The sequence below is a fragment of the Phaseolus vulgaris genome, chromosome 9, assembly GCF_000499845.2.
Source record: "Phaseolus vulgaris cultivar G19833 chromosome 9, P. vulgaris v2.0, whole genome shotgun sequence".
In the NCBI taxonomy this organism is placed as follows: domain Eukaryota; kingdom Viridiplantae; phylum Streptophyta; class Magnoliopsida; order Fabales; family Fabaceae; genus Phaseolus; species Phaseolus vulgaris.
Genome location: NC_023751.2, coordinates 22,197,674 through 22,260,226, shown reverse-complemented (window position 1 = coordinate 22,260,226; position 62,553 = coordinate 22,197,674). Strand labels below are relative to the sequence as shown.

Genomic DNA, 62,553 nt, shown 5'->3' with positions numbered 1-62,553 from the left:
TTGTTGGGAAAGAAATAATAACATTAAAAAAGTGGAAGCAAAATTCATTTCATCTTCCTCTCTATAATTAAAAGTATTGGCTGCACATATTTTCCATATTCATCATATGATAATATTAGGAAAAGTAAGATATATGAGAAAAAAATAACTAAAATTTCAATATGGAGACGCTCATAACTTACATTAAAAAAAATAAAAAAAGATAATTAATTATTATATTGATTAAATTAAATATTATTTAAAAAAAATCTGATATTAGAAAACAATTTCTATTATTAATATAATTTAAAAACTAATAATAAAAATTATTTTAAATACCAATTTTTTTTAATCTCTAAAAATAATATATAATTTAATCATAATTAGTTATTTTTTATTTTTAAAATTATTTTTTATTTAATAATTTTTTTGTGTTAATCTAATAAAACATAATAATTCAACTTACATACGTGACGCATTGTGGAAAATATACGTACATTGTTATTCGTGAAAGATAGACCAAAATTCAAAACTTTTCTCTAGGCATATAAAATAACAACATTTTGTATTATTTAATGAAGTTGTTCTATTCTATTTTCTTGGCAATGGATTAAATAACTCAAGTGGGTATATCTCTCCAAAGCTTATTTATAAGAAAAATGTATTTCCTAGTTTTTCAATGGTTCTTTATATTCTCATAATCAAGTTCATTTATTTGTTATCATATTCGTATACTTCTTCGTGCTATTCAACAATATTTAAGTATATGGTAGTTAAACTGGAAAAGAAGTTGTAATTAGAGAAAGTTGTTAGTAGTTGAATCTATAGGTAACATGTTTTGGTTAATCTTAAAATTAAAAAAAAAAATCTTAATAGCAAATTATAGTAAATTGGTTTGAGATATTTCATCTTATATCTTATATTTGTTCACACAATCTATATAAGAGTACACAAACTACCTATAAAAGTGGTAGATACTTCATCTCATGACTAACCATTCAGGTTGATGTAGGTCAATCATAACCTACTACAGGTACATAACCCCTTAGTGTTAAGCTAAAGAGACTTAAGTGAAAAGTTATCACATCTCAAACATTTGAGAACATCCCATAAGAAGAATGAGGTATTTAATGGCAGATACACAAAGTGTCTTATCATTCATAAATTCTACACATGTGGCTAAGATGATTTTATTAGCCAAAAAACAGTTGTAGATGTAACAATGACAAACCCTTTCATAGATTTCTTGTACCACCCTATGCAGTTGTTGCTTGATGAGATACCTTAGTAGTGACAAAGAGAAACCACACGAAAACAAATAAACGTAAATCATAGTAAAATGAGAAGCATTTATTTTTATAATCTTAGCTTGATCTGGATTAGTTGGTTCAATATCATCAGTTGAATACCTAATATAAGGGTCATCCAAGAGTGAGTGTTTTCTAGGTGTAGGATCAAAATTTCCTCTAACAAAATTAAAGGCATTGACAATACTCTTGGATACCAGAACGATGATTTCTTGTTGTTTTGTGTTAGACAACTTGGAGAAGAGGTCAACCCTAACATACATCTTTTTGCGACATACATCAACTTAAAAAATACAAAACAATTGAGCTAAAGATTTAACATAGGTTAAATATCGTGACAAGTGAGGTTTCCTTGCTTGGAAGCTACCTGAGACTTGACATTTGACAAGTTGCAAATCACTTATCACCATGAGGGACCTCATCCCATTTCCCTGTGGCATTCCTAGGATAAATGTTTCATATTTGGCATGGATATTGCTAGCCTTAAACAAAAAAAAAAAAATGAAGGAGTTGCTCACTGAGGACTTCATCGAGTTCTTCTAAAATTATTTCCATTTCATTTCCACTAAGGTTGGATGCACCATCTACTAATAGTATCCATGTTAAGGGCTCTTTTTATTCAAAATTGGGGAGTGGGGTGAGCTAAACCACAAAAGTTTCTAGTATTTGTTTCTTGATAGTCCCTCACAATTGATATTTGAAGTTATATTTTGACTACTTCATCATTCATCCAACCACATCAGGTTTTTACAAAACCTCTTTAAATGGGGAATTGGTGTTAATAATGATGGTGTAACTTTAGAAATTATCATGAATCAGTATCTAAGCATTTCAATTAAATGGGAAGGGACTCATTAATTTAATACTTCATCCATAACCAAACATCAAATCGATTAGTAAAAATATGAAAGTGATTCATAATTTAAATCAACTGCTAACATCAATGTCATAACAATATAAAAGTGATTCACAATTTAAATTTGGTCAGTGACACTTTTAATATGAAGAAATAAACCATATTAAAAAATAATCGTCTATAGCCTCCACCAATAAAATTTATGTATAATTTCCTTCATCAATACACATTGCACAATGATATGGCGCATTTTGATCCCATTGAATAATTTTACAGTCCTACTTCTTATGGTGTGTTTCTATAGTAAATTATTTTTTTATTGGTAAGAATTGAACATATATTCAAGCAGATTCATGTTGGGTGGTGTTTTAAATTTTTTACGGGCTGTGACAAATCAAATACCAATATATCCATTAACGTACTCCTCCGAAAAATTGTATGAAAAACTAAAACGCTACAATGACATTGGACCTACCATACACGTTAAACAATTTTATTGCTCTTCTTCTTCATGAACAATTAGGGAAGTTTAGACTATAGGTGGCTATATGTAGGGAGAAGAAAAAAAATATTTGAAGGAAAACTATAGTAGTGAAACTGAGAGTAATTTGTATATGATTGAAGAGTTAATGAAAGGGATTTTTGGAAAACAAGAGAAAGCAAGTTAGTAATGAAAGTTTGAATAATGAGTATTGTGTATGGAAGAACATATTTACGAGGAGGATAATATTGGGTGAGATCTGACACCAACACATGCATTCACTTTCCCACCACCATGCTAAAGAGAGTTAAAAGGATGTCATCAAAATTCAACTCCATCTCTTCAAATGGCCTCCTCAGAGTCAGGACAACAGTGACGAATTCCAAACTTCTATTTCCGGTAAAAGTTGGGGAAAAGTGTTTCTACTCTTGTTGGATCTTAGAATGGCCACTGGAAAGCTCTTCCTTGGAGTAATATACACTTCTATCCCAACAATTTTTCTTCAGGCTTTCGATAGTTACATGATTTGTGTTGGGAATCTAAATGCATGTTTCTTTCTTTACAATAAACATTTTCTACAACAGAATTTTCAAAATAAACTTTCTGAACGTTCCAAAATGTATTTTTCAGAAAGATTGGTGTGTTCCTTTACTTTTTAGCTAAAAAAAATAAGTAAAAGATTTTATTAAAAAATATGTAGCATAATATCACCATACCTTAACATACTAATGTTCCTTTCTTTCTTTTTTTTCCCTATTCATTTACATAATGGAGAATGGAAAACCTATGATCCACCTTTGCTGTATTTATATATTCATCTTGAGAGGAAAGTTGTCATTCAAGATATTGGAACCAAATTTACATATCTGTTTGAAGTATATTTATTTATAGGTAAGGGAAGTGCTGTGTGTTGAGGTAGCTGACCAACTGTCTGGGATTATCAAGTAATAATCACTTATTTATAACTTTCCTTAAATCTATTGCTCTAAGGATAATATATTATGCATATAAAAAATAATAATAATAGCATATGTTCATGAACATTTGTTAAACAAAGACAGATTAGTTTCTGGTATATATAAAATTAATTAGTGTTGGATGTTAAGGTTTGATATTCGAACATTATGAATCTATATCACCATTATTATATAAAAGAAACACATTTTTTTTTTTAAAAATTTAATGTATGTTTTATTAGACATCTCTTTAATAAATAAAATAAATTTTTTATTTAATAAAATAGGTACTCACAACTTTTGTACTCGAAAGTAATTACATAAATTTCCACTTAAAACATAACAACCAGATATTTTTTAAAATTACAAAAATTATTTTTTAAAACTACCATTTTATAATAAAAGTACAGATAGATAGGAACATATTTTCCGACTAAAATAATTCAAGTATGTGTGTTTATATGAAATATATCGATAAAAGTAGGACAGCCCTTAAAATAGAGAGAATTATTTTCACAAATTGTCAAGATAATTTTAGTTGATCCTGCAAAATGACAAAAGAGAAGTCTCTAATGAGGACAATGAAAATTTATATATTCTAATTTGATATAATTTAAATCACTTGCTATTATCTAGTTTTGCATATATTTAGTTCTCTCTTTTTGAGATCAGGTCTATTAGTTGAATGTTGGTGAGAGCAAAATGTGAAGAAGAAAAAATTCTTCAACCAGTAAAATAATCTCTCTTTGGATTGTTAGGATCTAGCACAAATTAATAGAGCTTGCAAAAGTGAATAGTTTGATCTTGCCGAAGCTAGTTAATCATTAATGATAGTTACTACATTCAATTCAACTGTATATTTACATTAAATTTAAGCAATGCAAGGGCAGTAAATGAGAAGTATGCAGATTTGATGATAACACCAGTTGAATAAAGACAAAATGCCTTACTTTATCTTCATAAATTTAGAGTACCTAGTCATTTTGGTTGTAATTTTGGGTGAATAACTACTATGAACGCACGCAAACTACATATATCAGAATTTATAGTCCAGTTTGAAATAATCAACAATTGGACTTCAGCATCTTACGGTTCCACGTCTATCTCACTACTCTTCTGAAAACCATACAACTGTCTCATGTAATTACATTAAACCAGTAAAATAAATTGAATCCCACATAACTGTCTAACTATTGAGTTACGAACAATCGTCTCATGGAACAAACACCAAATAATTTTTTCCCAAAGAAACGGGAAAATAAAATTAAAGGCAATGCTCCCAGATTGCGTGTACGGGAGAGCTGCAAAGGAGCTAAAGTAAGAAAACAAATGGCCAAGAGAAAAAATCCAGAGGTAGAGAAGCAGTATACATATTGAAGACAACAATTCTGAGTCAAATATAAACGATAGAGTTGGCAGTCAAATTAAAATAATTGCACTAAGCCTTCTGAACCTTTTCCACATACGCCTGCAAACAGAAAGAGAAGAATTGTGAGACCAGTTGTAAAAAACACAGCTAAACAGATTGCCATGAGGCAGATGTAGACTCAGGCCAACATAGATCTTCGTCGCGCATAATAGCATAACTAGACCATCAGCAACAATCGTGATCAAACAGAGTTCAGAATCGTACAGAGATCAGTTAAGTTGCACCAGTCTGATGAATTCAGGAAGGTTTTGACGGATAGACGTAAAAGGTTAATTTGAAATACTTGTTCACTCTTAATAGACAAAATAAAATACCAGTAAATTGTTAGATTGACGACAAAAAAACAATTTCAAAACAGGTCCTCAGATTAAGTTTTGTTAAAGATTAGACAGTATTCTTAGTGATGAAATTTCCCCACACGTAAAAATCTTCTGGAAGCAAATTTCTCAGGTAAAAATCCCATATTTTTAGCAACTTCGGATAAACATCCAAGCCTATCAGAAAAATTCAATGATTAGCTTCATCAATATTTGTGTTCATCAACAGAAGTAAAATGGGAGGAGATGACTTGAATTCTTCAGCAAATAACGGAATGTGTAAGCTAACCACCACTAACCTGTACAAGTTTGTTAAGCTTTGGTTTTGAAAATGACAAATAGTTGTCAATTTTCTCTTGTGTCTGAGGAATATTGGCCCCCTGCATGGAACCAGTTACTTTATCAACAACTTTCTTCACGATTGTTTTATAATCATCTTTGGTGATTTGACCTTCTTTCCATGTTGGTTTCAAAAGCTCCTTAACAAACTCAACCAGTGCAAATTTAAATGCACGAATCCCCTTCAAATCCTTTGTTTTCTTGGCGTCGTCAGGACCTCCAGTTTGCTCCATATTTTCCAAAGGACCATTCTCTTTGGTACTTTTAGGATCATCTCGAGATTTGTGTCTTTCCTCAGGTAACACTTCCTTGTTATTATCCTTATCAACTCCTGTGTTTTGACCTGGTTGCAACTGGATTAGAGTATCACTCTTGACTAGTTCTTCTGAGCCAGCGGCCTTAGAAGAATCACCACGATTTTGTCTTGATGTGTTGGACAACTGTAATGGAATTTCCAGTACATCTTCTGCAACTCTTTTGCTTGGAGGAATGGATGGGGGTATCCCACTTGCAACAGCACTCTTTTGCTCAACACTATCACACATTGGATCATACGGCTTCGGGAGTCCAACAGCAGGATCAGGGTGGATGAATGTATTCGAAGCAGGCACAGCAGGATCAGGGCGGATGAATGTATTGGAAACAGGCATAGCAGACACCTCAGCTTTTGCTAGGGAGGATGCGTCCTTGGCATAGTGAGAATTTAAAGCAGCATAAAGTTGTGGCAGCTGTTGTCCTGTCCCAAGGATATGGGCCAGAGAGGCTGAGAGATTGGTCAGCTGAGCAAGCTGTTCTTGGCCTACCAGATTCTCAGTGGGAGGAGGATTTCTCGAACTAACTTGTGATAAGCCTGCATCCATGATATTTGGTTCAGCAGTGTACTTTTTCTCAGTAGAGACTTCCTGGTTTGGCATACCATCAATGATTCCTCCCTTTGAAGGTAGAATCGGAACTGGTACCTGACTTTGCCCAACTGCTTGCAAGCCTGAAGAATGCAAAGGATTCAAACTCTCTGCATTCTGATTAATGCCTTGTCCTGGAGGAAACATAAGTTGAAAAGTTTAAATCTATGCATGAATCAGTAGATTTGTTTGTCACATTTATCATTGCATGACAATTAAATATTTTGGGTTACACTAGCAGGATAAAAGATTTTTCAATTAACAAGGAATGACAATCAAATGAACATCAAATAGATGAGTACCTGCAGCAATTTGTATTCTGTCACGTTCAGAGGTGGCTAAATACGTACCACCTTGTTTTACCCCACGCTTATTTTGTTCATGCTTTTCTTCAATGCTGTTGGAAGATCCCACCCTGTAATGCCAATCAGGAGACATTTTTGTATCACCCAACCATATGTCTGTACCTATTGACTGGGAAACATGAACGTTGGTAGCAGTATTTCCTGATACCCAACTGTCAACTTCCTTTCTTTCACTTGAAAAAGGTTGCTCACCATGCACTCTGCTCTTATCCAAATTATGACTCCATCCATACCTTGTAGGTAAAGGAGTGAATCCTGGCTCTGCGGCACCAACATTTTCACTTTTGTCCTCAACCAGCTTTGCTGAATCAGAGACAGCAACTGTATCATTCCACTTTGGACTGTCCCAAACTTTATCTGCATCAGCCTTGTTACCATCTGAACCCCACCTATCATCCCTTGGCCTTCTATTAGGACTATCTGAATCACTCAATTTCGGTCTATCCAGCCTATGGTGATCCCCACCAGGATTACTTGCCCACCTATCATCTCTTAATCTTCTATTAGGGCTCCTGCATGCTTGCCTATCATGAGAAAACCTACAATATTTACCATTACGACAATTTCCATTAGCAAAAAATTTGCAAAGAGTATCACTACTACGGTTTGGTCCATGCCCGCCTCCCTGCTCAAAAGAACTATCTCTGTGCCTTCTATCAATTTCCCTCTCTCTAGTTAATTCATCCACAGAAACTTTAACATGTCCATCAGAAATGTCATGATGCACAAACTTGCATGATGCTCCCATTCTACACCTGCCCTTTGCAAAATTAGTACAAGCTTCATTAGATCTGCCACTCTTAAGAGAATAGTCTCTACCCTCATGGGGAACAGAATATCTTGGAGCTCCATCTTCCCTGCTCTTATTTTCCCAACTATCCTCATGATTTTGACTATCATGAAGAAAGTGGCAATGGCTGCCTCTTCTACATTTACCAGCAGCAAAGTCTCTACATGGTTGTGTCGATCCTCCAGACCGCATTCTATTTCTGTCATTGACTCCTGAATCCCACCTAAAACTATGAGGAGGGCTCCTGCTTCGACTCCTAGTAATTGGCAAAATCCAAAGGTAGACAATTAACAAAACAAACAGAAGCTAGAAATATTATGCACCACAAAAACAATGACCATAGTATTACCACTAATATCTTTTAACATGAAATTTATTAGGCAAAGAGTGAACATTTGAAAATAAAGACTACTTTTTTTGTAAAGATCTAAAATAGAATGCAATCAGAAAGTTCTAGGATGCGCTAAAAATTAAAGCAAATAATAAGAAACAAGCTCTTCAGAAATACAAACATTGGCCCCATCTTAAAGAAAGGGGCAGAAAATGGTATAAGAACAAGGCAAGAGTGACTTTAGTACAAAAAACTCTTCTGTAAAATCTTAAGACTGCACATTCTGAACATTAGTCGATAAGAAAATAAATACATAAAAGACTATTAGATATTGCATATAAATGGTTGGGATTAAAGAAAAACTAGATGTCATAAAACGGCCAATAATACTAAACTAAGTGGGCCTTATTTCTTTCACCATGTGTCTGACAAAGAAAACAGAGTATATGGGGAAAATGAGTATTAAGACAATAAATAAATATCTTTGATAGCTAAGAACAGAAATATTATTTGTCCCAACAACACTGCTGAGGAGGGCTCAGAGGTGTCACAGCATTCTCCTGAGTGCATACAGCTCCTACATTAAAGCACAGTGCTTCAGAGGACACAACAAACATATACTGTAGGACCTTTTGAACATTTGCAATTTATAATATACACAACCAAGTTTATTTACAGTATGCTCTCACAACAAAACATGAGATGAACACTTAAATATAAAGTTTCAATCAATATTCAGCAAACAGGATCAGCAGAGACACACCAAGAACAGAAACAAACCTGACTGACCTGCTCCAACCATTTTTAGGAGATTGACTATGTCTCTTAGGTTTCCATTCCTCAGATCCAGGAGAAATTTTTTTGCTGTAGCTTCCATCCTCATCCCATTCCATTGTTGCATCCAAACCTCCATACTCTTTATTCATAACATCATCTTTATGTGAACCTCTGCCTCCGGAAAAAGGTTCCTTGGATGAAAATCCCATAGCAGGCTTTAATTTATCACTTCCTTCCAAATATGACCACTTTGAACTATTGCTACCAGCAACATCTGCATTGGACCACCCAGACCGTAATTGCTTACTATTATCAGGTGAAAATTCAGGATCAACTCTCAAATCCCACTTTGAAGAGCGCTTTTTGCCACTTCCACTCATCTCACTTGCCAAAACTGTAAGGCTTCACTTTGACAAATGCGGTGTTCTCTGAATTAACAAAACATATAAATCACAAGAATCCTAAGATTATATCCCGAATCTTCTACTATTTTTTTCTTCATTAAAGTACTACAACATGCTAGGAGACATGAAAGACAGAAATTATAAAGTAAATGAAAGACTTCCATTGTATGTAAAACAATAAGTATCAAGCTAGAGCGTGTTAGTTCAGTTGACAAAGCATATATTGTACCAATGTGCTCAGTTGGAAGGATTTAATCCCTTCCCAATGCACTTCTAATTCTAACTCTCTTCCATCTACCCCATGCCCCTTGGGGTTCCCATAGGTCCATCTAAGTGGTGGGAAGATTTAATAAGAGTCCTAATCTAACTTCAAACGTTAAAGACATGTATAAGTGACCTTTTCAACAGAAATGAATCAATAGAAAAGTTGAAGAAAGGAGGATCCAAATCCTCCAACAAACAAGGAAAAAGGAGATGTGAGAAGCATCAATCCAAAGAAACATGAGCAGAAAAGAAGCAAAACTATCTATCCCAAAAAAGTTTTAGAGGCATAACCAATTTCTGAAAATCTCAGCACTTCATCTCGATATAATTGACTACAGAAACAATTCAGTTGTACAGTCAAATCCACTTGATCTGACTTGGATATGGAAATTCTCCACAAGTTGCTTTAATATTTTCTTTGTATCTTCTTCTAAATAAAGATTACTAAAAACAACATATTATCTTTGAGGATGTAGGGCATTGTGTGCTAAGCTTTGGACCAAGACCTCCAAAGTGGCATACCCATATTAGATTAATGAACCAAAGGAATAGCCAAACCATTTTCTACCAGCACAGGTGTTTTACAAATCACATAGTAGAATGTGCTTGGTATAAATGAAAGGTAAGGGTTGAAAATGAATTTATTTACAATTTTTTTCGGAGGATAAATCAATATATGTTGTCTTGGTCAAGAGGTACAGTAGTTCCCAACCATTTTATCACCGTCAGTTTCATACAAAAGTCAGGTATTGTTTTGATGAAAATGTAATGCCAATGGTCCAAATCATTATAAATGGTAATCACGATTACAAATAGAATACTATTACAAAACCACATAAAGATTTTGTTAAGATAATCTCATTCGAGATTTGAGTTATGCAGTGGACAAATAGTTTTCTCTTAGTTTAGTGAGTTATAACTTCTAATAATTTTGTTATGTCCTCCATCCCCTGTATTGTGCCATCTCATGTCAATTTTTTAAATCAAACGGGTAACAAGTAACTTTGTGTTGTGTTGGCTCATATAGTTCAGCGAATCAAAACAGAACATGTCTCGTACCTAGCCAAAAAGTCCTGTAAGACTAAGGTAATCCTCCGCTCTTGCGCCAGCTTTAGGAGTTGAGTTAGATCGAATCCATTTGTATAAAAATTATATTAAAAAAGATGGGATAAATAAGTTTTATTTACACCTTCATGTTTGGCTTTAAAAATTATAATAAATGGAGACATGTTGTAGATATTTCTAGTCCTTTCGAATTTCAAACCTAAAAAGCAAGTGAATTGAAACTCCTTTGGTTGCCCATCTTCTCTGCCTACCAGTGCGGAAATTAAAACTACAACCTTTCACTCGTTCTCTCAACTTTCACATCCTATTTACCAAGTTCATTTCAAGTGAGGTCTAAAGATAAAATCCAATATCGGGAGATATACCATTTTTTTCAAAGAAAGAAAGAGTTGGACTTGTAATCATAAATAGAGCAAAATTTACTGACTCAACAGATCCACACGCAAAAAAAAAAAAAAACAGTATAGTAGATTGATAGGATTTGGTTATGACTGAATGTCAGTTGGGTATAATGCCTGGCAATAAGATAAGGCCTAATAGTATAATCGATTAATAATGCTAACCCTATTTACTATATTACAATTTAAATAGATACTTGGTATGTGGGATAATGATTAACTCTGTAATTCCCAAAAGTCATTTTAAAATTAAAACTACCCAGTGAGTTATAGAATATTCATAGAAGGTGGGGCAAATGTCTTCAACGGAAGAGGAAGAAATCCTCCTTCCATGGAAGAAGGCTGTTCGTATTCATCCATTGAGGGAAAATTATACTTATTATTATTATTATGCTAGCCCAATGTATAGCTTTATATTCCATCCCATTTCCCCACATCTAATCAGAAGTAGATGGATAGGGTCACAAATATTCGAAAGTAACCTTATAACTGCCAGTCAGGTAATTCGAAGATGTAAGCCTCCCCGATGACACAAAATGATCGAGGAAGAAAAATTTTAAGAGTAAACATTGACAGTGGTGGTCAAAGTCAAGAGGCAATAATAATCAGGATAATTGAAGATGTGGGAAATGCGTCGAGGTTAAATGAATATCCTAACGGGTCATGTCAAACCTAAGGAAAGAATACATTAAATGGTCGCATTGAGAAAATAATTTCAACTATATTCGACTAACTATCATTTTGATTTGACAAACACCTACTAAGGCTCTATAATGTTTGCTTATACCATTAAGTCTTCCTTGTGTATTATGTCAGATACAGCCTAAGCATTTCTTAATGATGAATAAATCATTTAGAAATAGAGTCTTCTTGGTCATCTGTAACTATATTGTTCAATAATTAAAGAGAACATCTGCCAAGGCCTCAAAATTGATGTCAAATCTACTTCAACAGATTCCAATCTTCAAGTAAGCAAATTTAAGACCCTAGCTCTTCCAGAGGCTATGTCTATTCTCCAAAAGCCATGAAGATGAAAATGGTATAGCATTTTTACAACTCTTGGAAATCCCACACTGACTAGAAATATAACCGAATTTATAAGATTCAATCCATCTCATAAATACTTCAAAACACTCAACCATTGGTCACTCAAAAAGTAGATCAAAGCTACAATGTGGATTGCATTGATTTTCTTCAATGTTTGTTCTTGATGTCAAATGGCACTGGTGTATCTAGTAAAACAAAATACATAAGGTGGAACATCCTTTCCCTTTCTTGAACTAGTCAATGGTTTATTTATTCCTCTGCTATCTCAGAATATATTGAAAATTCTTCCACTTCAAAACTATTCAATATTGAATTGATTAGTGTGCTAAATATCTCATATTGCTCCTGTGGAAGGATCAAATGCCATTGGAAACCCATTTACACCAGCTACTTTGACAGTTTGACTTGGTAACACCTCCACGCATTGATCACATGAAATTACTGCAGAAAAATTGTATCTAATATTAGCACTTGGAATAATGTACTCTTACTGAGACACAGAACTAAAGCACACAGGAGACTCCCAACCCAACTACACAACTACCTAATGTCTGGGATCTTCGTAATCCAGCTCATTCTATGGGTGAAAGCCTAAAAACGACTCCTGCCTCAGGGATAGAAAAAGGGTCTAAAGATGTAATGGTACAGCAACATGTAGGAGTGACCAAATAAGTTTCTTTCCAATAACATTAGTTAAATATATTTTAGGTAAGTGTAGCATAAGAAATTAATTTCACACTATAGTCGAAGCAAGGGCACAAGGCTAAAAAGAAAACAAATATAAAGATCAAGGCCTGTAGCCTAATACTAAAACCAAGTAAATCTTATCTAAAATCAAGCACCAGGAAGCTCATTATAAAATGGAAAAGAGACAACCAAGCAGATAGTCCATCACAAGAAAATGCAATGATAAAAAGGTCTTTCTCATGCATTGTTAGTCTAAACCAAAGCTTAGCTTTTGAGATTTCCCACTAAGAAAAGACAACCTGTTGAGATTTAAGAATATATTGTCACCACAACTATAATGATTCCCCATTCTAATGTCATTCTTTCGATAAGGGGTAAAATCTAGAGTCGCTAACTAGGGATACTGTCATATTGCCTCACAAAGATAGTGGTTATAGAGGCTAGCAAAAAATTATCCAAATGAGGAAGTTACTTACTCCAACACAGGAAGAGTGATTATAGTATTGTAAGAGCAAGAAGAAGGACCTAGTTATCATGAGTATCCCCCTATGTATGTTTTTTTTCTCTTTCTGAGTGTTTTTTCCCCTAACTGTTAATAGTGCTTTCTCTGGGTGGTATCATACTTCATATTGAATAAACGCAACACAAGTACAATCCCGTTATCTAGCTTCCGTTTCTGTTTTGCTAACCGGTAGTGATATCAGAGTCACGGTAGTTTTCGGCGTAAACGACATTGATAACACTATTAATCCTAACGTATATGAAAAAGAACAGAGCGAAATACAAGATCGAATATCCCACATTCAAATTCAAGCAGTGAGGTTCGAAAACAAATAAAAGCAACATAAATTAGGTTTCAAGCAAGCACCAAATTGAAATTACAGGAGAGAAATAAACCCTAATTAAGAAGCGTAAGGGCAAAAGCATAGTAAGGTTGAGAGAAGACTCACTGGTTAGTGGTGAACAGAACGTAGAGAGCGAAACCCTAGAGTGAAGCTTGTGATTGTGCTGTGTTACGCTGTGAGACAAAGAAAACGAGCTTCGCTTGGCTTCTCTTTCCTCTGCAAATATCTGCGGGATTTGATTTTTTTTCTTTCTATATTTACTTTCTCTCCTTTGTTTTTTCTGATCCCTTCTATATTAATATATACTGTAACAAATGAGAGTGTGGACCATTTTATTATTTTATTATTATCCAGTTACACTTCAAGTATTATTTTCGTAATTTTCATAATAAAAAAGTTTTTTTTTCTAAATTTTATCACATTATATTTGCCTGAAACCATAAATTTAATTGGAGAGCAACATAATATATAAATTTTATTTAGAGCAAGATTTAAATTATTTTATTGTGCCTTTTTAACATATTTTTTGTTAATTAAAATCTATTAACAATTACAAAATATAATGTATCTCAAACTTATTTACTTAATCTCTTTTCTGGATTTTATAATTTTTAATAAAATTTAATTAATAAAAGAGATATTTTACTTTTGTTCTCTTCCCACTATTTTTTTCTTCTATTCACTTTCATCTACATACCCTTTGAAAACAAAATGTCTTTTTGGGCTTTATACATTTTACAACTAGGTTTTCATGTTTCAAATAAATAAATTAGTCTTCTAGATTTTTAAAAATATATAAATTTGTTATTTTATACTTCAACTTAATATTTAATAAAATTTTAGTTCTCACAAAAATTAAAAAGATATTAAATTCGTATATTTTTTAATTATCGCAAAATAAAAATATATATTAAATTCGTATAATTCATCCATTTAAAAGTGTGAAAAATTCAAATAGAGAAATAAAAATACATTTTCTTTCTAAAATAATTTGTTGAGACTATGTATTCTTTTTTAGAAAAAAAACAATTACATGTATCTGTGTCGGACATTAACCTTTAATCATTGATTCGTTAGACATTCCGCACGTGTACTATTAGCATTTTAGCAGCTACGTGTACGATAGTTTTAATTTAAGGAAAAAATACATTTTAATGTTACGATCCTCATTTTTATTATGTTATTTAAGTGATTCTAAATTTTAATTCAATGTGGTTAAATTAACTACTAAAGTGAAAAATTGAAATAATGGGAAGAAATGTATTATTTTAAAAAATCTACACATCTTATACTTAATTACATGTCAATACACTATTAAATCCATATAAAATCTTGTCGAATTTGGATTCCTTGCTTGCTGTATCTTTGGTGATGTCTTTTTATTGTGCTTTCAATATATATTAAGTTTAATATTTAAAAATATTTTAATATATCAAAATCAATGTTTTTATTAAAACAAAGTAGAGGCACAATACCAAAAAATTAGAAGAGAAACTAATAAATTGTCAATTAATTTAATGAATAATTAAGTAAAATGTGCAAGAAAATTTTTAAAAAATGTGATGGTTAACTTAGCTAAAAATAAAAATTGTCTCCTAATTATTTTGTCATCTTTTATTTTTTTTAGAGAATAAAAAAAATAAGAAAGAAAATAAGAATTGAGGTTCTTAGATTGAGAAAAAATTATTAAAAATTAAAAAAGAATGAACAAAATATTTGTTGTTTGATTTGATTAATTTCTAAAATAAATGTTTTATATATTAATATATTTTAAAATTAATTAATATAAAATTAATTTATAAAAATATAAATTATAATTAATCAAATTTAAATAAAAAATATTATAAAACTTAATAAATAAAAAATAATTTCAAAATAAAAATACATTAAAAAATTAATTTACAAAATATAAAAAATTATACTAATTAATTAAATTTTTATTAATTTTATTTTAAATATTTTATAATAATAAAATATAATTATTAAATATTTTATTTGTTTAATTATGTTATTAATGTTTATTTTTATTTTAATATTTTTTTTTCTTACTTCTTTCTAGATCATGTTGAATATATAATTGATAAAAAAATATTAAGTAGACATGTAAGGACGTGATGAAATTTAATTTTAATCACATGGTTTATTATTATTATTATTGTTTTAAAAAAACTTATATTAGGCATTATTATAAAATTTGACATCTTAATTAGATTTATACATCAAAATTCATCAATTATCGATCATCACATGAAACATAACATAAAATATATATATATATATATATATATATATAAACATGAGTACCAAATCAAAACTCATGTAAGAAAAAGGAACACAATCTATGGAATAAAGAAAATTGGTATTTGTTATAGAAAAAATTCAAACTAAAAGAATCAGACATAAAATATTATTAACAGAAGTCTAACTTATTATCAACACCTAAGTTAACAAATTTATTAGCACAACTATTATTTTCCTTAAAAATATGACAAATTTTGAAGTTCATGCCAATACATAGTTGCATACATATTCTCTTATGGAAATCGTCCAGTCACACACACCCATGAAATAAGGAGGATGAAGATTAGAAAAATGGTTATGGACTTACTTGAAAATATGAGTCTAATTGAGTTTTTGTTTATCTTTGTAGGCTTAATCAATAGGACAACTCTAGGATGAAGAAATGTACAGAGCATATCCAAGAAGACCTCTAAGTCATCTAAACATTAATTAGAGCTTTGGTTAGATGAATACAAAAAGACTTAATTTTGGCTGAGTTCAGAAGAGACTAGTCAACATTATTTTTTGGGTCAAACTTTAGTTTAAATAATTGTATAAAGTTGTTTAGGATTTCATAAGCCATGTATTGGACCTAGTAGCATAAAATAACTGTGCTAAATAGTGTAGGTTTTGGGCCTTGTATTTGGGCTAGGTGTAGAATAAGGTTAGCATATGATGTCATAAACCATCTAGGGTTATATTTGTGCTTCTTTAAGCCCAATGTAAACCCTAGACATCCAAGACATGGGGAGTGTGATTAGGCATGGAGAGTGTAACTAGCCACATGACACTTCCTCAATGGAGAGGATTTGAATTAATGAAGAGGTGACACTTGTCAACCTCTCATTTGAGAGATTCCTCTTAAATGAGAGGATGACACTTGCAACCTTTCATTTGAGAGGATCAAGGCACATGGAAAGCATAAGCTCAACTTGACACACTCTCATTGGCTCTTCTAGATCTACGGATTATTTTGAATTTGAATTATTTTGAACTTTTCCTTTTTTGAGCTAACCCTAACACTATAAATAAATGTGTTAGCCTCTTGTAAAAGAAGCTTATGAATGATGCAATTCTAGCTTGATTTGCATTGTTTCTTTTGGTTTAGTTCTTTGTTGTGGAATGTGAGAAATATTTGTAATTTTTATTGCTAAAATTGAACCATGGATGAAGGTGAAATGAAATAGGGAAAATATGCTTAGAAGATGTGAGGCAAACTTCTAAGAGAATCCTTGCCAAAACACTCACAAAAGTGTTAACCAGGAGGGAGCTAAGAGACAATTGAGGTTGAATTTGTGCAATAATTCATTAGTCAATCAAAGCTGATTTACAAGGGGCTAGCACTTGTATTTATATTGTTATGCGCAACCAAGGAGCAAGCTTTAACCCTAAAATCTCTCCACTCCTAGAAAGACAAGTGACTATCTCTAATTGGAGCTAATCCTTTCAAATTAGAGGTTGACAAGTGTCCTCTAATTGGAGAGAATCCTCTCCATTCCCATGAAGAGAAATGGCCTTTTTGGCATTGGTGGGAGTCCTCTCCATTGAGAGGATGAAATGTGGATCTTCATGCCTTCCTTGCCACTCCATGTTTTCTATTTACACTATAGTAATTTATTTGTGCACCCTATATGGTCTAGGGTTGCATTGGATCCAAGGAGACCCAATTGTAACTCTAATTATACTTTTTTTTTTCTATTTTACACCCTACTGGAATTTTCCCAATACATGGTCCATGAAAATTGGCCCAATACATGGGTCATCAAAATTGGCCTAAAACATGGTCAAAGAAAATGACCCAAATACAAAACTCAAAATAAAGCCTATACTACTATATAAAGTGTTTATACAACTATAGAAAAAATGGAAAAGCATACAACAATTAATTCTCTCTGAGATGAGAGTCTTCTGAGCTCATTGTTTTGCTTCCAATCTTCTTAGCCAAATGTTTCGAGGCTGGATGAGTTTTCAGCATTCCCTCCCTCTTGAGAAGGATTTGTCCTCGGATCCTGAATGACATTCAATGACATCAACCTCTGTTTATGTGTTATTTTTCTCCAGGGTCAAATATCCATCTACAATAAACATCAAACAAACATGAAACAAGTTCCCTTAAAATAAAATTAAAGAAAAAGAAAACAGAACAAAAATAAGACCCTTTATTTTTATAAAAGTTTTAAAAAATAAGATCCTTTTCAAAAATATTTGTGTTCACTCTGTGTTGTTCTTTGCCAAAACTATGCAACAACACCACAAAGTGTTGTTTTTGAGATTTTTGTGAAGAAGAATTAGCAAAAACCATATCAATCTACTTCTGTGATTTTTTTGAGATTTTTTTACCAAAAAATAAAAATAAAAAAATTCTCAAAACCGAGACAAAATTTCACAAAATCTGGAAAGAAGAAACCTAAGGAATGTGAATAAAAGATGACTTGAAACTTCAAGACAAAATAGAAGTTTTGCAAGTTTTGGAATGAACTTTATGACTCTTTGAGCAAAAATGACCTTGTGAAGAACGTTCCAAAAGGTCTTAACATAGAGCAATGGACTATATTTGTTGATTATCATGTTATGCCTTCCACGACAGTACAATTTTTTCCACAGTTAGATATTTATAATAAGATTGAATTTAAATTTTCCAAAAGTTGATTTCATTTTCACTTTGAAGAACATGTGTAATAAAAATAGAGATATAAGAAAAAGACAAACTATTGCTCACATTGGTGGTGATATGTCTTTGTTAAGAAGAAGGAATAATTTGTTATTTTTTTACTTATATTTTACTATCAATTATAATATATTATGATTTTTTTATATTAATTTTCTTGAATATAAAAAAAATTGAGATTGGTAGAAATATTGGACGAACTAAAATGTGAAATATAACACAGGAGAGGAAAAAATGGAAACTATGTGAATGATGAGGCTATGAAGATTGAGGGTAACTTTATTCTTTTTATTCACTTGTTCAATATATGTGGTATGTTGGTTTAAAGGTCGTTGACCTATGTAAAATATCTTATGGTTTGTTGGTTCAATATGTGTGTGTTTCAATGCACTATGTCCTGTTTTAGTATAAGTGTTTGTGTTGTTTTGGTATTGTTGCTAGTCTGACTGGTTTGCTTGATAAAACTATGTGCTATTTTGGTATTATTGTTGGACTAACTTGTTTGCTTACTAAAACTGTGTTGTTTTGGTATAAAAGTCATTACCAATTATTTCAATTTTATGCAGAAAAAATGATGAGATAATGTTGGAAAACTTAGAAACTACATAAGATATATATCCCTAGATGATTCAATTGGTTTCATATTTGGGAAGGAACATCCAAGTCGAGTCAGAGGACTATCATATGGAGCTTGTGCTAACCTTTCTCTTAAGAGATCCTCGACTACATTTCACTAACTATTCTTCCTCTAGTGCATTCACCAAATATGGAGGACAAGGTAGTCAAGATGGAAAGTGAGCTCGCAACTATCAAAAACAAAATGCAAACATTGTTTGCCTTCTAGGTAAGATGTTTTGGAACATTTTGCACCAAAGGCGAATGGTTTGGTACATGTAGTAATTAAAGTTGAAAACATGAAAATATTGGTTTCCTAAGACATGGGTAAACACTGTCTATAAGGACTTATCCGCAGTGTATTGCGTAAGTCCCCTAGGATACAACAGGAACTTCTCGGATAATCCCGAGGATATCTGAACTAGCAAGTAAACTCCTCTAGAGTAAAAACCTAGAATACCAAAAATATTAGAAAGTAAAAGAAAAGAATAAAGGAGTGAAAAGGAAGAGAAAAAGTTGTGAGTGAGATTTGTTTTTCGGAGCAAAGAGAAGCACATATTTATAGATGGAGAACAGTGAACAAATTAACTAATTTAAGAGTTATCGGTCAGAAAAGGAGGAGGTTGCCAGAAAAGGAGAAGGTCGCTCCTCTGATCTAGGTGATCGGGTCACACTAGAACAACTTGAAACTGTAGAGAAAAACAATCCAACTTCCATTTGTTTTTTGGGTATGAGAAACCTTCCCCTTAGATTTGAATTAAAACTTCGACACGTTTGCTACGTAACTTTTGCAACACTTGCTTAATTTTCACAACACTCTATTTTGATATCTTTTGTGATATCTAAGATTTACAACAATCCCCCACATATTGCAAAAGATAGAAAATAAAAATAAATAAATAGATAAATAAATAAATCTTGGGTTGGAAAAAGATGTAATGCATCAAAGCTCTAATTAGCATCATTGTATCCTTTTGGCACAACGGAAAGTCCACTATATTTAATGACATAATCCATTGTACCTCTCAAGTATTTCATGAGTCTCACAAGTGCATCCCAATGATCCTAACTAAGACATTGAGTGTACCTACTCAGTCTACTTATTGCATAAGCAATATCTGGTCTAGAAAAGCTCATTAAATGTAATAAGCTCTCAATTATCTGGGCATACTGAGTTTGAGAAATATATTCTCCTTTGTTCTTCTTTAATTTAGAGTTAGCTTCATAAGAGGTGCTTACTGACTTAAAGTCATAGTAATCAAACTTCTTAAGAAGTTTCTCAGTGTATTGTTCTTGGGATAGTAATATACTATCTCCCTTCCTTATGATTTTAACTCCTAGAATCACACTTGTTTCACCCATGTCTTTCATTTCAAACTTAGATGAAAGAAAAAAATTTGTTTTAAAAACAATATCATCACATGTACCAAAAATTAGCATGCCATCCGCATATTAACATATAATGACACATTCACTATTTTCAGATCTAGAATACACATTTATCAACATCATTGATAGAAAAATCTTCACAAAGTAAAACATTATTAAGTTTTTTCATGTCATTGTTTTGGTGCTTATTTCAATCCATACATATATTTTAAAAGTTTGCATACTTTTTCTTTTTTTGACCTGAAACTACACATCCTTCAGGTTGAGTCATATAAATTTCCTCTTCTAGTTCACCATTCAAAAAGGCTATTTTAACATCCATTTGGTGAATTACTAACTTATGGATAGATGTTAGGGCTAACAAAACACGGATAGAGGAAATCCTAGTAACTGGAGCAAAAATATCAAAGTAATCTATGTTAGGATTTTGAGTAAAACCTTTCGCTATTAATCCATTTGCTTTATATTTCTCAATGGATCCATTAGTATGTTAAAGATCCACTTACAACTAATGGATTTTGCTTCTTTAGGCAAATCTACTAAGGTCCAAGTATTAATTTTCTTAATTAAATCAATCTCAGTCCTAATGTTTACTTAAATACACTTTGGTGTATATAGAAAAATCATCTATAAATGTTACAGAATAATTTTTACCACCTTTAGATATTGTTTGTTTTAAATAAGCAAAATTGGTATGAATTAAACCAAGAAGTTTATAGTTTGACGTTCTACATAATAACATGTGTTTTGTACTTTACTATATTTGGTAATTTGATGTATTTGGATAGTGGAACATTTAACTTCAGTATTTAGTACTTTGGTGTCATTATATGAATTTTGATCTATGTTTAAAATACAATGAATATGTTTTATTACACGTTTTTGAATTATTATATTAATAATTATTAAAATATGTTTTATTAAATTATAAGATTATAAATTGATAGATAAATAACATTAATTTAATATTCCAATTATAAATGTTGTAAATAGTGTACCACATTTCATACGTAGTTATAATAATGATAATTAAAATTCTCATTACGTAGTGGACTTTAAGCCTAACTCAACCCCATAAAACCGGTTCATGGGATTGAGGTTTGCACCCACTTATATTCACTCTAATCTCTAGTCGATGTGGGATCTCCATAACGTTCATAAAATGTTGTTTACATACTATTTACAATAAAATTGTTTTTCAATTAAAAACACTAAAACAATTTTAACTAATATCATTTACATGCATAAAATATCACTTTATATAAAATATTAAGTGACATGGTTGTAACGATTTATATAAAACTGTCATATTATAGATAGTTTGTGATGCTTAAATCTATAATAATATATGCAAATGCCACTAGTATATGCAACGATATTAAAAAATAGACGTCAATATAAATACAATTTTTTTTTGAAGTAGCTATTCTTGTAATTAATTAAAATTTGTCGATTATAATAATTTCTTCAAGAAATTATACCAAAGTAGTAAATTTCCCAATAGCTTAATCTTGATATTTATGTGTATATTTAGTAGCATTTCAAAACTACTATAAAAAGACAAGAGTGTTGAATTTTTGTTTAGAAACAAGTATTTATAAGAAAATGAAAAGTTAGAAGAAAAAAAACCTTCATTAAATGTAAATATAAATAGTAACGGAGTGTGTTGTGTTGTGAAATCCCTTCCCGCCATCCATCGGTTTCATTCCAATGGTTACTGTTTGTTCACGTCACAGTGACATTGAATGAACTAAAAATACTCTCAATCACTGAAAACAAAACAAAAACTCCCTTCCAATTACTTCCAATTATTACAGAGTCCTGAAATTAATCTCAACCAACCATGAGAAAACCCACTAAACCCATACCAACGTTCCTCCCAATCTCAATCCTCAGATCCACCCTCTTCCTCCTCATCCTCTCCATGGCTTCCCTCTTCTTCCTCTCCCTCCTCTTCTTCCTCAACCTCCACCCTCACTCCTCCGCCGTGGAGATTCACCGAGCCTGCAATGCCACGCGCTTCCCTCCCCAATGCCACGCCTCCCTCAGCCCTAGAGTCCCTCCCAATCCCACCCCTCTCCAAATCGTCCAATCCGCCCTCCGAGCCTCCTCCTCCAATCTCGTCACCGCGCGATCCAAGGTGCGCTCCATTGTAAGCGCCTCCGCGAACAACCGCACCCGCTTAACCAACGCAAAAAGCTGTCGCCAGGTCCTCCACTACTCCAGACACCGCACCAACCTCGCCAAAGCCGCACTCCTCCGCGGCGCCACCAAGGACGCGCGCGCCTGGATGAGCGCCTCCCTCGGCTACCAGTACGGCTGCTGGAACGGCCTCAAGTACATCAACCACACCGCGCTGGTCGCCGAAACGATGTCGTTCCTCGAGTCTCTCGTCACCCTCTCCAGCAACGCTCTCAGCATGATGGTCTCCTACGACATCTTCGGAAACGACACCGCATCGTGGAGGCCGCCAATGACGGAGCGCGACGGCTTCTGGGAGCCCTCCGGGACTCCGGGACTCGGGGCGCTACCCAAGATAGCGGAGAATTTGAAGGCGGACGCTGTGGTGTGTAAGGGTGGGGACTGTTACAAGACGGTGCAGGCGGCGGTTAACGCGGCGCCGGATAATGCGGAAGGGAGGTTTGTGATATATATAAAGGAAGGGGTTTATGAAGAGAAGGTGAGGGTTCCGTACAGGAAGAAGAATGTGGTGTTCTTGGGGGATGGCATGGGTAGGACTGTGATCACGGGATCTGCTAACGTGGCCCAGCCCGGCATCACCACTTACAGCTCTGCCACCGTTGGTCAGTTTCTTTCTTTTCTGTCTTTAAGGTTTTCATGCTTTTTTTTATGTATGCTTTTTGAGTTTCCTGTTTTTTTAATATTAACTGCATTTTCACTTTACTTTAAAAACTCGCCTGAAATATTGATATCAATCATTGATGTCAACTTCCAATTTTTGACGGGAGAACAAAACTAAAAGTTATTTGAAAAGTTTTATAGCCAAGTTCTGTAACACTTGATGATAATGGATACAAATTCTGTGGCATGAAAATTTAGCGATATTTTCAGTTGTTAGTGATTCGTTTATGGAATAACAAAAAAGAACTTCTTAAACGAATATGGAATTTTTACTCTTAATCTAGAGATACGAGTACAGGACATAATTTAGACGCAGTTCGTCATGTACTTTCAGAATTGTTTTTCAATAAATTAGAATTTTTCTTTACTAATCTATTTAATAAAAGTTTGTATTAAAAATAGATATAGATTATTGCCATAAAATACTTATCTGATTACAGAGCATAAGGAACTATGCTAATGTTTTTTCCCTATCCTAAGTTCATAAAAAAATAGCACTTGCTTGCTTCAACATCAAGTAGGATATGACTATGCCAGTAACTATTGGGTTATAAAGTGCAAGTTTTTAACTACTTTTGGAAACTAGTATGAAGATTTGGGATTACATTGACATGCAAGGGGGGAAGATTTGTTAATGAGTTAATTATTTAATATGGCAGGGGTTGCTGGGGATGGATTTATGGCAAAGGATCTCACGATTGAGAACACGGCTGGTGCTAATGCTCACCAAGCAGTGGCCTTCAGATCAGACAGTGATCTTTCTGTCATCGAAAACTGTGAATTCATAGGCAACCAAGATACTCTCTATGCTCATTCCCTGCGCCAATTTTATAAATCTTGCCGCATACTAGGCAACGTGGACTTCATCTTTGGGAACTCGGCAGCAATCTTCCAAGACTGTGAAATCCTAGTCCGGCCCCGGCAAGACAGACCAGAGAAGGGTGAGAACAATGCTGTTACTGCACACGGTAGGACAGACCCTGCTCAGTCAACAGGATTTGTTTTCCAGAACTGTTTGGTTAATGGTACCGAGGAATACATGGCATTGTATTATAGCAAACCTCAAGTTCACAAAAACTATCTGGGGAGGCCATGGAAGGAGTATTCTAGAACAGTTTTCATACATACATTCTTTGAAACCCTTATCACACCAGAGGGATGGATGCCATGGACGGGGGATTTTGCTTTGAACACGCTTTATTATGGGGAATTTGAGAACTCAGGACCTGGTTCAAATCTGACTCAGAGGGTGCCCTGGAGTAACCAGGTCCCAGCCGAGCACGTATTCTCTTACTCATATCAGAATTTCATTCAAGGAGATGATTGGTATCATCATTTCAGTCAGTAGGCCGTCCTAGGACTGACCATGTATTGAGGAATGGGAGGAGGGATCATCTTAGTAAGTGGGGATTTTTTTTCTCATCCACTTATGGTTCATACTCGATCCTACTCATTGTGTACACCCTTAATTGAATATATTTATATTTTATTTATTTTAATGATGTTGCAGATTTCACATAATTAGAAATATAATTATAGAATTGGGGTAAACTTTTGTTCACTAAATCTATTTTTTAGATGAGTTGGAGTTAACACTCACTCTAATGAGTTGTTGGACTAAAATTCATTTTCCTAAAGTCGTAGGAAAATGATATGGGAAATGATTTTTTCGCATTTATTCTGATAATTATTTTGAAAAAAATAAGCTATTCTCGTAAAACTTATTTAGTAAAGTGATATTTATTTCCAATTATATATTGTCTAATAGAAGGTTGTTATAAAATTTTCTATTGGGACATTCCAAAAAGGTCACTATAATCTTTGATCTTCACCAATTTACAGAGCTTTTAGGAGTACAAGACCTCATCACTCAAAAGCTTTTCCAGCACGTTAGCTACATAAGAAAATGGCTATGATTTCTTTTTGAATATGAACCATACCCCTTTTTTCAAAGAAGTTAATTATTTGATTCCATTTTATGCGGTCCCCATATTCACATTAAGACGATGGACTAACATGAAAGTGTTTGCACTTAAATGTGCATGTGGTCAACCAGTGTCCATAGACCACTTGGTGCCCTAAGAATCGTTTGCTTGCATACCATGTGAAATTTTTAATGTTATAGTTAGATCTACCTGCCGACATGATATACTTTTTAATGGAGTTGAACAAATGTAGGAGGCAGTCACATTCTGCCGAAAGGTCTTGAGACGTTTTGAAAGCAATTCACTTGTCCACCTTTCATTGACTGACACGATGATTAGATTACATTTTGGATGTCATTGTGCATCTATGGAATGAGCCTTCAATTTAGTTCTCCACTTAAAAAAAGTAAAATCTTATTGTCTTTATATAGCTAAAATGACAGCATAGGTTTTGTTACTAAACCTTATTAACTAATGCGACTTACTGTTTGGTTTAACTTAGGATTAGTTGACAAAAACAAATAAATCAACCAAGTGTACATTTTAGGAAAACTCACTAATAATTTATCGGGTTAAATATGTTTGTAGTCTATATATTATAACACGAAATTAGTTTTTGCTTTGATTCAAACTTTAGACATCATTCAGGTGTTTGTAGTATGGAAATAAACTTCAAATTGAATCAATTTCGCGTACAGAAAAATTCAATCTAATCATTTTCATACAAGTATTTGTATGGTCTAAAATTTGGACAAAAATGAAAATCAATTTCGTATTATAATATTAGGACGAAAACCAATTGAGTGTTATAATATTAGAACCAAAAAACATATTTAACGAAAAAACATATTTAACCCATGATTTATCAACCTGAATTTGTCACGAAATTGGTTGTCTATTGTAGGTTACAGAAGAATGAAGAATCCCCCGACTATGATGTAAGAAGAGGTATCAAATAAAACCAAGATGAAAACTGCTAAAGATTAACATTGAATTGAAAAATCAATAATCATATGCTGAGATCAATAACCAAGAATAGAGAGAATGAATCTTGTTACGTTCAGAATGAAGCAGGATTCACTAATCCTCAAAGCATACAAAGATGTCCTACTGATATACAATCAAGACTATTAGCGAGCGGTCACAGAACATAAAAGAAAGGGACAACTAATGTTTGCAAAACAGTAACTAACTCACTCTTTGAAATATATAAGTTCTCTAATATATGAACCAATGACTGCTTTATGATTAGGAAATGACTAGGTATGCATCTTCAAACCAAAGAATAATGCTTGTTACAGTTAGAAAGACTTGCATTCGAGTAAGGTGGCTGCACTGGGATGCAGGTCTGCAGAAATTTCAGTGAAGCTACAGTATAAATTATACCAATCTAAGCTGTTTGTGTGAGTTATATGATTCCTAAAAAATGTTCTTTTGTCCGGATCTCTGTACTATCCTTCATTTTTTGCGCTCGTACTTTTCAAACATGAAAACATTGGTTACTCATGCATATCTCACGATTATGTATCCATCTTAGAGCTGTTGTCTATATTACTAGATTCTTGTTTGATTCATGTAGGTAAATTCCTGTAAAACTGATTCGTGGAGAAATCTTTCACTAAATGATCAGAATGAGAATACATCATTTTTATGCATGAAAAAATATGTATGAGGAAAAATGTTTCCGTCATCCCTTCTTCCTAACACTAGGAAATTAACACATGCGAGGAAATTATAAAGGGCAACTGAGAAGAGAACTCATAAAGCCGAAAGAGATGTTTTGGTAATGGTAGGTGGTGTTGGAGTATAAAACTCATCATCCGTCCAATTTGTCTCACCCCAGTGCCGCAACATGGTTTTCCAGTTGCATAAATTATCTATACATTTCTTCAAGCGTCTATCTTTAACTTTTATTCGCCAATGCCCATCCGTGTAATTTGCTATTTCAGCCTGCCTACGATCCCACTCCAACTGTGCCTTCTGCTTTGATTTCAGGAGACAAAACTGCTGCAAAAGCTCAGGCATTGCATCATGCACCTTCCACCACTTTGCATGTGCAACATCACTTGCAAATTCATGAAAGATATCAGCATTCCAGTTGCAATCATAGTCCCGGAAGCATAACCATGGCTTCACACCTAGATAGTGCAGGACGTACAAAATTGGAGGCTCTGCGCCAAACAATAAAGTTTTCATCTGTTTCTTCTCTTCCTCATCACCAATCCAAAAATGCTTCAAGAAGTTCATGTGTCTTGGTATCCTGTGCCACCAAGTAAATATTTCATTCAAATATCCTTGGTCCCCTCCATTGTAGGACTCTATCTCGTTTATGTGATTCATCAGGAGCTGGAATGTGCAATTTGATGGCTCAACCACCATGACACCGGAGTTGAAGAGAGTGGCATTGTTTCCAGTGGCGGTGATTTCTGGCATTCCAAATAGGAAATCTATATTTCTTAGTATGAGCAAATCTGCATCAATGAATATTATCTTGTCATAATCTGTTAACTGCCATAGCCTGAACTTGCTGTAGTTCCATTCATTGTAAGCATCTTTTTCAGCTTTGGGGTTTCTGATCCTTTGTATTGTTCTAACCTTCCATCCTGCTGCTTCCAAACCACTTCTGTGATAGCCACTGATCGTCTCATCAACAAGTATTACAAAGTCTCGAGTTGATCCAGACATGCGGATGCTTTGTGCAGCAGCTATAGCCCCACAAACGTAAACATGAGCTGAGTGCAGAATTGTTGCATAGGCTTCTCTAGGAGCATTCCCATTGTAAGCCAACTCTGCTTCCAATTAATTAAATTCCTTTAGTATCTTGCAATAGTAGTAGTAGTACATACAATAGTACTACTAGATGCAATAATCACATTGCGAAGATGTCATTTTAATTTTCATGATCATGGATGAGAATGTAGTATGATAAGCATGGAAGAAAAGGGTCACTTTCTGTGTTCCTCTAGTGTCCACTTCTGTTTATTGTCTTTGGGAGTTGGGAGTCTTCAGCAATCATCAAAATATCCAGAAAGTGGTTGTAAATGTAAACAAGTTATTGTTTGCGATCTAGCTTTTAAATTGTGACTACGGTTTGTGGTTCTAGAGAACCAAATTGTGATCACAGACGAGTTTTTAAAACCTTGTTGGTGAAACATAGATAGTTACAACAATTAACTAACTACTTTATATTTTGTCTCAAGAATCTTAAGGGACAGAAAGAGAGTACAACTTACCTTTGCCTCTCATTGGAAGTGCAAGTTCACAAGACCCCACCGGAAGCTGGACTTTTTCTCTCAGGACACTCAAGTTTGGTTTGTATAACCACACATTCCCTTCACGTCCAACTAGTTCTTTGCATGTAAACAGATTTGGTATTGGAAAACAGTTGGTAATGAAGAGCACATAAACAGGGTAGTTGCCTTTGAAAGAGGTTGCAAGGGCAGCAGCTGCAAGCTGAAGGTGCAAACGAGCAACATCTCTGGACCAATTCCCTCCATTCCTACAAGGAAGCTTCACGGCAATGAGGTTAAGTCTTATGCCAGGGGACCTAAGAGTAGGCAGAGAAGGACAAACAGGAACTTCAGTTTCCTCTTCCTCATCAATCCATTCCGGGTACAAGGATTCCCATGTCACATTTCTTGCAGCATTCTCCAGAGGCAGAACAACATGTGTTGTATCAGGAATAAGATGCTCCCAATGGACTTGTTCAGTCTTGTTGAAATTTACAAGCCCAATTCCTTGAAGTTCGTCTTGCCCTGTCAGCTTATCCGTAATTTTCTGTATGTCATCCCAGTCAGTGTCTACATTGGATATGTAACGAGGATCTGCACCACCCCATATCCACCTGTTCGCAAAGTTAGGAGACACACTCAAACATTAGGAGTCAACACTTCAATTTTACCTCGTCTATATCAAACTAATGATGAAGATTTGGTTCTTTTCTTGTTACAAAGAAAATGTTTGTTTCACATTTTCAAAGACCAGGTTGGTAGGAGTTCGCATATTTGCATAAGAAATTTGTGAAAAAATCACAATCGTTGAATCTGATAAGAGGTGGTAATTTATATCAATTTAAGATATTCTGACAAAAGTTGAGTTTAGAAAGCAAGCCCCATCAATAAAAAATCGGTCTTTCTCTATAATTATTATAAAAATCAATATGTGATTCAGTGAAACTGTAAAAAATATTTACACTCTCAGCATATATTATTTACTGAGTAAATTACATTTGTACTCCAACAAAAAAATCTAATTCAACCAATTCTCCTGTTTTTTTTCAATATTTTACATGATGTAGTATTTTTTATACAATTAAGAAGTTAGTGAATGTACAAAGATGTTAATACAATACTTTTGGAACAACTAAGAAGGCAATGGAAGGGTAGAAAAAGGAGGAAATGCATTGTATAGTCTGTGTAAAAATGTAATGTTGGAATCTTCTTATAATTTTCCCCTCTGGCTTTAATTTAAGAGATACCAAGCTTATCCTTAATATAGTGAAACTTTTAAAGGGCATTGAACTAATGTTAGAAATTGTGTTCATGAAATGAAGTTTTTGTTTGTTTAAGAATAAAAAAATAATTGGAAGTGTAGAGTAATAGATTTACTTACCGAGAGCCTGAGCTTGATAAATGGTTGGTATTGTAAACCTCTGGAGAATACAGCAGTGTTACAAAAGTGCCACTTATGGTTATCAATAGGATGAATTTTAAGAAAGACAACTTGCATCTTGAGCTCCTATCTTGAACTGATAAGTGGAAAGGCTTCTCTGCATTTGCTTTGCTTCTTGGCAATCTTCGTTTGTATAAATCTTCACTGCACCAACTCATCATTCAGCACAAATTCATTACACAAATAAGAAAATCAAACAGTTGCACAAGGTTTGATATACTGCTCAGTATCAGCCCCAACTCTAATCTTTGATTGATCTTAGATTTTCAAGACAGCTTTCTAATGAAATGTTTGTGTTATCTTTCTCCATGCACATTATTTGATTTGGTTTTACATCAGAATAAAATTACATTCCTGTTTTTTCATCAAAAACATGTGCCTAGAGGGTTTTGGAATCTACTGATACAAAGATGAAACAGTGCCATATAATGAGGTAACATTAAAACCACTTAATAGATTGCATCTAATGAGGTAACAAAGCACAATGGTTATAATTTCGTTGGCTAAGTAAAAAAGAGACATCCACGAATCACCACAATTAATTTAATCACTCATTTAATGCTTATAATTGAATAAAGAGATGAAGTGAAATCTAACATAAAAGAATTGATGAGTCTCACACAGCAATCATTCTGTTCCAAATTTATTAACTTGATCATCATCATTCATCATTCTTAAGCTCTACGCAAGCATGACTGATTCATTTTCGGGCCTACTACAGATATATGATTTATTAAAGAACTCAAAAAAGCATTGTCAGATTGAAACATACCTTCTGTTTTTTTTTTCACACCAGTAAATGCAGAAAACATATAGAAAAAGTTTCAAGCTTTTTGGACTTCTCCCTTACATTAAACAGTTACTCCCTCTACCCTTAAGGTTATAAAAGAAAATTGCCATTTAGGATGAATTTAGATATAAACAAATATAACTAATTTTATTTTTTTAATAAAATTATTTCTGAAACACCCTTTTTGTGATTCTATTTTTAATGACTCCTGTTTATTCATAATAACAAGGTTTAATGATGAATGTTTTTAAAAAGTTATTTACTGAAATTAAATAATGTTATTGACCTTTTTAATTAGCATAAATTTAGTTATTTTTGTTTATACTTATTAACTTCAGGAAACACTATTCGTAACGTAATGCTAATTTAAAATTACATGTCCCCATAATTTTGAAATATGCAAAACCCTACAAGTTTTGAGTATAAAACTGATTAATTATTCCACTTTATTTTGTGAGTATAGAATTTGATTTGATTCATGTGCAAGAGAGTTAAATTAACCAAAATGAAATCGTAAAGTGTCCCACAAGGTTGTAAAAGCATTCTTTCCTTTGTTTCATAAACACTAATAAACCTTAAACAACTTTGTAAATTGTGACAACCACTGGTTTATACTGTTTTATATATGTAGTTGGTGAATCTTTGGAATATTGCTCCCTAAGTGACTCACTGTTGATACAGACTTGTTCTTTGGCTATATACATTTTCACTAAAGCATGAAATAATGGAGAGGGTAGAAAGATAATGATGGAAGTGGTTGCTTGCTCAGCTTCCTTATACAGTAAATAAGAAATATTTTGAGATAAAATGTCACTGTCATTTCCAGAAGATATGTTAACTATACGCAGGTTCTTCCACTTCTTTGAAAAGGATTTGACAACATTACAAAATACTTTAACTAGGTGCATGCATGCAATTGAGCTTATACACGCAGTTCTTTCAATCATGAATTTTGTACCAGTTTACATTAATAGGTTACTAGGAGACAAATACTGTCTCTGACATCATGAATATATGAACATGACACAAAAAGTAAACACTGCTGGTTTTAGAAAATATAAGATGTAACACAGATTAAGTTTATCTAAAACCACGCATAGTTTTACGATTCCTAACCTCGGCAAAAACAAATTAAAGCAGCAAAACAAATCTCACGTGAAAGGAAGAGAAAAAGTTGGCTTTTTAACCTCAAACAGAACTTCATACAAAAGAGATGGGTCCTAGTTATAAGGTGAAATGTACCTTAATGCCTGATAACAAGACCAAATAAATTACCCTTTTAACATATATCAGTCGCAATCGTAACAAGTTCAGAAATTATTTTTAGACATCTAAAATAATGTTACTCAACGCGCAATCAAAGTAAAGTACAATAAGTAATAATGATATAACAGGAAAAAAAAATAGAAAATGATTTGAAAATGTAGAATATGTAAAAGAATCAATGCTCTAACAAGTTCTAGAGAATATCATTTTCATATATAGTTAATATAAAAACATTACAATGTCGTAATATGAATTATTTAAAATAAAACATTTGTTATAAAAACCAGTAATTTTATCATATGGAATTTATGATTATTAATATTACTCTTACAGGTTACTCGTATAATTATTTAACTTTAAATGATTTTGATATCTTATTAATTAATAAGTATAACTCAACTTTTACAAAAAAAAATCTTATAAGAATCTCATCTCTATTATCTCTATGATGATAATAGGTCCCAAGCAAAGAACATGATTATTTGGAGTGAGTTTTGAAGCTAGTGGGGAATCCTTTATGTTAAAAAAGCACCTTTGATCCAGAGAAGAGAAAGAATAAGAAGAAACTAACTCACATGGATGCAGGTAAACGGTGTCGAGCTTCAACGGAATGAGGAGAAGCACCCATTGTTCCTCTCATATAAACTATTCACCTACAGGGGCATGCAACCATCTGATTTTTATTCTTACCTGCACCAACAAATCTACTTCTAATGAACAAAAACGGTCCAATCAACTAACAGAAAACTCAATTAGAAGTCCATAAACCATTAAAGGTGTTTAGTTTAACATCTTGAAGTTGCTAATATCTGGTGATATACACATTTATCTGAATTGGTTTTGAATGAACATAGATGAAAGAAGTACAAAAAAGAAGCTGATAGAAGGGAAAAGACAAGGACTGCATGCATGGTAAATTTACTCCAGAAGGAAAAAAAACATAACAATCAGAGTTATATACCAATGTTAAAGTAGAGTAACTGAAAAGACAAACAATGTTGTTGTTGTTGTGCAGACACAGAGAGGGAGAGAGAGGTGAATGTGTGAGGTTTTGGAGGGTTGTGAAGAAGAGAGAGAAGGGGATGGAAGATGCAGAAAGAGTTGATAGATGGCATTGTTGAGGAGTTGAGTCAATATAGAAGGAGTGAGGCAGTAACTTCCTTCAGAATTTTTCTTTCATCTTTCAGTTTCTTTCACTTATCTGCTACTCACCAACTCTTGCATCTATCTACTTCTTTTCTTTTATCATTACTCCTCATTTCTCACCTTTTTTTATTCTCCAGTTTCATTGCAGGAGAAAATGCTCCTACCTTATAAACTTTATAAATAATTTATACTTATACTTCAACACTTTTTTTAGTGAGATTTTTATCATTCACATGAAATTTCATTTATTAATTATTAAAGTAAATAAAATTTTAAAAATTACCAAAATAGATAAGTAATGTCATATTTCAACTCAAATCTTATTTCAACCTTAACATAATTTTAATAATTTTTTAAAATTTTAACCATTTAAATAACTTTGTGAAATTATATCTGAATAGTAAAAATCTCTCCTTTATTTTAGTTGACACAAGATATATATATATATATATATATATATATATATATATATAGTTAGTGTAGCAGTACAAGAATAAGTTTGCTGAAACTACAAGACTGTTATATATATTTTTTATGAACAAAGACTAAGATCGTGTTTTAATAAAGTTTTTTTATAAACATTTATAGGAGAAGAATTTTTTTTTTTTTCATATAAACTAATTTAAATCAATTTATATAAAATTTAACGCAAAAAATAATATCAATAGGGGAAGGGATTTTTTAATTTAAGCAAATGTTTATTTACACGCCTGGTGACGTAATATTAACTATTTTTTATATAAGCTATATAATATTAATTAATTTCTAATTATATATATAAAAAAAAAAACTATGAATTTCTAGTTGACAACCCTCTATTATAGAAAGGAGAGATGCAATTGTAGCACTTGATTGAGAAGTAAATAGTTAGAAAATGGTTGATGGTTAAGTTGGAATTGTGTTATAAAAGGCAATTATTAATGAAAAAAAACCCAAAAAGAAAAATTGTCACTTTAGAGAGAGTTGTTGATAATTGATTGATAGGGATGATTAGGTTAAAGAAAGCAATTGTTCATTGGATTTAGAGTAAAGGTAACCACATCTCCCAATCCCATCTCAAATAGGAAAACGTAATATTTCTACTTTCTACCAATACTCACAAAATGCCTTTAACCATTGAACATTGTTAACACTTTTACTTCTATCTCATTTCCTTTTATAATCATACTTTGGTTTTGTATTCCCTCCTTAATTTTCTGTTTTCTTAAACATACCGTAGTTAAATGCATATCTTTGTAGGTAAACGCTCTTATCGTTATTAAATTTTCCATTAATGTTTCGTACTGATGAACTTCATCTGCACTTGAAGAAATGGGGTGGTAACATCAAACACCTAATCAGCTGAACTATTATTATTATTATTATTGTTTTCATTCTTATAACGCAATTATAATTAAATTATGCTTTGAGATTGTTGACATTCGTTTGGGTGTCCTTTCATATACTATTTCACCAAACCCATGGTCTTGGCACTACCAAAATTCGTCAAAAGGACAATGAAAAGGTTAATTAACTGAAAAGACTTGTTATTAATAAAAAAGGAACATTGCACCAGTTGACCTCCCCTGTTTTACATGTAGGGGTCTTAGTCTTTGCACTTAACACACACACTTTATGTAAACTATTATCATTCTATTTCACCCTTCTCTTTGTTTCTAAAGTCACAGTAAATGTCACTTATTTGTCCACTTTTTAATTATTACACCCAAAAAAACTATACTTTAACTTACATATAATTGCCAGAGAGTTTGCTTAACCTCCACATTTAAAACTACAACTGATATATATTATTATATAACTTGTTTCTTATAAAAGAAAACACGGAAAGAGAATATTAGTGATAATCTATAAGAACCCCTTTTATTAACATCACACTCATAACATTTCTCGGGCTTCCATTCTGAAAGGGTTAGTTGGTGATTCAATGTTGTACATAATTTTTTATGGAAGCATCCATGGTTTAGTAAAAAAGGGGGAACAGTTAAAAGTATATGCTAAAGGAGAAGGCAGAACAGGTGGCGAAGAGGCTTGTATCTTAATGCTTGGGGAAGAGTTGCTATAGTGATAAGGAAGCCTTGCACTCGTGCATGCATTACAGTTACGATAAATAATAAGCCATTGTCGGATATAGAATTCTTTATAATCGACAGTGAGACGGTATGAGATAAGGAAAATGGAAACGTGAGGCAGTATGTATACTGTATTGCAAGCAAAGCAATAAAGAACTCAACGCCCACGCTTGTGGATCATGACAAGACCAAGCACATTTTCTGCATCCTAGTTCTATCCATTTGCTTTCGGCTGTTCGGAAGTTTTGAGTGACCACTTTTAAAACTCTCCTCTTCACTGCCTGTACATTACAAAAAATTGAAAGTTTATATAAAATCGACTTATAACAAAGAATTTATAGTCTATATAAAATCAACTTATAAGATGAAATTTACATCCATTTATATATATATTAAGAAGTGAATTTTAAACTTAACTCAAGTGTTCTCGAACGGAGTTGAGACCCAAAGAACTATCGAGACTACTTTTCACTTTCTTTGGTCAGTCGGTTGGATAAAACTTCGCTTCCTCTGCAAGCAAGCTTCTTCCTTCCCTCTACTCGTTCTACCTCTCAGTCTTCACCAGTACATCAACCTTAATTAATGAAGTTTACATTCACTTATATACCATGAAATATTCTTATCTTTAATCGATGTAAGATCTCCGACAAACTAAATATTATCCCATCATTATGAGTGAGGCACGAGAATGACACTAAGGGCTGTCCCTTCCCTCCCAACCTTAAATATTATATGTGCTCTTACAAAGCTTAGGTTTTAGAGTGGAAAGATCAGAGTTGTTACAGTATTATAGGGACTTGTCTTCACTGATATACGTAATAATAAGACTGATTATTTAACTGACGGATTTTATTTTTACATACGTTCGTATTATATGGCCTGAGCACGATAATAAAGGTTCAATCATTCAGAGGTTATTACTAGTGTTTTCTTCACCCTTAAAAAAACATTTCAATTGATATCTGAACAACTTGTCTTGGTGTTCCTGAGCATGAAAGCTTTCTCTTCTCCTATCTGACAAGCGTTGTTCGCAACTGCATCCAGCTATACACATTGGCATGCAGGGCAGTTAGGATTTTATGGAAATTCCATAAGCAAACAGAGCACCATATCTGCTGTAGGATTTTCAACTGCCAAACGTAACAATTCAATTATTCACGTGTACAACACAGGAATGCACTTGCAATGATCCTCTTTGCAAAATAAGGAGAAAGGGGCTCACGAGGTTGCGTAACAAGTTATTGATTTAGGCTCAAGATACCGAAAGAGAGGGGGATCAGATTTTTCTCATGTTCTCAAGGACAAGTCGATTCATTAAACCTTCTTTTCCGTTGCAAGGCAAAATAAAAATTCATTCTTTCTAGGATTACAATTAAACTATCAAGTTCCAACTAAAAATATAAGCAAACTCAGGCATCAAACCTCAGAAAGATAAATGTGTTCTGAGATTTTCCTTTTACAGATTCAATTGAATTATTTTTACATAGCAATGAACATTTTCCTCTAGTAGTAAGAGAATAGTTTTTTTTTTCAAACCAAGTGAAGATAGATTAAATAAGCAAGACCAAAATTCAGATATCTCATGCTATGGAGGGAAAAACACAGTATCCACATTACTTTCGACAGAATCACAAATCAGATCCAGATTTTTCCTCTTTAGGGGGAGCAAATTGCCTGCTGAGACGAGAACGTGTCCAGGGATCTAGGGGTGCTCTCTGTGGCAGCTGAGGTGTTGGTGGCTTTGCCTGCCTAAGCTCATTTTCTCTGTCAATAAACCTGTTTCAAAGCATACAATGTTTTGAATACGAAGTTTCATTCTCAACCTTCTAATTCTTAAGCAACTTGGAAGGTTTGAAGGATTGAACTATGACAGCACCATATGGCAGACAGACAACAGCAAGAACAATGAGCAAATAATCACTTCTTCAGCGAAATAAAGTGGGGTTACCCAAATAAACCTAAAATGAGTGTAAAAATAGATAATTACAATGTAATTAGCAATGTACTCACTCAATATAGGCCATTGGTGCAGCATCACCCACTCGAATTCGGGTCCGAAGCAATCTGGTGTATCCTCCAGCTCTATCCCTGCAAAACATAATCTCTGGTCAGTGTTACAAGTTACAACTAACTACCATAAATGACAACTGAAACTATATCAGGTTTATTCCTTACTTGTACCGATAAGCCAGTTCTGTAAACAGCTTGTGAATGACATCATCTCCTCGCACAAAACTAGCAGCACGTCTTGCAGCACATTGAGTTCCCTAAAACAATTTATAATATAAACTATAGGCCAAACCCAGAAATCAAGCTAAATGAAAAAACAATATCAAATGATTACCCTGACAAAGGGTTTATTCTCAAGGCCAAGATGAAAAAAATTTGACAACATTTATCTGTTTATAAGGAACTGTATACCAGCAAGCATATTGACACTGGTAATCAGCAAGCAGTGGGGTATGAGATATGGAAGCAGGCCAAGAATGAACCACGATTTTATGGCAGAGAAAAAAGGTGGCGATAAACAAAAATTCTCGTAGAAAGTAAATAACAAGGCACAATAGTTCATGGGAGCATCTAACATGGGAAAGTGGATCATTTCTCCAGTGATGGGCAAAATACTTGTTGACAATAGATACATTAATTATATCATTCGATAGTCAGAATTGATGATCAGTAAACTGTAGCAAAGATTTTATGTAGAAGTTTTAGTAACCACAAATAGGTTCTCTTCTCCATGAATCCTAATTTAAAATTGTTTTGGTAAAGTATACAGTTTTTAACAATCATGTGCAATATAGTGTAGTTTTGAAAATGCAGACAGGTCATTCCTCACCTTAATTTATGAGGCTTGCAAATGAAGAATTCTCAGTTACATGCAGTTGCCAATTCTTAACCATTATAATGTAAATCTCATAAACGCAGTGTAAACCATGGAGATAGGATAAGTATTGAAAGAGACTTTATAAACTTCAGGCAGGAGTTAGTCGTGACTGGAATTTGCAGTCCGTTGTTAGATTCCATACATTGTTTCGTACTCTTTTCAAGTTTCAGGTAATTATATTTCTCCTTCTATGGATCAAAGTATACTTAAACTTTTTACTGGGATAAAAAATGGATACAGGAGGACTGAAAGTCTTTGCCTAGGATAAGTTTCATAAGTAGAAATAAGCTAGCAATCATTTTAAATAAAAATTCCAAAGTTATAAACACAAATTAACATTTATGTGTTGTTTCTGGACTAGTCATTCAAAACTAATCATCATCTTGTGGAGCAATGAAAAAAGAGGAAAGTAAAATGAAGAAAATAGAGGAACACTCATGCATCATTCTGTTGCATTTTAAGCAATTCAAATTACAGTAACAACGCTTGCCACAAAAGATATGGAGTTCTTTCAAACAGAGTTAAAAAGCTCCAGTGATACTGAAGCATGTTATTACTACCTGAGAAATTGTGAAATGGTATGAATTTGTTTCTGGGTGGAGAAATAATGAAACAAAGACGAAGATAGCAAAACAGTTACAAATGCATGAAGAAATTATGGAACAGGAGCTGCAGTTTGTTCCTTCATTGTTTATTAACAATATTCACAACCATTAGTAAATCTGATAGATATGAAACTCGAGAAAGAGGAGCTTCAGGTATTTTAGTTTGCAATGATCAATTTGCTGGGCTGAATATATAAATTTCAAATAATTAAATATAACCTCAAATAGCCTGGAAAGTCACAGTCTCCACTGTAGAGAAGGTTAAAACTTCCCCACCATAGAATGACCCAAAGTTCTTATAAAGAACAGAAAAGATGATTATGTCTTACGTGTACATTAATTCATCATCATACAGGGATAAATTCACTTCACAGTTCACAATACCAAATTCGTCCCCCAAAACCCAATTTGCCATATGCCCTGATTGAGCTGGAAAAACTACAGAATTCTGAATTGAAGGGGGGGAAACAGGTGCAAAACAGGGGAAAAAACACTAAGACCAACCTAACTTGCCCTGAAAATTAAAAGTCACTCGGTAGGACTTCAACAGTTGCCACTAAAAAATATAGAGCTCCAATAACTTTCGAAATGTATTAAGAACACCGAGTACAAATTGAACAAAGAAAAGGTATTCCACGCATCAACAACCCCTTAATGGATTCATCTCCGTTTTAAAACTCATGTTTGAACACAACCCAACCAAAAGCTACACAAACAGTTAAACATACAGCGCAAACCAAATTAACCGAACCCGAAATGGATCAGAATTAAAGCGATAAAGAATCGCATACAAACCTCCTTTCCAAGTTGAACCATATTATCCGCGAGTCTTCTGATCTCTTTGGCCTGAACGCAACCAAATTACAAGAAATTAAATGTGAGATTGAAGAAAGTGGTAAACGACGTCGCTTGAATCGGTACCTTGGCAACAGTAGTTTCGATACGCTCGTGCTTCACCAACTGCGAAACCATGGTTCTAGATAAATGGGAAACCAGCGAGGACTCAGCATCTTTGCTAATCAATAAATCAAAAAAATGAACTGAATTGAATGTTTTAACAAACAAACTAATTAACCTGAGCATGGACATTCGGTGACCGGTGGGTCGACCCAGCTTCCTGAACTTTGTCATTTTCGCAGAAACACGAAAACCCTAACAATGGCAGGTTGATTGCAGTGCACTCTCCACACAGGGTAGAACCGCCGCAGAGACCAGGGTTCAGCTTCAGTTATGAAGCTGCAGACTAAAATTTTGAGTCAGAGAGAGTGTGTGTGTCTGGGAACAACTTTTATTATTTCAGTGAGTATTTTAGTTTCTACAAAAATAAAAATCTTTATTTTATGAAATTAAAATTTGCAATATATATAAATTATATTATAACTTTTGCAGCGAATAAATATTTACAAATATATAAATTATACCTTAGTTTTTTTTTTTGTAAATATTTTGTTATATTATAATATAGTATTATCTTAAGTACCGGTGTTTCTTTTAAAAAAAATCAATTTTAAAAAAATAAAGATGAAAATGAAACGGTCAAATGTATGTGTAATTAAGAAAACTCTCTAAAATTGTGCTTATAAAAAAAATTCTTAAAAAGATATTCTATCGAGATAATTACTCTCGTATATGAGGATGTGTACACTTACATTAAAATATTTGTAAAATTGTGAGAGAAATTTGAGTTAAAACTATTTAGAAAAAATTTAAAATTTTAAAATATAGACTATTTTTTTCAATTTTGAAAAGTCAAATTATAAGACAATCCGTCTATTTTATAACTATATTTTAAATAAAAATAAATTTAATTAATTTTCTAATATTTAAGGTTGTTAAACATTATTTTTAATAAATTAAAAATACTTTAAAGTTTGATATTTTCCATATATATAGATATATTACAATCACTTTTTGATTAAATATTTTTAATGATATCATTGGAGAGTATATGTTGTAAGTATGTTAAAATTAGCACAATATTTTTTTCCTACTGATAAAAAATAACAAAATATATTAAACTTAAAAATAAAATATTGTTATTTATAAAATTATAAATTATGAAGAAAATAATAATAATAATATAATTTAAAAATATTCATAATTTTAAAAATAAAAAAACTTAATAACATTACTTTAATTTGTTAAAGTTATATAAATAATTATTTTCAAGTTATAAAAACTTATATATATTTTACATAAAGACTTTATATTAATAGTTAGTGATATAAACGAAAAAATAATTTTAGACATCAAAATAACATAAACATTTTATTATTAAAATAAAAAATTCTTTAAATAGAAAAATTAGTTATTTAAGTTTTATTTTAAAATAATCATCATCACCTATAAAAAAAAATAGTTTTTCTGTATATTCTTTCTAAGTTTTTTACTCTTTATGTTCATCGATTTAACAATTGGAGGGTGTCATTGGGTTCTAGGCAAATATTAGAGTAAGTTTGTTCAATCAAAAATTCTAATTGAGTAAGTTCTTTTTCACCTCTTTTCTTGGGCCAATTTTGAGTTTCTTTGAAAGTATGGAGAGAGATTGTTTGCGTGTGAATTTTTTTTGTACCTAGGATGAATCTTTTGTTAGTTCAGGATAATAAAAGTGTGTCTAGATCATTAATCAAAGCTTTTATGTACAAATTAGGTTGTCTTTGGAAACTCTAAGGTGTTGGAGTTTTGATTTGGTGTTTAGTAGGTTAAACAAACAAGAGAAGTCAATTTTACCTTTCAATAGCATCCTATGTTAGATAATTTGGGTGTGAGGGTGACATGGTCACAATTTTATTTTCTCTTGAAGAGTTGTTTTGTTGTGTAAAACAAATTGTTACTTGAATTAGTAGTTATTAAGAAATTTTCTAGGGTTTAGAACCGATTGAGCATGTTTTGATGGTTGGTTGTGAATGATAAATTATAATTTGACTGATTAATGAAATGGTAATTATTCCTGAAGGGTGTATATGTTGAGTATGAAGCCATGACCAATTGGGCTGGGTTGACTAGACACCATGTGTTTAGTGAGTGGGGTTAATTACTGTGTCCCCTCTATAATCTTTATTTAAGAAATCTTTGTGCTTGTAATAAAATTGTAACAAACAAAATGAAAACCTAATTAGTTGCATGTGAACGTAGGTTGCAGATTGGCGACCGAACCACGTTAAATTCTGTGTTGTTTATTTTCTGCAGTTGATTAGTGATTGTGTGTGTTGCTTCCGTGTGCGTTTTTCCCATCAAGTGGCATCAGAGCTTGGTTCATTTACACATTAGAAATCGGATCAGCAGAAATTAATCGACGAAACGTGAAAATTGCGGTTGTAGTGGCGTCCCAAAGCTAGGGTTTCGCAGGGGCGGCAACGGCATCCCAAAGCTAGGGTTGCGGGTGCGTTCTACAGATGTGCTGGTCTGAGAGGACATAGAGTGCAGTGTGAAGGCGGTGACCAGCGACAGTGGTGGTGCGGCACGCGCGGTGAGGGTGCGACAGTAGGTGCAGTGTGCGGCGGTCGCACGAGCTCGTTAGGGTGGCGCTCTGGTGCGCTGGCATTTGAGCAGTGTCGCGACTACGTGGGTGGCGCGCGAAGACGCGCGACGTTGGTGGAGTGGCGATGCACATCTAGGAAGTTGCGGTCTAGTGCGGCGGAGTGCCAGTGCAGTGAGAACTGCGATCAGGTCTGTTGGTGAGTGATTTTTGGGTGGTACAATTTTTTGTGTTCTTGATTTAAAAAAAAAAGATTGCCAAGATCTGAAATTAGTTGTATCGAGTATGTCGACTAGTCGTTTGAGATGGCAGAAGACGGGAAGTTCCGAATTGAAAAATTCGATGGTACAAATTTCAGTTGGTGGAAAATGCAAATTGAGGATTTGCTAGTTCAGTTACTAAGCACATCCATAAAATGAATTCGATCCTAGCCAAACTTACGTTAGTGGGCATTAAGTTCGATGATGAAGTTCAAACTTTACTATTGATATCGAAATTACCTGACGGTTGATCCGAAACGATTACAACAATTACTAGTTCAGCATGACCCGATGGATTCACTTTTGAGAAGATTCGTGATCTCGTTCTTGGCAAGGACATCAGAAGAAGGATTTCTGGGGAATTATCTAGTGAATCGCTAAATGCCATCAGAGGTAAGAAAAATATCAGAGGTAGTGGGAGCAAGATCAGAAGAAGGAGTCAGTTAAAGACTCATGATTGCTTAAGTGTAACATGTTGGAACTGCAAGGAGGTGGGGCATTTCAGGAATCAATGCATAAGTGATAAACAAGTCAACATTGCAGAAGACTCTGCGGACGAGGACCTCTTAGTTTGTTGCGCGGATAGCAGTGTGGATTCCTGGGTCATGGATTCTAGTGCTTCATTTCACGCTACCCACAGCAGTGAAGCATTGCAAAATCTAGTTATTTGGGACTTTGAAAAGGTAAGACTAGCATACAACAAAACTCTTGATGTTACGGGCATGCGTGACATAGTGTTGAAGACGTCAGTCGGTTTCTGGACTTTGAAGGATGTTAGAGTTATTCCAAGCTTAACGAAAAGTTTAATTTTTGTTAGGCAGTTGGACGAACAGGGACATGATGTGAAGTTTGGAAATCAACAGTGGAAGGTTGTCAAGGAAAATCTTGTCATGGCCTGCGGAAGAAAGAGAGGTTCACTGTATATGGTCAGATTAGCGTTTGAGGGAGTGATCGTCCCAGTTCAGAAGATAAACAAAGTCTGGTTCACAGAATCTCGTGGGCATAAGAGGGTTGTCTTTACAAGAGAGAAACCCATAGCCAAAGGTCAGATTCAGGATGAACGAGCATGGAAAGGTTCATGTAGACCAGTCAAATGTACTTATGGCAGTGTGAACATGAGTCATACTTTAGTTGAGGTTCTTAGACAACAGTGGGTTAGGAGAACCAGTATTCCAACTGTTGAAACATCTCCAGAAAATTTCTTGTTGAGTATGGAGTATGTTTGTTCTTAGGCTATTCCAGGATCCGATAGTTCGTGTAAGTGGGAGCCGGTAGGAACAGAGGACGGGTCAGTGGCAGTTTCAGTCATGACAAACGTGTTGAAACTCAGGGGAGTTTCAACGAAGTCTTCAAGATGATTAAGAAGGTTAGTGGTAGCTAGAGGTGAAACATTGAGTTCCGTTGACAGATTACAGAAGTATATGTACACAGTTGAAGCGTAGGTGAACATTGTTCTGTGGCTTCAAGTGAGAGATTGTTGAGTGTGAAGTCATGATCAATTGGGTTGGGCTAACTAGACACCATGTTTTAGTGAGTGATTTTAATTATTGTGTCCCCTCTATAATATCTATTTAAGAGATATTTGTGCTTGTAATAAAATTGTAACAAACAGAATGAAAACCTAATTTGTTGCCCGTGGACGTAGGTTGCAGATTGTCGACCGAATCACATTAAATCCTATGTTTTTTATTTTCTGCAGTTGATTCGTGATTGTGTGTGTTGCTTCCGTGTGCGTTTTTCCCATCAGTATATGTATAAATTGATTTAGAATTGATTTAAGAAATGATGGTTGTTTCATTATTGAAGTAGGTTTATATGTGTAAGATGGTAAAACTCTGAATTTGGAGTAAGTGATTCAAACTAGAGTGATAAGTTTTTAAAAACAAGTAGAAAATGTTTTGAAATATTAGTTTGAATCACTTGGACCAAATTAAGAATTATGCAGACTAATTAGGCAAATCATTTAGAGTTGGGTGAACCATTCTCACTGGGCGAATTTGGTACCATGGGTTTTTTCACTGGGTGAAATTATTTTATTTAAAAATTCAAGAGTTTTTGTCAAAATGAAAACTCCTAGTGGTTTGGTCGCTAGGCGAGCCAATTCTCGATGATGAAATCTTTTTTGAAAAACTTCCAGTGAAGTAGTCGTTGAGCGACCAAAAGTAGTTGATTGCATTGATGCCTTTGGTTGGGGGAGGAGAATGCTAGCTGGGCGAATTACAACATGTGCTCAATTTGTTGGGCAAGCCAATTGTTCGCTATACAAGAAAGTGTTTTATGAACTTTGATAAAAAAAAACATGTTTTTAAACATCTCCAAATGCTAAAATGAGTTTATCTTTCACTCTATTGTTATTTTTGGCTAATATATTATATTTAAACATTTGTATGATGTTATGGTAGACAATTTTCAATTTATTAATATTTAAATTGATGTTGTAATTAATTTCTAATTTAAGAAATTTGTGTCCACCACTTAACATTACATTTTTAAATAGAAAAATATATGCATTATTGTTCTTCATAAGGCAAAACATGTACTAAAACAACAAAATCACACGTACAAATAATAAACCATAATACATGCATAAATTATTTAACAAGCTCCAAATTGTTTATAATTATAAATTATTTAATATTCCATGCTTAAAGGAAGAAGAATTAAACATACAAAACTCTTACATTTCAAATAATAAAATAAATGAAATTAAAATAGTTTAATATAAATAAAAGTCATAAAATAAACGAAATGAGATTCAACGTAGTAGTTATTCTAAAACTACTACATGTTAATAATCTTAAGACATGTTGTTATGATAGAATCAGTCTCATGTCAAATATTTGTATCACACATATATTAAATAATGTGCATTTTATTAATTTAAACACATAAAATAATGAGCCAATTTGTGTTTAACTTATCTTCAGCTGGGTCATGCTTACCCAAGTGCAACTCAAACTTAGTTCCAAAACCAATTTAAATCTTAACAAATCACAAAAATATGTATTAAATCACAAAAAATGAGAAAATCAACTTCATTCTCATGCTTTTATGTTGGTTTAAGGTAAACTTTAGTAACTCAAAGCACAATGCAATTGTGGTATTTATAAAGTTACAACTATCATAGAGTTCAAACACATGCAAGGATGTATGTTAACCACAAACCCTACATGATAATATTTTCTACATGTTATATTGATAATGGTTGGAATGAAGAATCTCACAATTGCTTTGAAAAAATAAATGTAAAGTGTTATAAAGAAACTAGGAGAAACCAACATCTCAAAAAATTTAAAAAGATTTTTTTTAGAATAAAGTATTTCATTCTTTCCTCCATAATGTTAGGCTTGAGTATATTATCAATGTTATCACGTTTTAAGTATGTGATCGATCTCAAACACTAACACTAAAAAAAGTATAGGTAAAAGTCTTGGAAGAAACTAGTTCTTTTATAGTTCCTTATTTGTACACAAACATAATTTATCTTTAGCCTTTATAAAATTTTTTCTTCTTATTCTTTTTCTAGTTTTTGTATGAAAAAAAATAGTTTTTTTATTATCAAAAGTATAGATGGTTTTCTTCAAAACTTTTGTAACCAAAACAATCTTTTCAATCACTATTTTGTATTGGAACTAATGATCTTTTTCAAGGTAAGATAATTAAGGAAAGAAATAAAAATACATTATTTTTAACAATTTAGTCCTTATAATAATTTTTTTCTTATAAATATTGTTAAATGCTTAAAAAAGACCGCAATAACAAGGACGATGATACCTTGACATCAGTTTCATTCACTTGACACCCAAACAAATTATTATTTTATTATAGTATAATATTTCATTTTATTATAATATAATATTTCATTGTAAAAAATGATTATTGAGTGATTATTTTTTTAATGTTAGAGTGTAAAAAAAACTTTATTCTTTCTCATAACACATTAATAAGATTCAAATGATGATCTAAAGGCCTAAAAAGGTTAGGGTAGTAAAAACCAAGAACATAAAATTCCATATTCAAATTGAAGGTGAATGAAAAAACATATATAACATAATAATGATAGATAACATTATGATCCTTAGGTTTAAGATAAAACCTCATGTGTTATTTAGTTGAAAAGAAATGTATTTTTTTTAAGGAAAAATCTCATATTCCTTGAATGGCCTTTAAATTCTTGAAGAAAAATGTAAGAATAGCCAAGAGTCTCATAATTGAAAAGTCTAGACAAAATATTTTCAAATCTAAAAAAAATGTAAATACACTAATTATTTAATATGCTAGCAAGTAAAATATACAAATAAATGTTCAAAAAAGATATTGAAAAAACCTTTGAAAACATTCATATCACCACCATAATAGAAATACCAAAATTAGTAATGTTGACATTAACTTGAGATATTTAAATTAATTATCATGATATATATATATATATATATGAAAAATATTTAATGGATGTTAAACTTGGTAATAAAAGATATAAAAATAGAAAGGATAAAAAGGAATTTCACATTAATCCTTAATAATATGAGAAAACATGTAAACAAGTGTGTGAACTAATTGAGGGAGGAACGAGTTTGTAATTTTAATCCGTTTAGGTTTTTCATAGATAATTGTTAAGTCGGTGCTTGCACGACTCTCATAAGAGAGTTTTATTTTGTTTTTTTTAGTTGGTATGGCGTGGCTCATAATATTTTGTTTTACAAATTGAATTAATGAGGGATTTTTATTAGTAATGATGAGTTTTGTCTTTTTCTCGAGACATTTTGTCATTTTGACGACTATTGTTTCCCTTCTTATGACACGTTATCCTGAGTAGCAATGATTCAAGTGTCAATGTTTAGCGCAAAACATTTGAAAATCATTTTGTCTCTCCATTCTTCCCTTCCATTCTTTTGAGTCTTAAGGCTTTAACAATTCCTCCATCGTCTTCCGTTGTTGTTTCTTGCCATCTCTACCTAGGTACGTTCCCAATGACATTCCTCTTCATTTTCTAATTCTTATGTTGTGAATAGTCCCTTAATGAGTAGGAAAATTGTTGGTATTGGGGAAGATTCGTCCATGATTCGTACCAACTCATTTCTAGAGAGAAATGACACAAAGAAAGTTTATTTTCCTTTGTCTGCCTAGTCTAAGGCTATTAAATGGAAGGTTTCCTCTTGTAAGGAATCGAAAGATATTGGGTTTTCCCTTGTTAAAAGAAAAAAAAACAAATTTCCGTCAATCTTAGGGTATTTTTGGGTTTTGTGGGAGGTAGATGTTCACCCTTCCAATTTTACTTCTAGGAAATCCATAGAAGAGTTTATTTCCTCTTTCAACATTTGTTCTTATAGTATAAATGAATTTGTCATGGTTAAGACTTGTAACCTTGGTGATAAAGTTTATAAGAAACTAAGTAACGATAAAGAAGATTTCACTTTTGTGTACGAGTTCCTCTTTAAGGAGCTCGACATGCCCTTTTCTCTCTCTCTCTCCTTTCGGATGTTGACGAATAAGAATGTGGCCCCAAGTGAACTTCATCCCAACATTTGAGCCTTCTTAAAGGACTTTCAAATACTTTTCCATTACCTCCAAATTTCTTTGACCATAAACAAGTTCATATATGGTTCTGAAGTCGGCTAGGTATCTTTGAATGGTGTTCAGCTTGGTCTCATATTTTCCATTTATACTTCTTCCTTCAAGAATTTTAAAATCGGTTTTTCAAACTCAATAGCTCCCAGAACCCTAGAAAAAAAGAGATTGTTTTTCTATCCTAACCACACTCCTCGATTCCCACTGTATTGGCAAAAACTTGACAAATTTAAATCAAGGGTCGAATACCTTCTTCATGTCGAGGATAGGATATATATCAAAATCCAGAATAACTTTCCAAGGCTCCTAAGTAGCAAAGGTATCCTTAGTGTGCATCTTGTTGAGGATCCTATTTTCCTCTTTTTGGGTAAGATTCTTATTCTCAGTTTTTCTTTACTTGATAATTCTGTAGTTGGTTTACCTTTTTTGTTTTCATTCAGTTCTCATGGGAAATATTTCAAATACAAGAAGCTTCGAGCTAAATCAAATGCTCATACTTTCGAGAAGGATATACTGGTTGATTTTCAAAAACCTTCCAAAAGGAAAAATGGTGAGGTCCTTGTATTTGGTGGAAACTATGTTATTGCTTCCATCTTGATGTCGACCACGATTAAAAACACTTAAGCCCCAACTGTTGGTTCATAGGGTCAAGTTCCCCCTTAAGGTTCTCCCTGACATATTCTTTATCCATCACCATTACTTAGGAGTACTACAAAATCTTTGCCCGACTTATTGATAAGGAGTAAAGAGGGACCCTTGACTAGAGTCGACCATGTGTTAACCTCGATTCCAAACTCTAACTCTCCATGGCACATAAATATGAAGGCTAATCAGGAAAGGGCTGGTGGGGGTAGTGGTTTCCCTTTTCCTTGCAACGCTTAACTCTTGAAGTGAAAGGAGCCTGGTGGTTGTCTGGATTCTACCAAGATAATGATGTCAAGGTGCATGCCTATTATCCATTATGGGAAGGGGCATGTTGCCAATAATTCTCAATCATCTATCAAGACTCAAGAGTTTGAGCACAAAGTGTAAGATCTTTTAAAGGAAAATGTAGAGTTTGATATAATCCTTTCGGCTAAATCCCTTAAATTTTCCATTGTTAGGGAAAGGTAAAGAATTTAGAGATCGAGCTGGTGCTCTTAAAACTGAATCTTGAAGTTGCCAATGAAATTAAAGAGAAATTAAAAGAAGTTGATGAAAAAAGCAATTGCCTTTAAGAGGAACTTAAGCAAATGCATTAAAAGGAGGTAAATCTTAGAGCAAAAAATGTCGAGCTAGTTGAAGTGAGGTTGGAAGGATATGTTGAGAGTTTCAAGAAGGCTATGTGTCAAGCCTTATATTTTTTCCCCTTTCATTGATGTAAATGAATTCAGTTTATAAAAAGACGTTAACAAACCACATTTGCTAACCACTTGGTGTAAATGATTTTCCTGATAAAGCCAACTTTGAGTGGCTTTGTGTTCAACCGTTAAACTCCTTTCCTCACCAAGTTTTCTTTTTCTTTGGATTGTAGGTTTAACTTGAGTAAGTATGGCAAGTTTATGATACATGAAGTCCGGGTCGATGTTAGACATATCTACTGGACTCCATGCTAAAAGGTCGGGATTCCTTATCCAGACTTGTTCTATTTCATTTTGCTCGCCTTTGTATATTAATTGGGTTAAGAACCCAATTACACATTTATCAACCCATCAAAGGTAGGTTGATTCTCCTCAAATTCGGCTCGTGGGTCAAGGTTGACCTTATAATCGGTAATAGAAACCTGATGTGCATCTTCAATATTATGACATATTTGAACATTTTTACTCTCTTCTAGCCAATCAGTGTCTAACTCTTTCAGGAAATCTAACACCTCATTGATCTAAGTTGCATTACTGGTAGGAGTTTTCAATGAATAAGGAGTGACGTTAAGACTCTGCACATAACATTCTTTTGCCGCTTTGGGATTAACCTTTACCGTGATAATCTTTTCATAATTTTATGTTGATATATCGTGTTGCTTGATTGTGGAGCTCATCCTTGTTGGCTAATGGATCAACGTACAATGTGTCAAGGAATATTCTTGGGCAAAAGCCCACCAAAAGTGTATGCATGACCACCACTAGGTGTATGTTGAGAATCTGTATTCCATAATAAGAAATTATTCTCATTAAACTTTTGTACCTCATATTTTGTTGCCATGAATTTAAAACCAACTTATGCATTTCTCACTATTGAATAATATTTTTTACAAGAATAATAATTGTATATTGTTAACTAGTACACCAAGTAAGTTACCAAGAAAGAGAGGTGAGTCACCAATGGACAATGGACACACTTAAATAAGAGATATGATTGATTATTGGATGTTTCACATTCAATCAATTATTACTATATAAATATCCAAGTTATACAATTGCATTTGACTTTATTGGATTGCATCCAATTTGATTGGATTGTATCCGATTTGATTGAATTTTATATTATTATGCGTATCTCCATATATCTTGGATACATGCAGGTATATTCTGTATAGATGGTTCAACTTTCTAAGTATACATATACTAGAGTGTTTTATTCGAAACAAAAATTGCACTCCCGATGACTTTGTTAATCAAAGTGGTAGATTATAATCAAAGTTGTTTGCTCTCATACAAAAGTCATAAAGGAAGATTCCATAATTTTCAAAACAAAAATTCAAGCATAAACAAACAATTTGCCAAATATTACAACAACCTATGACTTGACTTGGGAGAGAAATTTAAAATGAAGCAAACCTAGAAAAGAGCATAAAAGAATTAGTTTAAAATCTACCTTTCATTAAATCTTTGAAGGAAGATACTAGATAAACACTTCACTTTCATTTCAAAACTAAGTTACAAGTAAAATTATTTAAGAAATAAAGACACTACCATCAAATTCATATTGTATTCATACGAAACAACAACCAAGACAAATTAAATATTAAATTAATAACTTTGATATCATTTGCATGCTCTTTCAGAGAAGACACTCAGAAAAGTATAAATCAAAAATCAAAAATATCATCTTATATGTTTTTAATTTTTTTTATTCCAATGTATGACTTTCCATGAGAGGCATTTACATTTCTACACAAAACAAAAAATTTATATTAAAGACCTCGGATAAACATATGTTGCATATCCTAAATTAAATAAACGTTGTTCTCGACTAAGAATTTTCAAATTCCCAACTAAAAGTGCCTATAAACATCAAAATCCAAAATTTGTCGTAAAGTAAGAGAATTATTCACAAACATGAAGTCAAATGCAAACTAGTTAAACTACAAATCAATGTGGTATCCTCAATTAAAAGAGATCATGGTATAGAGATCATAGAAATCACAAAATTATAATTTTCTAAATGTATATATGCTCCACAAATTCTAAGCTTATAAAGACTATAACCAAGTATATCAATTACGGAATTTCCAAGATGAATTTCATTTGAAAATCGAAATATCTGCCTAAGAATACTCATTTCATCTGATCAATGTAAGTTGTGCATACAATACTTAGAAAATGCATAGTCCAACCTATCTTTTGAATACAAGAAAAACCTTTAAGTGAGAGTACTGTAAATACGTATTTTGAAGTGTATTCATACTCCTCATCTCGCACGGCTAAGGTTGGCAGACAAAACAGGATTGGCCAATATTCATTCAAAACCAATTTTCAAAGGAATGAAGTTAAGGAAAACAAAATAAAGATCTAAGCAATCTCTTCAAAGTAAAAACTGATAATCCTTTAAATGACTTGAAATTGTATAAGAAAAAAAATGTGTATCGCTTGTTCTGAGATATAACCTAAATGAACAAAGTTTTCCTAAGGTACTCTATTCATCTCTAAGCCTCATAATTGGGCAGCTCTACAGCATAAATTACAACGAATTCCCTATAGCGATAAGTTAGGAAGAAATTTGTTGAATCTGCAAAAGCAATGAGTTGAAAATTTTAAGAATATAAATAAAATCCTTTCCCGAGGATCTAAAATTTCATCCCAATTCTCCCTCATAGTAGGTATTTGATGTCTTTTAGTAGGTATTTATGTCTTTCACTCAGACAAAATTATGAGTCGGATAGTGATACTCATAACCATTATAATCATAATAAAGCCTTTCTCCCTTAAAAATATCACGAGTAGCAACCAAAAAGACCCTGCATTCACCACCAACATTGTATCTCACACATTTGCAGTTTTGCTTCTTCCTACCTTCCCTGCATCAAAATTGGATGAGTGTTAAATACAAGAAATTTAGGAATTAGCAATATTATAGTACATGTACATGAAAAATAAAAAAGTTTGAATCTTAAAATCTTCAGCTCTTTAAAGAGCATTCTAAAGCCAAACAATTTATATACATTGGAGTGCAAAAAATATGTCAACATGAGAGATGGAATCTTAAGTGAAATGATCCTTTTAATTTGTTCCCCTATATTCTTGTTGTAATTCCTTTTATGCAAGACTTGATATTAGATAAACAAGACACGCTTACTGTGTATGATTGTTTATCCCGCTTATAAAGCGAGCAACGTTTCCACGTTTATCAGCACAAATAACAAGACTTTGAGAACTTTCTCTTCCAAGAAGAAGGGTCATCATACTGTCACAATCATCACGTTCCCGGTTGTGAAGGTAATCCACATCGCCAGTGTATTCAGCAACAACTGTCATATCCTTGATTAGGTCATCAGCCTCAACAGTATAACTACAACACAGAATCACGAAAAGTCATTAAGATATCATAAGTTGATTTCTTGTTTCACGGTGACAAAGTTCAAGATGGTACCCTTGACACAAATCATAAACAACCATAAAGGGAGGGAATTCGCCTCGTTTAGACATAGCAATGCAGTGTTCTACTGTCTCCAAGTCTTCTTTGCAAAGAATCTAAGAGCAAACAATAAAAACATTCTATCAAACAAGAACACAACAATGGAGATGTGCATACTTAATTAATTAGCCTGTTTGATACATGTCCATTTCTAGGGATAAAAAATGAAAGAAATTATTAGTTGAAACCTGCATGTCACCGTTCTCGAATGCGGATCGATTCGCAGATCTAGGAGCCATTCCAGGCGAGTATGTGAGGTGATCACAGAATTCTATATTTGATGCTGTTAAAGCAGAAGCAAGGGAACCCATCTGTTTCAATCTCTGGACAGGATCTTTTGTAGGAACAAATGGTAACAACCTCCTTTTTTTCTTATGTAATACCAGAGGTCTTGAACGTTTCCTACGCTTCTTGGCCTCTAGAAGTTCCAAACAATAAATCAAGAAAAAAAAAAAGGTTCCAATCAGATATCTTGTGTTTAGGATTATAAACATTCCACAAAGTTAAGGCATAGGTATACTGAAGAGTACCCGCTACAAACTACCTGAATATTAAGAATATGATCATATAAGTTTAAGAAAAAAAGCATCTAAAAATATACTTCTTTTGCCTCCTTTGTCAAGAAAAAAACCATTTAAAGATTCATGGTACATCCATCCAGTGTGAAGTAAAAAAGAAAATTTTGTGAGTCTAGGAAACATGAGCAAACAAGAATATATTTCATCAAAAAATAGAACAAATATTGAAATTAACATGCATAATTTATTCTGCACCCTTCATTGCTTGTAATGAAGAGTTCACTTAAATGCAGAGTGTAGAAAATATTTTTTTCAATGAAGCCAAAATCTTTCTAGTTTCCATGAAAAGTTGTTGTAGTATATATAGCTTTCTACTTCCATAATCTATCTCCAGCATTCATTTTATTCCAAACACATATATATAGCTTTCTACTTCCATAATCTATCTCCAGCATTCATTTTATTCCAAACACATATATATATAGCTTTCTACTTCCATAATCTACTACTGTACAATAATGTTCAGTGTTAACTGCAATTTTATATAAACATTAGGAGGTGCACATGATTTTTTAATTTAAGGGGGATATCATTGCATTCTCATACAAAACCAAGGGAATTTACAGTTTAGAGTTATTCATGAAAGAAATAAATAGGTCGACATAATTTCAAATGAGGATTATCATTTTTACTGTTAAGAATCCCATGAGAAAATACTGTAGTTACTGTTAAACCTTTAGACATTTGATTGGCCTCTTTTGCCTTCAAACAATAGATTTCAGATAGACATTGCATGAGACAGATTGTCCAAAAACCTGCACTCTCATAAAATACGAATCTATTCAATACTATGTTTCTTCAATCGGATCATAATGTCAGGATCATGAAAATAAAGGAATATAATGAGAAGAAAAAAACTTTAATGCTATCTGTTCATTCAACTAACAACCACAATAATTGCAGGCACCATTAATTTATCTATTTATGATATCGTCACAAACATTTGGTAATATCATCAATAAACACAATAATCTAAAGCAAATCAAATTAAAAAGTTTCCAGATTTCTGAAAATATCAGTACTCTCGTATCCTAAGTAATAAAAAGAAACAATTCACAACCATGGAACAACATTCCACAAGGCAAGTATATTAAGTCCCACCCAAGCATGCATGAGATTAGTACAAATTCGAAAAGATCATTATATGAACTCATTATATTGTGCATATCTCTATTAAACTCAGAACACACAAGTTAAATAACACACATAATTCACTAGCCAATCTTTTATGTCCAATTAGTTTTTTTATACATGAATGGCCGAAAACCAAAAATCCACATTACCTCCACAAAGCCAAACATAAATTGAAAACACAATTTTCAATTAATTCGAAATGTGTTGTGTTCCCTGAATGATTGTTAAAACAAGGTTTTTGAAAGAAAGAACGAAAAGTAAACAACACGTATTGATAACAATCAGAGAACAAAAGAAACATGTCTGAAATTAATTATTACCCTGAGAAGAACACTTGTCATCCGCATAAAAATAACTCCTACCAATCCCGAAGAAATCAATTATCCTCTTCTGCGAGAAAGCTGAACAGGCAGACACAATGTGGCATTCATAATAAAAATCTGTTAAACAAAAACACAGCAGAAAGAAAAAAGACGTGAAGAGAAGTACAAGAATCCCTTACTCCGCACTCTCTTCCCTCCCTGACACTTAGGACAAAGCCACGATCCAATCGGAATCCTCACAACAATCGGCCTCACGCATTTCATGTGGAAGCCTTTGTCGCATTTGTCGCAGAGAAGCAGCTCCTCCGACACCTCGCCGGAACCGCATTGCTCGCACAGCAGATCACTATACGTCTCTCTCTCCACCACCGCGTACTGGGCGCGCGCCATTATGTCTGACATCAGCCGGTACTTCCTCACCGGCGGCGAGTCGTCATGGAGCTCGTCATGGAGCTGGCTGGAGGAGTCGTCGAGCTGGAACGGCGCCTGCGTGCGGTGGCTGAAGCCAACGTGCCTCTGAGCCGTAGGCGAAGAGGTGGCTGAGGCCATGGCGGATTGAGAAACTTGCCCAACCAAAAGTGCAGAATTGGAATTTATATTTTCGAGGAAACCGTTTTCCTGAGAACTGTGGCAACCAAAGGAAGGGGAAATGAGAAAATTAAAAATAAAATAAAAGAGAAAAAATAATAATTAGAAAAATAATCACCCAAATAGATTTGTTTGTGTGTTTTGTTTCTTTGTGCTCCTTCTCCTTGTTCCTCCATTCTACTCGCTCTAGGGGGAGAGTGTAGCTACTTTCCATGACGTGGAGCATTGTTAATGGTGTTACTATCGTGCTTAGGACCCTTGCACTAATTTTCATGATATACTGTTCCGGGTTTCCTCACCAAGTCATAGCCGTTTCCGCCTGCTAAGACCAAAATACCCCTGTAACTCGGTCAACGCTAACTCGTTCTCATTTTCAATTTTTTTTCTGCAAAAATAGATAGACATTAAATTTAAAATATTAGATATAAGCCATGCTAATCCTTTCTCTAATAATTATTAAATAAAATCTGTCTTTACTAAACATACTTCCAAAACAAAATTAATATTTATAATTAATCTAATCTTGAACCTTCCATGGCTATAAATATTTATCAGAAATTTCATTACTCTCTCACATTTTTCAAAGTTTTTTTTGTTTAATTTAAAAAAACATTAATTATTTTATTATCATGCATGTTTATACATTTCAATTTATCATTAATTAATTATAATAAATTTTATGAATATTTTATTAAAATAAAAAATATTTTCATCAATTTATTGTATTTCTTAATTTAATAAAAACACTTACAAAAAGAAAAATAAAAATATATTATATTTTCAAAAACTTTTAATGCTCTTCTTCATTAATTATATTTATTTATTATATATTGTAAAATCATAAATGAATTTCATTAAACTAGAACTCGAATCTTTGTTTCTTTACAAAAACATTTTAATGTTTCTTCACCAAAATTAAGTAAATTATTTAATATTTTTATTTTAATATAATTTTAAGTAAGTTGCATGTTATAAAGCTTTCAGTTTTTTTTTTCCTTTAATGGGCATTCACTTGCTATTACATTTTTTTTTTATCTTATCATAATCATTTTATCTCTCTAATAATTAAATTAAAGGTATAATTAGAAGAAAAAACATGTTATTTTAAAAGTTAAAAAATACATGATGAAAATAGATAATTTGTTATAAGAAAGTATTCTTCAATTCTCTTTTTGTCTTTCAATAAATCCAACCATTATTAAAAATATATTGAAAGAATATTCAAGTATAATTAAAAAAAAATCATTTTTCATAGATATTTAAAAAGTATTTAGAATAACTCTTTGTTTACATATATCAATATTTATAAGGTTTAATTATGACTTGTCTTCATATTTTATAATTTTAACTTTGTTTTATATCTTTTATAAGATCTGTAACTTGTTTTTCTAATTCTTTTCAAATAATATTAGTCAATAAAAATTTAATTATTTATAAATTTTTTTTTCTTTTTTTTTTATCAATAATAAAAAATAATAAATGTGAACCACTTTTGGGGTGATCCAACCCTTATACATGAATTCAACCATAATTTTCCTCACTAGACTTACTCTCATGTCTACCTATTCAGAACTCTTCTAACTAACCAATGGAAGACATCTGGGGCAAACAATCATACAACTTAAATGAATACATCATGAGATCATCCTCATACAAATCAACGGATCTATACACCGATAAGAAAAGGAAAAATGTGCAGATTGTGACTTGGATGTAACTCATGACCAAGTCTTTAATTGAACCAAAGCAAAAGCTTCTAGTACATCTACTACTCCCCTTTAAAGATTACCCTATTTCTATACTTCCAAACCTCGTTGACTACTGCAATCCAAATAACTCTCAAACCTTATTCATCGAAGATGGCGCATTGCTCATCCTAAACTAGGAAAAATTTAACAATGGGAAGTTGTGAAACACGCTCTGCACGCCCAACCACAACAATGGTTCCACAATAACCAAACAACTTTGCAATCAAAGAACAAATGGGTATTAGTCTCCTCCTCAACCCAACAAAGACTACACGTGGAGCTTGCAACTATGATCCTGCACCTTTCCAAGTTAGCCTTAGTGGCTAACTTGTTTTCCAACACCCTCCAAGCCGTAACTAAAGCAGTAGATACGGCTTTACTCTTTCAAAACTTTTTAAACACCGTCCCATTCTCCCCTACTCCATCCTCCCTTAGACGAAGGTATATCAATTTAACCGTGTACTCGAGCTCCTATCCTTCCTTCCACACCCACCTGTCCTCCTTATCCAAGTCGAAATTCACACCTTGGACTTCCTAAAAAAGTTGTTCCGCTATTTGCTTCTCCCATTCAAATAGATTCCTTCTCTAGACGAAATTCCAGACCCACTTTCCATTGTTCCATCTCCCGAATGCTTTCATCGCATAAGCTTTTGACACACTAATACAACCTCGAGAAAATTGTCTTCAAGGCCCCTCTCCTCACCCAATTATCTTCCCAAAACAAAACTTCCTTCCCAGTTCCCACCTTCCAGATTAAGGCTTCTTCGAAATTTCAGCCCCAACTCGTCAAGCTCCATACCTCCCTCAAATCTTTCCACCAAAGAGAGTCCTTGTTGTCTTTCCCTCTCTCTCTCAGACTTCTCCACCCCCCATACTTGGAATCAATGATCTCCTTTCACAAACCACCCTTGTCTGACCCCAATCGCCATACCCATTTACCGAGTAACGCCAAATTGAAAGTCCTTAAGTCTATAATCCCAAGACCCTCCGTCCTCACGAGCTGCACACACCTTTTTCCAGGAGACCCAAGCAACCTTTCTTCCATCGGATCCCCACCCCCACAAGAAATTCCTTTGGATTTTCACGAGCTCTTTTGCCACCACCACTAACATTTTGAATAAAGATAGGTAAGACAATGGAAGAGTAGACAATGCTAACTTTATCAAGCAAATCCTACCTGCCAAAGACAAGAATCTGCCTTTCCACCTGCTTAATCTTTTCTTCATTCTAACAACCACTCCATCCCAAAACGCCATTCTCTTATGGCTCCCTCATATCGACAAACCCAAGTATAGAAAAAGGGTTACCATCACTTCACAATTAAGAATCGTCGCAAAGTGCTGGATCATTATCTGCTCGACCCCAAACCACCTATCTTGCTCTTCATAAAGTTCACCTTGAGCCCCGAAAGAAAGTTCAAAGCAATTCAAAGTTGCCTTTATATTGAAGACACTTTTAACATTTGCTTCACAAAAAAATAAAGTATCATCAGCGTACTGCAACATGTTTACCTTCACTTTCTCCCTACCAATCTCCAAACTATCAATCAATTTCCTCTCGACTGCATGCTAGACACTCCTGCCAAACCTTCTGCCGCTATAAGAAACAAAAACGGAGCTAGTGGGTCACCCTGTCGAAGTCCTTTCTTTGGTAAGAACTCCTTAGTCAAACTACCATTCACAAGAACAGACACGGAAGCTGACTGTAAACATCCATTTATCCAACGAATCCATTTACCGTAGAAGCCAACATTTTCTAGCATATAATAAATGAACTCTCATCTTACAACACCTTCTCAAAATCCACTTGAAAAAAACACACATTTTCTTCCTTCTTTTCATCTCATCCAAAACTTCTTAAATTTTTTATAGACAATTATGATTTTATGATTTTAATTTTTTTTAATTATATGTTATGTTGTTTAGTTTTAGTTTAAATATCCGTAATTTTTTATTATTTTAAATATAATACAGATGGAAGAAAATAAAAAAAGAGTAATAGTTTTAGACACTCTAATGAAATTTGACATTGATTGAATATATTTTTAAAACTAAAATTTAGACAAAATTGTGTTTGTGATATGTTTGAGGGAGGGATTTTAAATGGCGGATTGCCTTTGGATATTCTCCTACGATTTTTTACACTTCAATTGCAGTTTAAAATTTAGACAAAATTGTGAAAATAAAATAAAATTTAAAGAATTAAAAATGCACAAAATTGAATTAAATTAAAAATAAGTAAAAATTAAGGGACTACAATATAGAATATCAAAATTATAAATTTGATAAAATATAGAAACAAATTAAAATTAAAAGAAAGTATAATACAATGATAAAATATGAAAAGTATTAATTATCTTAATTAACTAAAAAATGAAGATAAAAAGAATAATTAGGTAAGGCTATAAAAATTTACCAAAATTAAAATATCATGTGCAATACATATCTATATTATTATTAAATAACCAAAATATTTGAATTTATCAAATTTCAAATGATTCAAACAAATATACAATATAAACAACACATAACAAGATAACAATTTATATTTTCCTTCTCACGTCTACTATTTGTAAACAATTTATTTATGTATCATACACCATTACAACTAAAACTTATCTCAAAGTTATTAATCACATAAAAGAAACAATAATATACTAATCTTAAAATATTATTATTAAGTTAGGATTTAGCAACAATCTTATTATGATAATAAGACTTCTTACACATATTCTTGAGGATCTCTCTTCACCCTAACTTAATGTATCAGAAATGTTTATGTCATAATCCATCATTTTGATCTATATATAACTTAATGCATTAGTAGAACTTAGAATTTTAAATCCTTTTACTAAATATTATACAGGAATATCAATCACTAATGAATAGTATCTCATTGGTTAATATCTATATAATACTATTTTGGTCATTACTTACTAACATCATATAATATTTTTAATTCAAATCACATTATACAACAATGAATGTTTATTATATATTGAACTAAAATATCAACTAAAATCTTAGGAAAAAAATGTTAAAGAAGGAAAACTTAGAATGCAAAGAGAATTTACATTTCATTTACAATCCTCTTATTTTTACTCATCTCCATTAACTAACACATATGATGTGTCTCAACAGTCATGTGTTTGAAGCTTCCAAGGCACTTTTTTCCTTTTCAATGGTAATATCTTATTTCTATTATCATCTTTCATTTTTGTTTTCTTCCTAACTCTTGGTTTCTTCTTAGTTTGTTGTTCTTGTGAATTGCACAGTCTTACCCATCCTTTTAGCAATTAAGAACCACTGAATCATACCCAAAAAAATCAATCATAATTTGTTCAAAATTTAAGAAATATCAATCATATTTCTTACAACCTTCAAGCAAGAATAACCTTTCATCAAAAGACTATAAAACCCTTCAAGAACTCAAAGAACCTCCACCTAATTGTATGATAGGATTTAGAAACTTGGGAAAATACTTCTATTATAATTTTCAAAAGATAAAGTAAAATAATATTATGTCCACACAAAACTACTAATCAATCTTTATTAATTGTAAACTTTGAATTTAATAGTTGTATGTGAATTATTAATAATTAAATTACCAAATCAAATAAAGGATAATACTAAAATACTTTCATAATTAACCAAGAAAGAAAAATACATTTAACCCCAAAATAAAGATACATTGTAACTTATGTACAAATAAAAAAACACTATAGTAAGTAGAATATTTTTCCAAGTTACTCGCTACTTCTTTTAATCAATTCAACATAGAATTACCAAATTCACCTCCTAATAATAGTAATGCACCTCCTAATAATAATTTTATGAGAGAATGAGAGATTTCATTTTATTATATTTCTTCAAAAACAAAACACTTTCCTTTATGTTTTTGCAATTTACCTTTCTAACAAATTACTTTTTTCTGCACTTTAATTTTTTTAATTTACATTTTCAACACTTTAATTTCTTCAATTTACATTTCTAGCACTTTACCTTTCAAGCAATTTAAGTTCCCTGTCATTTACGTTTTTATGGAATTTATGTTAGTGTTGGCTAGAAACATCTCATTATTCTAAAGAGGATCATCAAGAAAAGAACACTTGAGCATGGACCAAAATATGAATTGTTCTTTATTTTTATTTTTTCATAAGACATGATTAAATGTCTTATGAAAAATAACCTAGCTTAGGCTTCTGGAAACCCTAGCTAGAGGAGCACATGCTTAAGCATGACCCTCATATATTCACTTTTACGGAATTTGGGAGCTTAAGCATATTTAATTGGAATTTGAATTTTTCTCCACTCCCTAAACCTCACAACACGTACACTATAAATAAGTGGTCACCCCCTCTTGTAATAAACAACACATTTTAGTAAAGAAACTCTTCTTGAGTGAATTTATGAGTATCTAGTTTTCTTTGAGTCTTATCTTGACAAAGATGCTTCAAGTGGCGACTCCAATAATTACTTATCTTAGGTTCCTCCTCCTCTAAGTGGTGTGACTCCTCCATCCTTCCACCTCCATAGAAGTCTTCAACCATCTAAGTTCTTCCTCCTTAGTCTCTCAATCCCTCTCTTTCACTTTCACAATCTCTTATTCTAGTGTATTTTAATTTCTTAATTTTCCTTTTGCAATCTTATTCATTGTTTGATAATTAACTGAAGGTCATACTACTTAGGTTATCTCAGACGGTCTAGTTTGCGATTGCATATTAGATTGTCCAATGTGATTGTTTACAACTTTTCTACATAATTCATTTTGCATAATGTTACGAAGTGAACTTTAAGCCTAACTCAACCCCATAAAACCGACTCATGAGGTTGAGGTTTGCACCCACTTATATACAATGAAATTTCCTCATCTCTAGTCGATGTGGGATCTCCAACACACCTCCCTCATGTCGAGAGTGACAACTCGTGCGTGGGACTATATATTATGGGTGGTCCGATAGCGGCCCGATAGTGGGTGACACGATAGACCCAACACAAACATTCGCTAGGATAAGCTTGAAATGGATCTGATACCATGTTAAGAAGTGAGTTTTAACTCTAACTCAACCCCATAAAACTGGCTCAATGAGGTGAGGTTTGCACCCACTTATATACTATGAAGGACTCTAATCTCTAGTCATTGTATATAAGTGGGTGAAAACCTCAACCTCATGAGACGGTTTTATGGGGTTGAGTTAGGCTTAAAGTCCACTTCGTAACATGGTATCAGAGCTATTTTCAAGTCTATTCTAGCAATTGTTTGGTGGGCTTATCAGGCCACCCGCTATCGGGTCGTTATCGGACCACCCATAATATGTTATCCCACGCACGA

The 62,553-nt window shown here is 32.9% G+C and overlaps 5 protein-coding genes across 9 annotated transcripts; 1 reads left to right on the top strand and 4 right to left on the bottom strand.

Moving 5' to 3' along the window:
* Positions 1 to 4,656: 4,656 nt before the first annotated feature.
* LOC137820175 (zinc finger CCCH domain-containing protein 38-like) lies at positions 4,657 to 13,814 on the bottom strand. Of its 4 annotated transcripts, none has more exons than XM_068624079.1 (5): positions 13,645 to 13,814; positions 8,833 to 12,448; positions 6,869 to 7,977; positions 5,625 to 6,700; positions 4,657 to 5,047 (listed from the first exon to the last, which is right to left on the bottom strand). In XM_068624079.1, the coding sequence occupies exons 2-5, from the start codon at positions 9,207 to 9,209 to the stop codon at positions 5,018 to 5,020; spliced, it is 2,592 nt and encodes an 863-aa protein (XP_068480180.1). In that variant the 5' UTR covers positions 9,210 to 12,448; positions 13,645 to 13,814; the 3' UTR covers positions 4,657 to 5,017. The 4 variants fall into 4 exon arrangements, with proteins under 4 accessions (XP_068480180.1, XP_068480182.1, XP_068480181.1 ...); XM_068624081.1 differs by having other exon boundaries at positions 8,842 to 12,448; XM_068624080.1 differs by having other exon boundaries at positions 8,833 to 9,257; positions 13,645 to 13,812.
* Positions 13,815 to 22,166: 8,352 nt separating this feature from the next.
* Positions 22,167 to 24,852, top strand: LOC137821804 (probable pectinesterase/pectinesterase inhibitor 51). Its single transcript, XM_068626560.1, has 2 exons — positions 22,167 to 23,295; positions 24,013 to 24,852. Exons 1-2 carry the CDS (start codon positions 22,335 to 22,337, stop codon positions 24,699 to 24,701), a joined length of 1,650 nt encoding a protein of 549 aa, XP_068482661.1. The 5' UTR covers positions 22,167 to 22,334; the 3' UTR covers positions 24,702 to 24,852.
* A 2,025-nt stretch (positions 24,853 to 26,877) lies between these two features.
* Positions 26,878 to 33,313, bottom strand: LOC137822000 (UDP-glucuronate:xylan alpha-glucuronosyltransferase 1-like). Its single transcript, XM_068626839.1, has 5 exons — positions 32,967 to 33,313; positions 32,581 to 32,695; positions 29,890 to 30,093; positions 28,512 to 29,122; positions 26,878 to 28,067 (listed from the first exon to the last, which is right to left on the bottom strand). Exons 2-5 carry the CDS (start codon positions 32,643 to 32,645, stop codon positions 27,037 to 27,039), a joined length of 1,911 nt encoding a protein of 636 aa, XP_068482940.1. The 5' UTR covers positions 32,646 to 32,695; positions 32,967 to 33,313; the 3' UTR covers positions 26,878 to 27,036.
* Positions 33,314 to 36,620: 3,307 nt separating this feature from the next.
* On the bottom strand, positions 36,621 to 40,005 carry LOC137821130 (uncharacterized). The gene is made up of 6 exons (XM_068625576.1): positions 39,788 to 40,005; positions 39,634 to 39,688; positions 39,508 to 39,558; positions 37,396 to 37,487; positions 37,231 to 37,308; positions 36,621 to 36,996 (listed from the first exon to the last, which is right to left on the bottom strand). Exons 1-6 carry the CDS (start codon positions 39,841 to 39,843, stop codon positions 36,849 to 36,851), a joined length of 480 nt encoding a protein of 159 aa, XP_068481677.1. The 5' UTR covers positions 39,844 to 40,005; the 3' UTR covers positions 36,621 to 36,848.
* An 11,733-nt stretch (positions 40,006 to 51,738) lies between these two features.
* LOC137822681 (probable Histone-lysine N-methyltransferase ATXR5) lies at positions 51,739 to 55,516 on the bottom strand. 2 transcript variants are annotated; one of them, XM_068627627.1, is made up of 7 exons: positions 55,066 to 55,516; positions 54,884 to 54,964; positions 54,104 to 54,184; positions 53,040 to 53,269; positions 52,807 to 52,907; positions 52,513 to 52,725; positions 51,739 to 52,234 (listed from the first exon to the last, which is right to left on the bottom strand). In XM_068627627.1, exons 1-7 carry the CDS (start codon positions 55,433 to 55,435, stop codon positions 52,075 to 52,077), a joined length of 1,236 nt encoding a protein of 411 aa, XP_068483728.1. In that variant the 5' UTR covers positions 55,436 to 55,516; the 3' UTR covers positions 51,739 to 52,074. The 2 variants fall into 2 exon arrangements, with proteins under 2 accessions (XP_068483728.1, XP_068483729.1); XM_068627628.1 differs by lacking the exon at positions 54,104 to 54,184.
* Positions 55,517 to 62,553: the final 7,037 nt, after the last annotated feature.

Coding starts and splice junctions, on each gene's coding strand:
- LOC137822000 (XM_068626839.1), bottom strand. CDS start 32,645: ATGAGAGGAACAATGGGTGCTTCTCCTCATTCCGTTGAAGCTCGACAC. Junction 30,094..32,580: donor CACCGTTTACCTGCATCCAT/GTGAGTTAGTTT, acceptor GAGTTGGTGCAG/TGAAGATTTATACAAACGAA. Junction 29,123..29,889: donor TTATCAAGCTCAGGCTCTCG/GTAAGTAAATCT, acceptor CTTTGCGAACAG/GTGGATATGGGGTGGTGCAG.
- LOC137822681 (XM_068627627.1), bottom strand. CDS start 55,435: ATGGCCTCAGCCACCTCTTCGCCTACGGCTCAGAGGCACGTTGGCTTC. Junction 54,965..55,065: donor GGGAGGGAAGAGAGTGCGGA/GTAAGGGATTCT, acceptor CTGCCTGTTCAG/CTTTCTCGCAGAAGAGGATA. Junction 52,235..52,512: donor GGGATAAACAATCATACACA/GTAAGCGTGTCT, acceptor ATTTTGATGCAG/GGAAGGTAGGAAGAAGCAAA.
- LOC137821804 (XM_068626560.1), top strand. CDS start 22,335: ATGAGAAAACCCACTAAACCCATACCAACGTTCCTCCCAATCTCAATC. Junction 23,296..24,012: donor TTACAGCTCTGCCACCGTTG/GTCAGTTTCTTT, acceptor TTAATATGGCAG/GGGTTGCTGGGGATGGATTT.
- LOC137820175 (XM_068624079.1), bottom strand. CDS start 9,209: ATGAGTGGAAGTGGCAAAAAGCGCTCTTCAAAGTGGGATTTGAGAGTT. Junction 7,978..8,832: donor GGTTGGAGCAGGTCAGTCAG/GTTTGTTTCTGT, acceptor GCCAATTACTAG/GAGTCGAAGCAGGAGCCCTC. Junction 5,048..5,624: donor AGCTTAACAAACTTGTACAG/GTTAGTGGTGGT, acceptor TTCTGTTTGCAG/GCGTATGTGGAAAAGGTTCA.
- LOC137821130 (XM_068625576.1), bottom strand. CDS start 39,843: ATGACAAAGTTCAGGAAGCTGGGTCGACCCACCGGTCACCGAATGTCC. Junction 39,689..39,787: donor CACCGAATGTCCATGCTCAG/GTTAATTAGTTT, acceptor CCATTTATCTAG/AACCATGGTTTCGCAGTTGG. Junction 36,997..37,230: donor GCACCAATGGCCTATATTGA/GTGAGTACATTG, acceptor GCTTTGAAACAG/GTTTATTGACAGAGAAAATG.